Source organism: Erythranthe guttata, chromosome 13, assembly GCF_056151865.1.
Source record: "Erythranthe guttata isolate IM_541 chromosome 13, IM_541, whole genome shotgun sequence".
In the NCBI taxonomy this organism is placed as follows: Eukaryota; Viridiplantae; Streptophyta; class Magnoliopsida; order Lamiales; family Phrymaceae; genus Erythranthe; species Erythranthe guttata.
In genome coordinates, this window is record NC_142545.1 from 6,189,444 (window position 1) to 6,261,532 (window position 72,089).

At 34.9% G+C, this 72,089-nt stretch overlaps 4 protein-coding genes across 6 annotated transcripts; 2 read left to right on the plus strand and 2 right to left on the minus strand.

The window, feature by feature from the left end:
- Window positions 1-11,726: 11,726 nt before the first annotated feature.
- Window positions 11,727-14,403, plus strand: LOC105964340 (cytochrome P450 CYP72A219). The gene is made up of 5 exons (XM_012988867.2): window positions 11,727-12,082; window positions 12,509-12,723; window positions 12,828-13,075; window positions 13,343-13,724; window positions 13,809-14,403. Exons 1-5 carry the CDS (start codon window positions 11,809-11,811, stop codon window positions 14,241-14,243), a joined length of 1,554 nt encoding a protein of 517 aa, XP_012844321.2. The 5' UTR covers window positions 11,727-11,808; the 3' UTR covers window positions 14,244-14,403.
- Window positions 14,404-14,595: 192 nt separating this feature from the next.
- On the minus strand, window positions 14,596-23,324 carry LOC105964342 (putative sugar phosphate/phosphate translocator At1g06470). 3 transcript variants are annotated; one of them, XM_012988868.2, is made up of 13 exons: window positions 23,045-23,324; window positions 22,122-22,733; window positions 21,858-22,024; window positions 21,535-21,620; window positions 20,524-20,573; window positions 19,975-20,042; window positions 19,361-19,461; window positions 19,199-19,211; window positions 17,896-18,080; window positions 16,249-16,335; window positions 15,986-16,080; window positions 15,152-15,296; window positions 14,596-14,865 (listed from the first exon to the last, which is right to left on the minus strand). In XM_012988868.2, the coding sequence occupies exons 2-12, from the start codon at window positions 22,583-22,585 to the stop codon at window positions 15,188-15,190; spliced, it is 1,425 nt and encodes a 474-aa protein (XP_012844322.1). In that variant the 5' UTR covers window positions 22,586-22,733; window positions 23,045-23,324; the 3' UTR covers window positions 14,596-14,865; window positions 15,152-15,187. The 3 variants fall into 3 exon arrangements, with proteins under 3 accessions (XP_012844322.1, XP_012844323.1, XP_012844324.1); XM_012988869.2 differs by having other exon boundaries at window positions 14,596-14,868; XM_012988870.2 differs by having other exon boundaries at window positions 22,122-22,715; window positions 23,045-23,179.
- A 23,059-nt stretch (window positions 23,325-46,383) lies between these two features.
- On the minus strand, window positions 46,384-47,955 carry LOC105964393 (heat stress transcription factor A-4c). The gene is made up of 2 exons (XM_012988913.2): window positions 47,658-47,955; window positions 46,384-47,455 (listed from the first exon to the last, which is right to left on the minus strand). Exons 1-2 carry the CDS (start codon window positions 47,865-47,867, stop codon window positions 46,610-46,612), a joined length of 1,056 nt encoding a protein of 351 aa, XP_012844367.2. The 5' UTR covers window positions 47,868-47,955; the 3' UTR covers window positions 46,384-46,609.
- A 19,737-nt stretch (window positions 47,956-67,692) lies between these two features.
- ACD32.1 (alpha-crystallin domain 32.1) lies at window positions 67,693-71,085 on the plus strand. Its single transcript, XM_088811567.1, has 6 exons — window positions 67,693-68,007; window positions 69,114-69,227; window positions 69,573-69,738; window positions 69,862-69,976; window positions 70,112-70,264; window positions 70,829-71,085. Exons 1-6 carry the CDS (start codon window positions 67,903-67,905, stop codon window positions 70,896-70,898), a joined length of 723 nt encoding a protein of 240 aa, XP_088667693.1. The 5' UTR covers window positions 67,693-67,902; the 3' UTR covers window positions 70,899-71,085.
- The last annotated feature ends 1,004 nt before the right edge of the window (window positions 71,086-72,089 follow it).

The window sequence follows — 72,089 nt, forward strand, 5'->3', positions numbered from 1 at the left end:
TTTTTGTGGTCAAAATTGATTAAATTGGGGTTACAATTAAGATTTGGGTGTAAAGGGTTGGGGGTAATTTTGTCATATACATTATTTTTTCCTTTAATTAAGGGATTATTTTAGAGACCCCCCTCATTTGGAAAATTTATATAACTAACTTCCATGTTGTTTATATCCTAGTGCAAACCCCCTCTATTTGGATAATAATTTGACATACCCCATAGCCCACCCTGAAGTACCTAAAATACCCTTTTAAATCAGTTTTAAACCCTAGCCAACCCATATCGGTCTTTATCTTCCTCTCTCAATTCTCAGATCCAAATTAATCCCCCTCCCCAAGGTCTCTAACCGGCGATTTTGCTTCACGGAGTCATAACTCTCTCTTCGGTGGTCGAAACTCGATGGTTCAGCTATCGTTGGATTCCTCTCGTCGAGTCCTTTCTTTCGGTGGGTATTTCATTCAGTTTGGTCAGCGTATTTCGACGACGCTGGTCTTACCAGAAGTGTAATTTATTTTTCGCCAGTCAGAATTCGACGGGCTACCCACCGTTGGATTCCTCTCGTCGGGGTCTATATTTTGATGTCAATTTCATTCATTTTTATATTTTCAGATTTATTTCTATATTTTTATATTTTATTTTATTTTTATATTTTCAAATTTATTTCTCTCGATCTCGTTAGTGTGTTGTGTTTTGAGGACGTTTCTTTATTTTTTGTTGATTTGCACTAAAATATTTTTTTGTTTTGATTTTGCAATTGCAGTTTAATGAAGGCCATTGATCCTTTCCTTGAAGGTGTCAAAATTTTTGGTTGAAGTTACATCTGTTTTGTGTTGGGAATCGGATACGTGTATGCAGCGGAAAACAAAAAATTATGCGATTTAAACAAATTTAAAACACATAAACACATGCCCGATAATTGAAATCAATTAATTGCGTACCTTTGCACTTCCAACGAAATTAAAAACAACATACATGCTTAATTACTTAACCGGAATTAAATCAATTAGCATGCTCGCGTTTAAATCAAATAATCATGCTCGCAATAATAAAAACAATTTCATGTAGACACATAAAATCATACAAGCTTCTTATTAAAACGAACATGCATATATTAATTTAAACAAAAACGAATCGAACGACTATGGATTCGAGACTTTACCTCTTGAAGCGTGAGGTAGGCGCACTAAGCAAAGCTAGATTTCCACGGAAACCAATCCGTGCAATCCGGGGCAGCAACGGCGATGCAGCAGCGGCGATGATCCGAGCTACGGTGGCGCGTGTGGCTCACGCGCTGTCTTCGGGCAGCGCGTGGAGGCGCGTGCGTCGTCGGCTCGGTGGCTGCTCCTCGATTCTTCGATCTTCCTCCTCTCAGATTTCACCTTGTATACTTTGATCTACTAAAACGTGGCACTAGACACGAAGTAGTTAGAATAAAACGGAAAGAATAAAAGGAAAAAGATCTACCACGATTAATCGGCCAAGACGAGGCTGATTCCGGCGAACGAACAGTGGTGTTGGCCGCGGGGGGGAGAACGACCGAGAGAGGGAGAGGCTAGGGTTTAGTTCGTGTGTTGTGTGTGTGCAAGACCTATAAATCAAGTATTTGTAGTGTCTTGATAAAAGCCCTAACGGGCTTAACTTGGACCGGGCCCAACAGCTTAAGTTCGTTAGTCTTTTATTCGCTCGTTTCTCTCAATTCAATGATCGGAAAATTGTAACGATTACATTTTCGGAATCATTATAATGTCCTCGTCATTACGAGTGCCAACTCTCGATTTCCAACTTTCCAAAAGTGGAAACCCTAATTCAGTGCACTTTCTAAATTTGGAAACTTCCCGATTTAGAAAGTCCACTAAGATGTTCGCCTATTCTTTTTCTTTTCTTATTCTCATTCATAATTCCAAATTACGAATGTTGGACCCAATCATATTGACTTCCAATCATGCAAAGCTAAACCATTTTTATCTTTGACCGTTTATGCAAAGATCTCATGTGCAAGAGCAGTGTGACCCTCGATGGTTCAGGTGTAAGCTAGCCGTGGGCCCACAACCCTTTTGTGGTCAAAACTCGTCCCTTAGAGTTACGATTAAGATGAAACTCGTTTCACCTTAATCACCCAACGAATCAAGATTGGCGTCTAGCAACTACGCGTCATGATTCCCTAGATACAAATGAAGTGCCTGCAAGAACCTTCAGATATAGTTAACGTATAGTACGATCCCTTCGATTCATATGTCCCGATTGAACTAGAGGCATTGGTTCATCGAGACCTCTTTATTTGTTCAATGACGGTGCAATCGTTCTAAGTGTTGTAATCCTTACGTGCATGACTTAGAGAATCGAATTCTCTAATCATCACTTAGTCAGCTCTGGCCAGAGACTTAGAGAGATTACAAACTATGAGAACACACAGGACATCCAAGACTATTTTAGCGATTGAATCCCCGACTACAATGCACAGAACTCCCACTAGATTTCGGACTGCACGAACACTGGCCCTTGGGATGGTCCTCGGTGGAACTCAGGGACAGGTCATGATACAGCTGGTCCTCTAGTGAAGTCACGGTGATGTCTAGGTCATAAGGACTAATGGTGTACAACTATACCATAGATATCTCTACACGATTATTGGGAACCACTTAGAGATTTCTAGGGTGAGGGAGTTCAGTGAACTCGTCAACTTACGAGCACCCACTTATGCATGCCGATATCACAATACCGTTTACTGATGAGATGCAGTACACATACACTAAGTGCTAGTCTCTTAATGGGAAAGGCCGATATCCTCATTGGTGGCGTAACCCTTCAACTAGGAACATGTTTAACAGTTATAATACTTAAGTAAATATCTCACGATCCTAAGGATCAATTACTAGTACTTGTAATAACTGTAAGGACTATATCTATGCTTGTGACAAAGGGACAAAGATATAAAATGCCAAGGTTTTTTATCATTAATACGAAAAAGGTTCAATTTATTACCATAATAAATATGAAAGAACACAGCCACAAGTTGGCTTGTTGGTCACCTACTCTAACAATTTGTTCAACAGACTGTATACAGTACTGTACATTACTATACATTACTATAGTAACATGTAGTTACATATGCATATATTTGTGTATTTTCGATTTGTATTTTATTGGTTCTGAGGTGATTTATAATATAAATATTAAAATTTGTAAATTTTTGTTGTTGGGGTTTATGAATTTCTTTTGTATAAGCTAGTATTCGATATATAATTGATCGACTAAAAATATGGGCTAAAAAAAAGAACATAACTACGCATTACTATAGTTTACTACAGTTACATGTAGTTATTTTCAGTACAGTAAACATATTGATTTGAAAATTACAAAAAAAATTAAAAACATTAAAAATATAATATATATATATATATATATATATATATATATATATATATATATATATATATATATATATATATATATATATATATATATATATATATATATACAGAGCCATGTAAGTAAAGTATGTTTTGTTCTTAGTCGTGATTTAATACATTTCAATTGATGATGAATATCTTCAAAAATCATGATACTGTTAAAAACAGTATGACCCAGGAATATGATGTTCCTGAAAATCTTGATTTATTAAATAGATGGACTATCCCAATTATTAAACCTAATATGGTTTATAAACTTGGTACTTTCGAAAAATTAGGGTTTAAACAAATTGTTAAAACCACTGAATCTTCTATACCTCTTCATGATTCTGAAATGGTTATTAAATTACTTAGTAAAAATGATATTTTACCTTTTAAAAGAACTCATAAATTCTTACATATTGGTTGTGTTCAAGTTGCCTTTAGGCCACTTACTTTGAACGGATTACCAGAAAGTTTCCTTGCTACCCTTAGAGATGGTAGGAATCTTAACTGGAAACAATCCCTTATGGGAATTATTGAGTCTAGCTTAGCATTAGGACCGGTCTATTTTGATGCCTATCCTAATTTATCCCTATCCTTATCAGATAGTAATATTCTTGAATCATTAACATTAAATGTTAAAACTCACGGTTATAATTACATACCTGGTACTGAAATTATGTGTATTTGCTATCGTATATATTATAAACCTTTATTTACACTTAATCCTATGTGTAAAAGAATTGAGAAAGATAATAATGAGACTATCTTAATTGAAACAAATTTTAGTAAATCAAACGTTACTACAAGAAGATCTATTAAATGGGAAGAAATTATTTTTCCTGAAAATTGGATCTTAGAACAATCTATTCCCAAAATCCCTGTTATTAATAGCAACTTTCAACACATCACTCAAAGTAATGATGGAATCATTAATATTGGTTCTAATAATTTACTACGAAGACATTCGACTTCTTATTCCGGATCTAAATCCAGCCACTCCTTCATCTCTCCTTTAGATTATGAGGTGGATCTACCTTGTACCTCTAGAGCTTCTACTTCTGCTTATAGAGAAGATACATTTAAAAATAACAATTATGAAAGAATCATTATTAATGAAAACAACATCATTCATAAAGATGAGATTGATCCCGAAACAATTTCGGATTGTAATTTTAAGATTTAAATGAATTTTAAAACCATTCTTGATTTTTCTAAGGGTTCTTCAGTAAGAGCTCAGATTAATGATAAATTTTATAATCCTAAATGGGATAATTTTAGAATATGGTATTTTAAATCCTTTTCAAAAACCGATTTAGATTACTTTGTTAACAGTTTTTATAAATTCTGCACTCATCATAATGAAGTTACTTATTATGTTCCTTGGTTCATAAAAACCTTTTACATAAATCATGTTTCAGTTATTGAAAGAGATTTTAAAATTATCTCTGGTGAAATACAGAAATCTGTCCACCCTCCTCATGTTCCTTTTCAAATTGAAAAAAATGGTAGAGTTTTTAATTTTCTTCCATTTTCTAAAATTATTGAAAATGATGTTCTACAAGTTACGGTTAAACATATCAATTTAATGATTGAGCAAAATAATTTTTACAATCTTTATCTTTCGATTATAGGTGAGGAAATTATATCTTTACATGATAAAATTGACAAAATATTATCCCAAACTAAGACTCAGACTAAGTCTGATTTACTTGATAAAAGTACCATTGTTAAGACTGCCTCTTCTATACAATCTCCGGTTGAATTAAACAATTTCAAAATTGAACCTTCTGTTTCTGATTTTGAAAAAATCATTTCTAGTAAATTCAGTAAATTAAATATTTCTACTTTAAATAGTGATTTTGAAGAAAGTCCTGAAACCAGCTCTACTAAATATAACAATACAGATAGTATTAACAAAATGAGATGGGCTGATAAACCCAACCTTTCTAAATTCTATTATAATAGACCAACTCCTATGGATGTTCTTCATGAAGAACAATAAAACTTCTTCAATACTTCCTATTCGGGAAAAAGCATCTATGAATGGAATATTGATGGCGCTAGTGATAAACATATTTTTACTCAATGCCATTGTATGCTTATGTATAGTTCTGCTTGCAGAATTAGTGGTAACAATGATTTACAAACAGCCCAAGCTATTACTGTTGGTTTTACTGGCCAGCTTAAAGGTTGGTGGGATAATTACTTAAATAATTTAAATAAACAAGAAATTTTCTCTTCTATTAAAATTGAAGATGGTGAAACTAAACCTAATGCGGTTTACTCTCTTGTTCTTACCATTCTCGAACATTTTACAGGTAGATTTACTAATAAATCTGAAAACACCAAAACTCTTCTTTTAAATATGAAGTGTAAAACCCTTACCGATTTTAGATGGTACAAAGATACTTTTCTATCACGCATTTTCGATATTCCTGACTGTAATCAGGATATTTGGAAAAACAAGTTTGTTGATGGTCTTCCTTACTTGTTTGCTGAAAGGATCAAAAAAGTCCTTAGAAAAGACTCAGATCATATTGCATATGAGGCTTATACTTTTGGCCAAATCGTTAGTACTTGTATTCAAGAAGGATTAAGTCTTTGTAATGAAATCAAATTAAGAAATCAGATCCGTAAGGATAATCTGTTAGAAAGAAAACAGTTAGGTCATTTTTGTGACCAGTTTGGCCTAGACAATCCTGGCAAAACACATTCTCATAAGAATAAAATAGAAATTAATCATAAGCCTAATTATAGGAAAAGAAGAAGACATTATGATAATAATAAACAGATTAACCATATTAAAGATAAGCAAGATAACGACAAGGGAAGAAATCGTTATCATAGAAAGAAGTCCTATAAAAAGGATAGTAATTTTCTTAGCAAAATTGTTTGCAGAAAATGTGGTAGAACAGGTCACTATGCTAATCAATGTTATGCTAAAGATAAGATTAAAAATCTTGATATTAATGATGATTTAAAAGAAACCCTTTATAAAATTGTCATGAATTCTGAGGATGATACAGATTCTAATAGATCTGATTCCTCTCAAGAATCGGATTTTTCCGATGATATTTCTACTAAGAGTGATGAATGTAATAATTGTGCTCTTGGTAAACCCTGTCTTAATTGCATCAAAGATACAGATAATCCTGTTGAAGATGAATATTATAAACTCATGAGTCAGTTCCAAGACCTGAATATAAATGTGTTAACTAATAATAATATTCTTGACTTTCTTAAACAGATTAAGGATCCTAGTTTAAGAGATAAGGTCATTGACCAGTTACATGATTCTGGTCCCTCAACTAGTAATACTAGCACCAGTCTCTCTAGTAAAATTGATAATAATTATTACAACATGGGAGAATTAGATAACATTCTTAAGCTTAGGAATATCAAGAATAGTCCTATCACTATCAATGATTTAAGTCAAGAGATTTATAATCTTAAAAATGATATTAAGATTCTTCAAAAGAATAATTCTGAATTTTCGTCGCGTCTTTCTATTATTGAAAAAGGCAAAGAGAAGGAAACTTTTACAGCTCAGTCTCAGTTTATTAACTCCGATGAGTTTGACAATTTAAATAAAAATCATTTATCTACCATTAATATTATTATTTCTCAAAAATGGTATACAAAGATTTCTCTCCTTATTAATAATTCTTACAAGGAAGACTTCATTGCTATGATTGATAATGGTGCTGACCTAAGTGTTATTCAAATGGGAAAAATTCCCACCAAGTTTTTTGAAAAAACTACACATTCTCTTTCTCACGCAGGAGGCGGATCATTAAAAATTAACTATAAGCTTAAAAATGCTTATGTTTGTATCGAAGGTTGTTGTATTGCTAATGACTTTCTTATTGCTGAGGATATTACTAGTCAAATGATTATTGGCCTTCCATTTCTTTATAAGATTTATCCTCTTACATTTATTGATGAAAGAGGAATTACAGGTACTTATAATGGTAAGCCTATTTCTTTTAAGTTTATCACCAAACCTATTCATAAGGTTCTTAACTCTATCCAAGATCAAATTGATTTAAAAAATTGTCAGGTCAATTTTCTCAAAGAAGAATTTAACTCATTAACTGTTGAAGATAGATTGAAGAATTTAAAACTTCAAGATAAAATTAAGCTTTTATATAATAAATTCTCTATTGACATTTGCAATGAATTCCCTAATGCTTTTTGGGATAGAAAAAAAACATACTGTTTCTCTTCCCTATGAAGAAGGATTTAAAGATAGTCAAATTCCTACTAAGTCTAGGCCTTGCCAGATGAACTCAGAATATTTAGAGTTATGTAAAAAGGAGATTTTGTCCTTATTACAAAAGAAACTTATTTCCCCTTCCAAGTCCCCCTGGTCTTGTACTGCCTTCTATGTTAATAAACATTCGGAGCAAGAACGAGGAGTTCCAAGATTGGTTATTAACTACAAACCTCTTAATAAAATTCTTAAATGGATTAGACACCCTATCCCTAATAAAAAGGATCTTCTTGACAGACTAGTCAATGCTCTTATATTTTCAAAATTTGATTTAAAATCAGGATTCTGGCAAATACAGATTGATCAGACTGACAGGTATAAAACTGCCTTCAATGTCCCTTTCGGTCATTACGAATGGAATGTCATGCCTTTTGGCCTTAAGAATGCTCCTTCTGAGTTTCAACAAATTATGAATGATATCTTCTATCCGTATAGCGATTTTATCATTGTTTATATTGATGATATTCTTGTTTTCTCTAAAGACATTGAGATGCATTTTAAGCATCTTGATATGTTCAAAAACTTAATCATAAAAAATGGTTTAGTTATTTCAAAACCTAAAATGGTTCTTTTTCAGACTAAGATAAAATTCTTAGGTCATACTATTGAAAAAGGAAACATCATTCCCATTCAAAGAAGTATTGAGTTTGGAAGTAAATTTCCTGATATTATTACCGATAAAACTCAGTTACAAAGATTTTTAGGAAGTCTTAATTATGTTTCTTCTTATATTAAAAATCTTGCTAACGATTCTGCTATTTTATATGATAGGCTTAAGAAGAATCCTTCTCCTTGGAGTGATAATCACACTAAGGCTGTTATTAATATTAAGGAGAAAGTTAAAAACATTCCGTGTCTTATGCTTGCTAACCCTTTGTGGGAAAAATACGTTGAAACTGATGCCTCAGATTTGGGGTATGGGGGTATTTTAAAACAAATCAACCCTGATAATAAGATTCAATACATCATTCGATTTTATTCCGGTAAATGGAATAGTGCTCAAAAAAATTATTCTACTACAGCTAAAGAGATTCTTGCTATTGTTAAAAGCGTCCTTAAATTTCAGGATGATTTATACAATGAAAAGTTTACCATTAAGACTGATTGTAAAGCAGCCACTTTCATGCTCTTTAAAGATTTTGAGCATAATGTCTCTAAACAAATGTTTGCCCGATGGCAATCTCATCTTGCTTACTTTGATTTTAACATTGTTTATAAACAAGGGAAAGATAATCATCTTCCAGACTTTTTAACTCGTGAATATATTTCTTCATGACAGATATGAGCTATTCTGGAAGAAACCCTTTTTCCTCTCAAAGAGGAAGGGGAGGCAGAGGTTTCCCTATTGTTCAGCAAGGGAAGAAATCCCTTTACAACCAGAATATTTCTGGTGTTAGTTCTTTTTCAAAAGGAGACGAGGTCCAAAAGGAGTTCCAAGAATTCCTCAGACAAAGAGGAAAAAATATACCAATGGAGGACAATTCCTCAAAATCAGAAGAAGAAGAATCATATTTTTCAGTGGCTCAGAAAGAATACAAATTCTTTGACTCCCCTAAGAGAGAGTTAATCTTAGTCATTGAAAATGACGATGAAACATTCAAAGAGTCCCCATGGATTCTCATGGATAAATATCTTCCGCCAAATTGTTGGAAGGTCGAAACTTACAAGACGAGAGGATTCTATGAGAATATCCTCACCAGTCTGGGAAGTGTTGATATTCAACACTATCCTCCTAAGAGTAAGATTATTAACTACTCTAAGTTTGTTATTAAGAAGATCATCTCCAACCAAGAATGGGGTACTTCCCCTTTTGCTGAGAAGACCATTACCAACGAAGTTACTAGGTCAGTCTACCAATACAATTATTGGGATTACTTACAGAGTTTTTATAAAACCCTTTTATACCAGAATCCTAAGCATTCTCACACATGGCTTATAAAAATTTGCGATAATATCAGTAGGAATCAAATTCCAAACTGGCTTTTCTCTTGGTGGGAAATTTTTGGTGCTATGGCAGACATTTTGCCAGAAGAGATTAAAACTCTCTTAGAAGAATACTCTATTAGTTTTTCTTCTTTTAAAACTCACAATACAGGTAGTAAAACTATTTGTATGTTTTTTGTTGATTCCGGAATCCCATGGGTTTGGAAATGGAAACCACACTTCGGGTTCACGACCAACGGTACGCCGTGTTTATGGAGAATCCATACTACAAGGTTTTGGAATAATTTAAATGTTATTACTCCTGGCTCCAATGAGTCACCTTTACAGGAAAACATCCAGAGGATTAAATCCAAAATGGAAGATCACAAGAAGATCTCTACTAAGAAGACTTCATATAGTCTTCCTTCGTTCTCTGAGTTCTCCAAGCAGTACTCGGACATTTTCTCTAGAGAAAAAATTATGGATCTTTATATGGACCATATTAAGAAGGACTTATTCGATGATATCGACTTTTCTGATTCAAAATCAGATGCTTCTATGAGTTCTGTTACTGACCTCCAAGATGCTCAGGATCCTAACGAAGATTATCAAGATCTTTCTTTACAAGAAAGTTTTGATTTACTCAAATCCTCTCTTAAAGAGAAAGTTAAAGGAAAGGATTAATGGAAGACTGGGAGATTTATCTCGTACGCTTCAGCTCATCACCAGATTGGAACATCTGGGAGGTTCCCTTTCATGTTAGGTTCGATGAAAAATCTAACGAGATCACAGATAAAAATTATCTCAAGATTCTTAGAAAGAAGATTGCGGCCCTTGAAATTTTTTTCCTAATTGAAGAAGGGATTAGACAGAGAAACAATTTTGTTGTCCAGTCCTTAAAAGATTTTAAGAAGACTCTAAGACTTCTGAAGAAACAAGCTTCTTTAATGGCGATTTAAGGAAGATTTGATCTTAGAGCATTCCAGCAAGATGCATCTACAGTATCAGACAAATTAAATTTCGCCATTGCTTACACCAGCAGACCAAGCACTGTTTATGAATAGTAAAAACACTATTCACACTTTTTACTATTCACGTTTTTTTATCTTTTTGAAATCCGGGGCTGATGTCCGGCTCTTTCTTTTTTCTATTTATAGTTGGAGTTTTCTACTCCTTAAGAATCACTTTTCTAGACTCTCTCTCTCTTTTTTAATTTCTCCCTTGTATTATAAAAGTTGGTTTGAAGTTCTTGGTGTTCTTTAAGGTACTCTTGCTTTCATTTTCAGTCTTTTATTTTTATTTTTCAATTATCGCCGCCTCAATGGCCGGCTAAGTTTCTTGTATTAAATCATGGCTTGACTCAACGTTACTTTACTGTCATGTGCATTTGTGAAATGTAAAGATTTATTTTACTTAAGATATCAAAGGTAGAGTTTGGTTTAACCAGAAGGTATGAGGTTTCCAGTGATATTCATAAGATAACCATGTGGGCTTGCCTTGTTGCCGTTATGCCGATGCTAGGCGCAGGCGTTTTGGGGCGTTAAGCTTTTTTCAGGTTAACTTATGAACTATGGATGTCCTCAGTAATATCCGATCTGTGTTTCTAAAAGATCCAACAGGATACTATGATATATTAAGTACGATCTTGTTTTTATATGGTTATATATATATATATATATATATATATATATATAAATAAATCAGCGAAAATGATAAAATGCAGGACCAGAAATGTTGAATGCAGTTTGGCCGAAAATTGCATATAAGGGTAGTATAGTACTTTCGCTTCTCCAAGGGGTATGTCAAATGATGATTTAGGCTTGGATTTATCCCTAGTTTATTTAGTGGCTATGAGGTTATGTAAAATAACCCCCTTATTTATAATACATATTAAAGAAATGAGCTTATTGGCGGAAGAAATATATCCACTGAGCTTAGAATAATAAAGATAATAAATGAGAAAATATAAATGGTGGTTTAAAAAGGTGGGAAAATGTTTTTGGTTAACTATTTAAGGCAATTGGGGTCTAAAATGAAATATGTTCCTACTCAAGGACTGGAAAAGAGATTTACTTTAAATTAAAAAGTCCAAAGTTTTTTACCAAGTCAAAATACAAAATAGTAGTAGTAGTCAATCCCTTTGTAGCTGCCAGTTATATATTGATGATCATGATCGCGCTAATACAAATCTAGTTTGTTTCTCACACTAAAATAAAAACAACAAATGGAGTTAATACACAGCTTTTTGTCACTTTGTTGCACTGTTGTAGTGTTAATATACGCCTGGAAAATCATGAATTTTGTGTGGTTTAGGCCGAAGAAAATGGAGAAAATCCTCAGACAACAGGGTTTCGTTGGAAAACCGTACAGATTCTTGGTTGGGGATTTGAATGAAATGAAGAACATGGGCAATGAAGCTTTGTCCAAACCCATCGATTTCTCCGATGATTTTGTACCAAGAATCATTCCCTTTATTCATAAAACTGTCACTAATCATGGTATGTATGTGCAATGTGTTTTTTTTTTTTCCTTAATGTACAGCATCATTTACTATTTTATTTTTATTTATTTATTTATTTTTTTTTTTTTTTTAATTTTTATTTTTGGTGTCCACATAGTACTTCTAGTAACACCAAATACCAGATCAGGCAAAATTCTTAAGATTTTTGGTTCGATTTTGTGTAAGAAAGGGTACTTGTAAGAAGGATTAATGGTAAATTAAAGTAAAATTCATTGACAAATTATAATTTTGAAGCAAGAAAATACCATTTAGTGTGTTTCAGTACATGGCATGGACACCTTCAACTAAAAGCTTAAGTTGTTACTGAAATGTATCATTTAATATTAATGTCTCCAACAATAGATGTGCTGATTATGCTTATATTAATTTTCTAATATTAATAGTTTTTGTTGAACTTTTGCAGGTGAGAATTGTTTCATATGGCTTGGGCCTTATCCTGCAGTACTTATCTTTGATCCCGATATTGTGAGAGAGGTTTTGTCGAAAACTTACGTTTTCCAAAAGCCATATAATCCATTAGCAAATGTTTTGGCACGAGGATTGGCGAGTTACGAGACTGATAAATGGGCTAAGCATAGAAGACTTATCAATCCTGCTTTTCACCTAGACAAAGTAAAGGTAAATTTTTTTTGCATCCATCGATTTAATATAAAAAGAAAGTCGAACATTGGTAATTTAGAGTTAATTATATGTGTATATGCTTTTAACACGACATGATACAGCATATGATTCCATCGTTCCACAAATGCTGTGCCGAAATGTTGAGCAAATGGGAAAAGATTGTGCCGAGTGAAGGATGTTTCGAGTTGGACGTGTGGCCGTATCTTCAGACGATGACAAGCGATGCAATTTCGCTCACTGCGTTCGGCACTAGCTATGAACAAGGGAGAAAGATATTCGAACTTCAAAAAGAACAAGCCACACTTATCACAAAGTCAAATCTCTTCTCCACTTTTATCCTTGCATGGAGGTAATAAATTACATAAAAATCACTTATTAATTCGTATGCATATACATTTTCATTTTATGTTTGTCCTAAAAGGAGGATAGTTACTGGTTCTTCAATTCCCCTTCGGGTGACTCGAACCCGTGACCAAATAGATTCTAGGTGCAAGGTGATCACCAACAGGCTACCTTATCTTGTCTCATATACATATACATATACATATACATATACAAGGTTTTCGATTACTTTTATATATATATTTTTTTTTGTATATGTTGTGTGCGTGTGTAGATATTTGCCTACAAAAACAAACAGAAGGATGAAACGTATAATAACGGAATTAGAGTCACTATTGCGTGCGATAATCGATCAAAGAACAAAGGCAATTGAAGCAGGGGAAGCTACTTCAAACGATTTATTGGATATATTATTAGAATCGAACTCCAAAGAAATAAAACAAAACGGGCATAAGTTTGGAATGAGTTTGCAAGATGTTATTGAAGAGTGCAAGTTGTTCTATCTTGCTGGCCAGGAGACAACCTCGTCGTTGCTCGTCTGGACTATGATTTTACTAAGCAAGTATTTAGATTGGCAAGCTCGTGCGAGAGAGGAAGTACTTCACGTTTTCCGAAGCGAGACTCCCAATTTTCAAGACTTAGGTCGTCTCAAAATTGTAAGACCACTATTGGTTGGCTAGATAAATTTTCTTGATATGTGATTAGTTCAATAACTTTTCAAACCCATTACTACATTGCAGGTAAGCATGATTATTAATGAGGTATTAAGATTATATTCGCCGGGATTGTTGTTTAGTCGGACGGTTAACAAGGAAACTGCACTAGGAAACATAGTCCTACCAAAGGGAGCATATCTATTACTTCCGGCTATACTTTTACACCATGACGTCAAACTTTGGGGGGAAGATGTAAAGGATTTCAATCCGGAGAGATTTAGTGGAGGAGTTACGGAGGCGACAGGTGGCAAACTCTCGTACTTCCCGTTTGGGTGGGGACCACGGATATGCATCGCGCAGAATTTTGCTATGTTGGAAGCCAAAACGGCACTGGCTATGATTTTGCGGAACTATTCTTTTGAGCTCTCGCCGTCTTATTCGCATGCTCCTCGTATAGCGCTGAATCTTCAACCTCAACACGGCGCGCACTTGATTCTTCGTAAATTATCGTCCACATAGGGCGGTTGACCGGTTGGTTTATTTTTAGTTGCATTTATTGTCTTGACTTGTTTGTGTTTGTAACTCATATATATGATGTATAAAAAAAATATATATATCTTGAGTTTTTGTATTAAAAATGAAGTCAAATTTATAATAGCATGAATTACTCGTTGGATAATATGTTATTTATTGAATGAGAAATTGATGAAGAGCCCCTTTGCTACATATGCTATAAAAATTGGCAACATCAAAGTGTATTTTATTGGCCGTGGTAAATGGAGGACTGAAAGTGAAAACGGTGCCAACCTTAGGGACAAAAATGTAATTATACCTCAAGTAGTAATTGAACAATTGGAGTAGAAAAGGAAGATGAAAATCAAGTAGAATACTATAATATACAGTCCAAATAATTGTGGCAATTGAATCTCAAGTCCCGAAAATTATAAACTCTACATCACTTTGCACAACATTGATACAAGAAAATCGACGTCAGCCCGTCTCAACAAACGGTACAAATGTTTATAAATCATTCACAAATTCATTTCCCGTATGTGGTTACATTTAATTTCCTCCGTATAATCGAATCAACGATACATGGTCCGTTTGACAAGTTGAAGATACGATGCTACCATTGTCATTCCTGCTACGATCAATAATACAAAGGCATCGTTACCTAATTTGAAGCTACCGTTGCTATATCAAAATCAAACAGCTTATACAATCGATCCAAAAATAAATAAAAATCAAAGAGTACCATCTCATTTGTAAATTCAAATTTTATTAAACAAAATGAAAGGCATGAATAACGGAACTCAAAGGATGATTGAGAAAAGAATCGAGCATGGATTCCACTACTTTGCACAACGAAAGATTTGCCTAATGTAATATAGTAAAAATTTGACGATCAAAGTATGATAAAAGCTTACTCAAAGTTTATCGATTCAAATGCACAAATTGAGGTTTTAAGGGCCATCGTCTTCCTCATCCATCTCATCAAGGATAACATATTTTGAAGCTGCGTCATGTGTTGGTGATCCGACGGTCGTTTCGCCTTTCTGCAACTTCTCGTACCTGATTCACAAAATTGAGGCGATATTTAAGCAGCTAGGTAAAAGGCCAATAATATTTTTACTTCCCGAGTGTTGTTCAATATATATCAAACCATCAAGAATATGAAAAATCAGATATCACAACATATTTAATTTTTTTATGAAAAAAAAACTAAAGCGGAGAGGCATAAGACAAGTCCGTTAACGATGGTAAAAGTTTCTGGTTATTTTTAAGGGCAAATTACGGCCAACCCCCTGAGTTATGGTAAAATTACGAAAACCCCCCTCCTGTTTGGGTAATTACAGCCACCTCCCTCAACTATGTATTATCATACCAAAAGACCCCTCCAGAGGTAAATTTAGGGATGTTAATTCGGTAAAACCAAACCGAAATTTCGGTACGCCAACATTTCATACCGTTTACCGAACTAAATATACGATTTGGTTCGGTAAATAATTTAAAAGGAGGGGGTGGCTGTAATGACCCAAACAAGAGGGGTTTTTTCGTAATTTGGCCATACCTCGGGGGTGGCCGTAATTTGCCCTATTTTTAAAGTCAAAATTTTAGCCAAAAATTTTGATATTGGAATAAGTTATTAAAACAAATCGTTTATGTCAAGGGATATGATAATTTTTAATCGACCGAGAATCGGAAATAGGAACAATGATAAGGTAAAGTTTCTTCGAATGTTACGCAGCTTGATTACTTACTTGTACCAGTTGAATAAGCTGACACCGAAAATTATCGTTAGGAGGCCAAACCCTTTCAGCCATGTGAATTCATCGTGGAAATACAACACGGCTACCTGAAAAATTATTAAAATCTCAAATTCAGTTTAAGAAAGGAAACACAAAAAACAAATTGATTAATACGGCAGAAAATGTCTAATACACGACAAAGGAAAAGTGCCGATTCTTGCATTTTTCAGTAAGATGCCAATTCAAAAACTTAATAGAATCGTAGAATTTCGTACCAAAATAGTAACAGCTTCTTTCACAACCCCAGCGATAGTTACCGTTACTGCACTAGTTACAGACACGAGAATATATTCCGTCAAAACCTGCAACAAGACCAACAAGTCAAGCTTTTTCTTAAAGAGCAAAAAACTCGAAACTTAATCAGTAGAAACTCGAGAAGGGTTTTTTATGATCTATTTTTTTTCCTTTAAATTAGCAAGTGACACGTGCATTTGCACGTGATTCATGTAATTTTAGTAAATTATTTATATAGAGTTTAATAAGTTAATTGATTAAAACGAGAATTAAAAGTTAATAAGTATTTATTAAAAAAATTAGATAGTTGAAAAAAAATCCTAACCTCTAAAATTAACATTTTTTGTCAAGGAAAGAAAAGAAGTCGAATCACACAACTTTCATGAAAATAAAAACAAAGAGGAATGTTGTTGAAATGACGATAGGAAGATGAAGAGTATAGTATATGAATGCATTCATTGCGACGTCAATCACATTTTACCTAATTAAACCATAATAATTAATCTACATATTAACTTGGTCTACTGGTATAATACGAATCATGCCCCTCTCCCCTACTTTCCCAATTTGTAACAAGATTTGAATTTCTCTAAAATAAAAAATAAAAAAAGAAAAAGGAAAAAAAGAAAAAGAAAAAGCAGTTATAATAGGTATCATAAAAAAGTTGGGAAACGGACAACGAAATCATACTTTTAGGCTCTGTTTGGTTCATGGAAAATGACAAGTAAAAAGGTGAAAATATTAGGTAAATCACTTTTCATGTTTGGCTACAAGGTAAAATACTAAATAAAGTAATATGAAGTAAAAAGTAGGAAAAAACTGGCACAAAAACTAGGAAAATGCCTTTCCCTCAAAAAAAGTGAGGAAAACTCCAGGTAAAATTTCTACAGCTCTCTCGTATCTCTTTTAGCTGACTTATCTCTCCCTCTTCTCTCTCTTACCAGTCATCTCTCCTCTCTCTCTTCTCCTTCCTTCTCTCTCTCCCTCTCTCCTCTCTCTCTCTCTTCTCTCTCTCTCCTTTCTACAACTCTCTTTCTTGTTTTTCTTTCCTGCTGACATCTCTCTTACTCTCTCCCTCTTCTCTCTCTTATATATCATTCCTTCTCTCTCTCTCTCTCTCTCTACTCTCTCTTCTCCTTTTCTTTCTCTCTCCCTCCTCTCTCCCCTCTCCGTCTCTTCTCTCTCCTCTCTTCTCTTCTTTTCTCTTCCTCTCTCTCCTCTTTTCTCTTTTCTCTCTTCTTCTACTTTCTTTTCTTGTAATATTCAGTTTCACTTTTTTCCAACTACCATACAAAAGTAAGGAAATTGATTTCTAAAAAATCATTTTCATCGCCATTTGCCTAAGCAACCAAACATAATACAGAATTACAGATTCTCAAATTCCTTAATTTTCATTTGCTTTTGCATTTTCATTTTTTCTCATTTCAAAAATCCATGAACCAAACAAAGCCTTAAAGGTACGATAGATTCTGATATAAGGATTCATGTACCCACCGAACCACTAATAAGATAACAGACCTTTTAGAGTTGGTAAATAAAGTAAATAAAGTAGCAGATAAACCAAAAACAGTGAGAATGTGTCAAACAAAATATCACGGATTTCGAAACGTTGAATAAAGATAGTTTACCATGAAGAAAGCGAGAGTTCCACCAAATAACATGAGCAAACAACTTCGGGCGATATGCCATGAGCTGTTAAAGTAATCGCTATTTCTAAACTCATCCCATGGATCCAAAATCAGAGAAAATAGACCAGTTGCAATTGCCATAATTGGTGTCACGTAGCTCATCAAAACAAGTGGATTCTTTAGACCTAGGAAAAAGGACAAAAACGTCATTTGTTAGACACATAAACAGGTAGTACAACATCAAACATCAATTTTAACAACAGTTAGGTTTAAAGATGAACTGTCAATAATGTAATAAAAATCTTCCTTAATTGGGCTTATACTATGCTACACCGGGTGAAATACACCGGGTAGATCTTTACCATTCATATACACACAAACACACACACATCCACATTGGTGTGTGTAGATCAACGGTAAAAAATCACCCGGTGTAACCTTCACCGGGTGTAGCATAGAAATAACCCCTTAATTGTTAGGTAGGGGAGGGTTTAATTCACTTTGGGGTCGGTTGTAGGACATTTCTTGTAAAGAATCGAAGTTGTACATTAATTGTAAAAAACTTAAAGAAGTTATTGCAGTAAAGCTTGCTGACAGAGAGGCATCCTTGTTAAACATATTTTACTGACTAGTCGATGATTCTATTTAATTCAATAAAACAAAAATGTCGTTCGTGAGAAGACCTATGGACTATGAAGAGTAAACTATGCGGAATTCGTTTCACGGTTAAATGTATTACCGACACTTTTTTTAGGGCAATTTGATGGTGTTATTAGAAAAATGAACTGTAAAATTTTCTCAGGCGAATGAATTTTATGGAATTTCGTATAATCTAACAAAATGTACTGCATAATTCTTTAGCATGATGTTAAAGATTCTGCGTGTTGGTGCCGAAATTAATAGCACGCATATCTCATTTGGCGAATGGAAGAAACTATTTAATTCCAGTAGACATACTTTAACATAGCAATTAGTGGTCTTTAGCAATTTCATTCCCTTACGTGGTACAAAAATTTCAGAGGGATAATATGCGATAAAGTCACGTGACCTAAAGTAAAGATAGGTAACGTAAAGAGCGCAAATTGATATTCACTCGCGTGACCTTTCCTTTCAGTAAAAAAACTGAATGCGTAATTGAAATTATGAATGCGTTTTACCGCAAATATGACACTTCAACATTAAAAAGAAACTTGTGATGCAAATATGCCCAAACTAACCTAAAATGTGACATCATGGATATCAATAGCAATAAGAGTTGCTAGAATTTATACGAAAAAAGGATGTAGTTATTAATAACACTTACCATAGGCTTCTTTCTTCATGCCCGTTTTGATATCACCATATAACAATCAACGAAAGAAAATATCCAAGAACAAATAAACGGTGTGAGAGCTTATACGAACATATTTTTTTTTAAATAAAACAATTTTGTATTAATACAAGTCACGTGTAATATTGATAATACCTGGAGTAGAATTTGTGTCATCGTCCATCGGAATCCGGACATGACAGCAGCAAGCATAACAAATATAAAACCCCAAAGCTCAAACTCTGTCTCTTTTGCAACTGCATTATTACCCACCAAAAGGGTTACGGACAAAAAAAATTAAATAAAATAAAACAGAAACTTATGTGGGCTGCATTTTTTTTCCTGGTTTTAAGAACGACTATACCATTTAGAAGTAATAAAGCATTACTTCTCACAACGTACCATATTAACTGTTAATCCAGGGTCTTTCTGTTGTTTATATGTTTCTATTTCTAGTGTTTATTTATGAGCTAAAAATTTACAATTTATTAAAAAAAATAATAAATAATAAATAAAGCAGCAAGAAAATCGATTTTTTTTGTCTAAAACCGGTTAGCTTTATAAAAATTAAAAAAACCATTTATTTGAAGTAGACAATCATTAAACATGTATGCAGCTTATAATAGCTTACAGAATTTATGTTGGAAAAAACATTAATGATCTTACAAACCAGTGAAAATGCTGTCTTCTTAAACTTCTCAATGTTCTCATCACGAATACGGTCAATAAACTGTTAACATAATAATATTCTACGAGATGAATTTTAATACCTGTTAATAGTATCCCAACAGAGATTACTAACATAATGCCAAGTAGCTTAACACTTGGTGACTCCAATCTTCAGAAACGACAAAAAAAACTAGAGTCAGCTCAAAGGATTAAATACTTGTGCAATTAAAAGCCGAAACGAAAAAGAGAAGAAAAGAAAACAGAAAACAATTCATTATATGATTTGGATTTAAAATAAAAATAGAAACAGAAGAAGTTAACAAATAGAGAAATCCATTATCTATTTTACCAAAATTTACATGTTAACAAATGAGTGTACCGAAGTTATAAACAACACCATCCAGAATAGCTGTCGGTAAGATATACGGCAAATTCTTAATCATATATAAAAATCATTACACGCTCTTAACTAATTAATGACTGTCTAAACAGTAAACATTTAGAAAAAGGACTGTTTAAACATTCATAATACTTGTTTTTATCTCCTAAACAATTTACGAAAAAGATTCTTAAACGACAATCTTCAAAGTGATAGAATTTGTAAATAGTGCACAAGACGGGAAATACTATTTTAGTCAGAGGAGAAATACCTGAAAGCAAAGGCAAAAATAAGGAGAAATATTGGTGATGCTGATTTACACTGCAAATAAAGAAATAATGGACTTCATTATCTGATTTACACTACAATATAAGTAAAATATGCCGATGCACGAAAATTGAGAATCGAGCAAAGCTGTTGTAGCCCACCATTTTAAGAAAACATTTGCAATAGCGACTCTCTGCCTTGCGTATGTAAGTCATTTGTTTAGTGTTACCTTCCATTTGTATAATAAGAAATGTACGAAACATGTGTACATAACGGGTTTTACGGTGTTTTGATTCTTAAGGGCAATCAGATCCAAAACGATACTCTTCTGGTCTTGATTATTATTAGTTCTTAAGGACAACATTCTACCAAGAGTTAACTGATTTCAATATCGATAATCCTATTGTATATTCTTCAAGAAAATATATTGTTTGACTAATCTTCACTTCACTTTCTTGGTCACAAGAAATTTGAACCCAGCCCAGCCAGAGAAAAGATCAGACAAAATAAACCAAGTCCCAGAGTTACTGTCGATGATATCAAATTAAATCTCATTCCCAATTCATTTTCCTCTTAGGCCTCGTTTGGTTGGGGAAATTAGCCATTTTTAACTAAATAATTGGACTTTGTTTGATGTTTCGTATCCCAAATAGATTGCCAGGTTGACCCGCAAATATTATGTTTGGTATCCCCAATAATTCGCCTTTTAGGTATGTTTTTTATTGGATCTTCCAAGGTCCAATAATATAATTGGGTCTCATTAAATTATTTAATCTTATCTTGGCAACCAAACGAGGCCTTAATATATTATATTGCTTAGCAAGTCATTCTCTTCTTATTACCAATGCACTTCACACACACACACACACACACACACACACATATATATATATATATATATATATATATATATATATATATATATATATAACATAACTAGACCTTTCCTTGAAGTTTTGAAGGAATTTGACAAGCATAAATCATTATCAAAATTAATAGGAGAAAGGTGACGAACCATAGTGGCAAACGTGACGGAGATGAAAACGAGAGATGCATTGCTCAGATTAACATCCATCGCAGTGCTGAGAGCCGTAGGTACAACTGTGAAAGGCAAAGGCCATCTGTACCATTAGTTGTCAGAAAAAGTTAATGATACTAGCATTAGAAAAATCGAACCTACGTACGCCTATTCAGAAACATAATGCACCTCCTAGAGGAAAGGTCAAACCGGTACTTTAATCGAATGAAGTAAACTATATACGGCTATACAAGTTTCTAACTATATATCGGGCGAGTAAGTAGAATTACGATAAACGGGATATGTAAATTTTTACCTACCTCGTACGAAATAATCCTTCCACGACATATTGGAGGAATGGAATCGGTCCGACCAAAACCATGTGATGCCTTTTGAAAGTATAGCTTGCATCGAAAAGTGAACTGTGTTCATCAATAGTGGGGCCGGGAATTTACCCATGTCATCCCCTAATAAAGTTTTATTATACCTGCTCCGACAGAAAAAACAAAAAAGAAAAAAAAAATTACGAACGAAATATATTCTTCAGAAGCAACAAATTCACCAAAATGCCATCCATAACTTACAGTGTAAGGAATGTACTGAACGTGTACCAAACGAGTATAAAGAACAGTGTCTTGAGCACATCAGCCATCGATATCGGATTACGTGCATTTTGGTTATCGACTATATGGTTAGTATATCTCTCATCTTCGTCGGCGTTTTCAATGTCGAAAGGAGCGTAACTCTTTTCGGTTTGATCTCTCAAACCATTCGCGGAAGCACCGTCACTCTCTCTTCCGACAACACGCTCCATCCTAGGACTAAATCTCTCTCTGTCTAAACTGTCGTTTTCGGAGCTACGTGTCTGAGCCAAGGGCAAATTAAAATCGAATTCTTCTACATTCACTTCGTCATTTATCAACTGAGATGGATACGGGATTCCATCCTCGTCGTACCAGCCCGAGAACGAAGGTTCCCTCCTGATTCCGATTCGCTTGACCTTACTCGCTCCACCTTCCTCAACACTTTCTAAATCGTTATCTATCATTGCCCATTTAAACCCTAAACTCTAACCCGCATTTCAATATTAGCTGTTTCTTTCGAAATCGAACAGGAAAACTAAAGAAAGCTTAATCTGAAAACCGGATGAATACAATGTTTTACCGGAATTCCCCGTGCTGCCAATTCAATAGTAACTACATATAAGACAAACAAATAAAAATTCCTTCAGACATTTTTCCCCCAAAAAAAAAAAACAATAAGTAATTTCAGAAAATCTAAACTCTAATCACTAGTACTGCAGAATCAGAATAAGAACATGATAGATTAAAAACCCGAAACCCAAAAATCCAAAACCCAAAACCCGAAACCCGAAACCCGAAATTTGAAGTGGCAACTGAAAAACAAGTTAATGCCCATGCCGACAAATGCAAATTTGGATCAAGCGAAGTGAGATCAAGAATCAAAAAAGGCATTACAGAAAAATTAATAGCAAAAAGGAGATTACCGAAAGTGAAGCGTGCAATTCAATTTCTGGATCGAAATGGCAATTGGGGATTTTCCGGGTTGATTGGATCTCTACTTTCTTTTCTGGTTTGGTGTGTGGTGAAAGTCTTGTCGGCAGTTAAGCTGTTAATTATTTGTTTCAGCTCTACCAAACCCAAATTATATTTTTCGTAGCTCTTAACCTAAACGGAAAATGCATATTATGATTAGTGAGTGGTGTTTTATTTAGTACATAAATCTTGTTCTCGCAAGTAATTAGGTGTACATGATTTTTTGGGTTTGATTTTGCAGATTGTGAAGTCAAATGTATATTACTATATTTACTCATCAAGAAAAGAAAAGAAAAAAAAAAAGTCAAATGTATATTTTGGATTGTTGATTTTGGTTATGTGTAAATATTGTTTGCCATGTGTATTAACAAAATAAAGGAAAAGGTTTATTTATCGGAGGATGTGCCTGTTTTCAACATTCACCCGTGCGATTCACGGAAATGAGTTTCAAAATGAGTAAAAACACTAATATGACAATAAAACAAAATCGAATGGAATAAAGAAAGATAAACCTTAGCTTGATCAAGAGTCGTAACATATGATATGCAATTAAATATTGAGAAAATTAGCAAGATCCCCTTATAAAATTCAATGTAGGAAAGACCCTAATTTATGTAAGAGAGAACCCTGATGAAATCACAAGGTAACCAAAAGAGTTCTTACAAACGTAAGAGTAGTTTAATACTATTATTTTTCTGATAAAACTATTAGTCATGTCAATCTCCTAATATTACAATGGAAAAGAAACTAGAAACGAACTCACCAAAACTACCAAAGTTACGTAAATAAAACCAACTAAAAACAAGGAAAATATAACCAACTAAATAAAGAAAACATAACCAATAAAAGCTATCCAAACAAGACTCTTATTCGAAGTACTTCGGGTTTGGTTTTGGTTGACGTCTATTACGCTGAATCGTAACATTCTCATTGTCTTCAAAACGAACCTTGTTCTCAAGGTTCAAGTCCGGAAACCTTTTTAGCATCTCCCCATAAGATTCCCATGTGCCCTCCTCAGGTGAAAGTGCTTTCCATTGCACTAAAACCTCTTGTACTCTACCATCATTTGCCGCCACTGTTCTTCTCCCTAAAATATGTATGGATTCCATGACCGGTCCTCCATCAGCATCATATGGCGGTATAGTAGATATGGTTGTGTCGTTTTCTCCAATCTTCTTTCGTAGTAAAGACACGTGAAACACCGGATGGATGCGGGCTGATTCTGGCAAATCCAAACGATAAGCAACCTTCCCTATATTGAGCCATGGATAAATTTGCTTTAAGCTCCCTTATAATCTCATTCCGCGTCCTTAAAGTCTGATCTAATTCTTAAACAATAGATGTCCCCAGAGTATATTGGACCAAAGAAGGAGGTGGTACCCGTATACAGCTTCCAACGGTGTCATTCCAATCGATTGATGAAATGTGGTGTTGTACCAAAACTCAGCCCAAGCTAAATAATCTTCGTCATATGTGACTTCATTCATATTAGTTTTGATGCCTATTTCCCCGTGACAACTTCAATCAAGAGAGCTTGTGCGTGTTTACATCGATGTCTAGGAACAAAATTCTTGTCGCAATTGTAACACAAATTATTTTCCCATCTTTGTTGCATCTCATCCCATGATAGCCGTTTCATCCCTCCCGCTGGCGGTGTCTTATTAACAATCACTGAATTAATATTAATACTAATATTAATATTAATATTAATATTAATATTAATATTAATATTAATACTAATATTAATACTACTAATAATATTGCTAATATTAATACTAATACTAATATGTTAATATTGTTAATGTTAATGCTAATGTACATGTACTAATACTGATACTAATATGTTAATATTGTCAATGTTAATGCTAATGTACACGTACTGATCCTAATACTAACTTTAATGTTAATGCTAATCTAAATATGCTAATGCTAATTGTAATAATAATCCTAATATTATCCAAATGCTTATCCTATTCCTAATTCTATTCATAACAATAATCATGATTCTAATTCTAATCATAATCATATTACTAATCATAATTTTAACCCTAACCCTAATAATTTTAACACTAATAATGCTAATGCTAATGCTAATATTAATCTAATTATATTTCTAATCTTAATTCTAATCATAATCATAATTCTAATGTTAATCATAATCCTGATAGTAATACATGTCACTAATTGTAGTATTAATCATAATCATAATTTTAATTATAATTCTAATACTAATATTAATCCTAATCAAAATTCTAATATTCATTATAATACTACATTAATCCGAATCGTAATCCTAGTATTAATACTAATACTAATTCAAAGAATATTAATTATAATCTTAATTCTAAAGATGATACTAATCACAATCCTAATTCTGATTTTGCATCAATGTTTTTTGCAATGATCTATTATTTTGTATCAAAAACAATTTTATTCATTCTCGCAACCTTTATATCAAATTCCTTATGTGTGATAGCTAAAGTATCAAAAAACACATATGAAATATATTAGAAATTAATATTTAATTATATTATCAAACTGACATTTAAATTATTTAAAATATTATCAGGGTATAAGCAAACGTTAAGTTGTAAAAAGAACAATCGTTTTTCATAGGATAAATTACGAAAATCCTCCCGAACTTAGGCCAAATGGTGGAAAACACCCCCACTTATTGGTAATTACCAAAATGTTAGAGTAGGTGACCAGCAAGCCAACTTGTGGCTGTGGTCTTTCTCTTTTTCTTGTAATAAAACAATCGTTTTTCGTTCGTAATAATAAAATATTTCATTTGGCATTCTATATCTCTTATCCCATGCAAGCAGCATAGATATAGTCCTAACGAGTTACTCTATTACTGTGAGTTGGTCTAGTAGAATCGTGAGATAACTCAGCAATGTAATGTAACTGTTAAACCTTGTTCCTAGTCGATGGGTTACGCCAATAATGAGGATACCGGCCTTTCCCTTTTGAGACTAGCACTTAGTGTATGTGTACTGCGTCTCATCAGTCCTCGGTGTTGTGACATCGGCATACTTGAGTGGGTGCTCATACTAGATGAGTTCACTGAACTCCCTCGCCCTAGAAATCTATAAGTGGTTCTCATTCATCGAGTAATAGGTTTCTAAGATATAGTTGTACACCATTAGTCCTTAAGACCCAGACATCACCGTGACTTCACTAGAGGACCGATTTTATCGTGACCTGTCCCTGAGTCCCACAACGGACCACTCCAAGGGCCAACGTTCGTGCAATCCGAAATCTAGTGTGAAGTCTGTGCATTGTAGTAGGGGATTCGAGCGCTTGAGTAGTCATGGATGTCCTGTGTCTTCTGACGGTTTATAATCCAAGGAATCTCTGGCCAGAGTTGATAGTGGGGTGATTAGGGAAATGTGTTTCCCTAAGTCGCACACGAACGGATTTATAATACCTAGAACGTTCGCACGGTTATTGAACTGTATAAGAGGTCTCGGTGAACCAATGCCTCTAGTTCAATCGGGACATGTGCTGCGAACGGATCGTACTGTACGCTAACTATATCATAAGGTTCTTGCAGGCACTTCACTTGTATCTAGGGAATCATGATGCGTAGTTGCTAGACGCCAATCTTGATTCGTTGGGCACCGATTTGATCGGGGATTAGGTAAAATGAGTTTTACTCTAATCGGGACTCTTGGGAGGAGTTCGTATAAGAACAATGTGTTGTTCGAATCACAAAGAGTTGTGAGCCCACAGCTAGCATACACCTGAACCATTGAGGGTCACACTTCTCGTGTAATACGGATCCTTGATAACAATGAGCATAGGTTAATATGTTAATCTTTGTAAAGTTGGAGGTCAATATGATTGAGTCCAAGATTCGTGATTGTGGATTACGAGTCGGAATAAACGTAGAGAAAGAGAGACATGCGGAATTTAGTGAACTTTCTAAATTGGGAAGTTTCCCGATTTAGTAGGTCCACTGAAGTGGAAGTTTCCAATTTTGGAAATTGGAAATTTCGAAGAGGCACTCGTATCGACGAGAACTTTGAGCTCGTCACAAATATAATTTTGTTATAATTTTGTGAACGATCGTTTGTTAGAAACGAGGCCGACGAGGGAATGGACTTAATGCATCAGTGGGTCAAGCCCAATGACTTAAGCCCACAAGGGTTGAGAACCCTAAGTATAAATAGACCTCAAACAAGAGTTTGAGATCAGATTTTTTACTCCTCAAACCCTAGCCGTCCAGCCTCTCGGCCGCCGCTGCCCCGCCGCACCGGCGCCGTCCGCCGCCGGAATCCGCCGGTTTTTCCTCTCCTTTCTCTATCGTATTTCCCTTGTTATCTAACCCCTTTGTATCTAGTGCTACAGTAGGGGGAGATCCGTTTATTCGAGGTGAAACCTAATTGGAGAGGAGCTGCTGCCCCGACGGAATTGCCACGCCGCCGCTGCACCGCCGCACGCGCCGCTGCACCGCCCACGCGCCGCCGCCGCTGACTGCCACGCGCCGCCGTCGCTTCACCTTCGGACCAGCTGCCGTTTGGTGGTGTTCCTGCAGCCCCTAGGAGTGGTATAAAGCAGCTTGTACGTGTTTGAGTTTGGATTTCGATTCGTCGAAATCTCACGCTACAAGAGGTAATTAAATCGGAACTTTCGTAATTCGATTAGAACATGTTTGTATGATTTTTAATTTACGAGCATGTATAATATGTGATTACGTGTTTCGATTTTGTAATATGATGAACAAGCATGTTTTATAATTCTTTTCGGTTTTACGTGTTTTAATAAAATCGATAATTACCATGTGTATGGCGGAAGCGTTAAGGTACGTTGACTATGTGATTAGTTTATGCATGTAATCGAAACTAGTTCGATCTAAAATTTATAAATTCACCTGCGTATACATGCACGATCCCCAACAGTGGTATCAGAGCCACGGGTTAATCGTTTATTTGTCAACGTGTTTATCGTTTTCGAAAGCATGCTTCGATTTGTTGAATTGTTGAATTTTTGGTGTTATCAAATTGGGTGATATTAATATTAAAATTAATTGATTTTTAATTTTTGAAATTTTTTATCAATTAAACCCAATTAGATAATTGATCCATTAATTTAATTTGAATTCAAAGAATAGTGTTGGATTAATTATTTAATTTAATCGTTAAATTAGTTTAATTAATGGAACACAAATTAAATGGCAAATAATTAATGGACTTCATTCTTATTTGATTGATTTATGAATGAAGGGAGTCCGTTAATTATATTTGCAATTAATCGTATTAATTAATTCATTCATGAGATGAATAATTGTGATTAAGTACGATGATGATCGTATGTCTGTCTTAGGATCCATATGCGTTTCCACATACCTAGAGAACATAGTTGTAGGAATCACAAACGATCATAACCTAAAACTTCCGATGAGCTAATAAGATTTAATAAATAAAATCCTTCATTCTTAATCAAGAATAATTATCAAGCTATAAAGAAAAACCAAATTGTTGAATTTTTCTTTCCTTCTACCAACAATTAAATTATGTGTAGCCTCTCACAATAGTACAGTAAGCCGTGTTAGCGGGGAGTGCTATTGTGGGATAAGCTGTAATTTAATTGACATTAGATGGAGATACGGTCATAGATAAAATTATATTGGATTAATGTGGTCGGCTAGATTAACTAGGGATTGCATTAGTTTGATATAGTTGGATCTATGACATCTCATATTGGTAGGCTAGACTTGACACACGAAGATTTTGATATTCGCTAGATTAACTTAGGTCATTATCAAGTGTGAGGTAAAACAAACTTTAGGGTCACATAGTGATGTGATTGATAGTACTCTACCTTTAGGCTTATGTAATCGGGATAGATTAACTACGGGTTACATTAGCGCTATTGGACCTAAAGCCCATTAAAGAAAAATAAGTTTTCTCGATTGTCTGCTAGAGGGTGGTGGAATTCGATAAAAATTAGTGGGAGAACAATTAAAACATAAAAGTCCAAAATTTTAATTGTAACGATTATTACGAACGAAACTCTAATTATTGTCTTCTTAAAATTTTCTCAGCAACAATGTCCAAACATCCCCTTTCCTCTATCCTCGACCAAAACAAACTCACCGGTCCAAACTATTTGGATTGGCTTCGCAATCTGAAACTTGTGCTCCAAGTCGAGGAGCGTCTCTATGTGCTCAATGAACGTCCCCCCGCTGCTCTTCCTGCGACTGCTACTGCTACTGCTGACGAGACTGCCACTTTCGAGGCATGGAAGAAGGACGACCTCCATGCAAGGTGCTACATGCTAGCATCCATGGTGCCAGAGCTCGCGAGGAAGTATGAGTCTCACGTGCATGCTTATGATATCAAGCATCATCTTGAAAGCATGTACAGTGAGAATACTAGGGCATCGAGGTACTCAGCTACCAAGGAGTTGATCACCATGAGGCTGCGTGAAGGGGCTTCGGTCCACGAGCACGGTCTCAAGATGATCACTCTCCTTGAGAAGCTGGTGAGCCTTGATGTCACCCTCCCGGCCGAGCTCTCGGTGGATTTGATCCTACTGTCCCTTCCTAGTTCTTATGAATCGTTCATAGTGAACTTCAACATGAACAAGCTCGATCCACCATTGGATGAGTTGTTGAACATGTTGGTCAGCTATGAGTCCACAATCAAGAAGGAGAAATCTGTTCTCCTAGTTGCTCCTTCTGCAAAGAAAGGTTCTTTCCAGAAGAAAAGGAAAGAAAGGAGTTTCGGCCCGAGCAAGAAACTTGAGAAGGGCGAGTCGAGCGGAGTGAAGAATGACGAGGTCACTAAGCAAGTTGATGACACTTGCCATCATTGTGGAAATAAGGGCCATTGGCGACGCAACTGCAAGGCTTACCTCGATCAGAAACGTTCTGAAAAGGGACGTATTTAATAGAAGTTAATTTGTCCGTTAAATCTTCTTCTTGGGTATTGGATACTGGTTGTGGCTCACATCTTTGTAATGATTTGCAGCTCATGACAAGAAGTAGGAGGCTTAATGTGGGTGAGACCTACCTAAGAATGGGCAACGGAGCAAGGGTTGCTGCTGAAGCCATTGGGACGATTTATCTTTCTGTTTTGGATTCTAGTTTTTCCATTGTTTTGAACAATTGTTTATTTGTTCCGTCACTTATTCGAAACCTTATTTCTATTCCTGTTTTGGATAATGAAGGTTTTACTTTTGTTTTTGGAAATTCGATTTGCATTATACAAAAGGATCAAAATATGATTTGTAAGGGACAACTTATAACCAACTTATATGAACTAAATCCAAGTGAAATACCAATTAACGTTATATCAGCAAAATGAAAAGATATAAGTCTTAACCCCGCACAACTTTGGCACGCTCGACTGGGTCATATTTCCTTGAGAAGGATGAACAAATTTGTAAGTGAAGGATTGTTCTCCTTGGAGGACGTGAAATCACTTCAAACTTATGTATCCTGCCTCAAAGGAAAAATGACCAAGACTCCCTTCAAAGGGAAGATGGAATGAGCCGAGGGTCTTTTGGATTTGATCCATTCAGACGTGTGTGGTCCACTAAGCGTTAGTGCGAGGGGTGGTTTTAACTACTTCGTTACCTTTACCGACGATTATTCTAGGTATGGTTTCGTGTACTTAATGAAGTATAAGTCTGAAACTTTTGAAAAGTTCAAGGATTTTAGACACCAAGTAGAAAACCAACTCGGTAGACGTATTAAGAAACTACGATCCGATCGTGGTGGCGAATACTTAAGTACTGAGTTTATAGACTATCTTAAAGAGAATGGGATTCTGTCTCAATGGACTCCTCCTGGAACTCCTCAACTTAATGGAGTTTCCGAACGTCGGAATCGAACACTGTTAGACATGGTTCGATCTATGATGGGGTTCACCGAGCTACCGGCATACCTGTGGGGTCATGCACTCCTAACTGCCGTATATTTGCTGAAAAGGGTTAATACCAAAGCAGTTAACTCCACACCTTATGAACTTTGGCACTCCAAGAAACCCACGTTTAAACATATAAGGATATGGGGTTGTCCCGCTTACGTGAAGCGGCTAGTGGGAGATAAGTTGGATAGAAAATCCGACTTATGCTATTTTGTGGGGTATCCCGAGGATTCCATGGGATACGAATTCTACTATGTTTCCGAGGCAAAGGTGTTCGTCTCGAGAAATGTCGTGTTCCTTGAGAAGGAATTTCTATCGGATAGAAAGGGCAGTGTAGTTGATCTCGAAGAAGTTCGAGAACCACAATCTGAAGTTCAGGCACAACAATCAGATAATGAACCAATTCAACAAACCACTAATATACCTCCTGAACCGTTGCTGCGTAGATTCGAAAGAGTTCGGAGAGCGCCCGATAGGTTATTCCTCGTTGATGAAGTTGACCAAGGATGTGATCCTAGAACTTTCAACGAAGCTGTATCGGATACAGACAAGGGACATTGGCTTAATGCCATGAAATCCGAAATGGACTCTATGTACTCCAACAAGGTATGGGCCTTGGTAGATCCACCCGAGGGAATCGTTCCCATAGGCTGCAAGTGGATCTATAAAAAGAAAATTGGAGTAGATGGAAAGGTATCGACCTACAAGGCTAGATTGGTAGCGAAGAGTTATACTCAAAAGCAAGGAGTTGACTATGAGGAAACCTTCTCTCCAGTTGCTATGCTCAAGTCCATTAGGATTTTGCTGGCCATCTCTACGTGGTATGACTACGAGATATGGCAAATGGATGTGAAGACCGCTTTCCTTAATGGGGACATTGAGGAAGAAATTTACATGGCGCAGCCGGAAGGCTTCATATCTTCTGGAGATGAGCAAAAGGTTTGCAAACTCCAGCGATCCATTTATGGATTGAAACAAGCATCCCGTACTTGGAACAAAAGGTTCGACACAACTATCAAAGAGTTTGAATTTGTGAAAAACCCGGAGGAACCTTGTGTCTACAAGAAGGTTAGTGGGAGTGCAGTGACTTTCCTTGTACTTTATGTTGATGACATACTACTCATTGGGAATGATGTAGGGATGTTGCAGTCAATTAAAGTATGGTTATCCACACGTTTCTCGATGAAGGATTTGGGAAAAGCATCCTACGTATTGGGAATACGGATCTATAGAGATAGATCGAGGAGATTACTTGGTTTGTCCCAATCCATGTACATAGACACCGTTCTTAAACGGTTTAGCATGGAAGAATCCAAGAAGGGATTCTTGCCAATGTCCCATGGGGTTCGTCTCTCGAAATCCATGTGTCCTCAAACGCAAATGGAAATCGAGGAGATGAAAAGGACACCTTATGCATCCGCTATAGGAAGCATAATGTATGGCATGTTGTGTACACGACCTGATATTGCGTATGCTGTGAGTGTCACAAGCAGATATCAGTCCGACCCCGGCCCAGCCCATTGGAAGGCTGTGAAGGACATTCTCAAGTACTTGCGAAGAACTCGAGATTTGTTTTTGGTCTATGGGGATACCGAGTTGAAATTAGAAGGCTTCACGGATTCTAGTTTTCAATCGGACGTGGATGACTCAAAGTCAAACTCGGGGTATATATTCAAAGTCAACGGGGGTGCTGTGTGTTGGAAGAGTTCCAAACAAGGCACGACGGCTGATTCCACCACCGAGGCTGAATATATTGCAGCATCAGATGCTTCAAAGGAAGGGTCATGGATTAGGAAATTCATCCAAGAGTTGGGTGTATTTCCAAACGCTAGCGATCCAGTACAGCTGTACTGCGATAACAACGGAGCCGTAGCGCAAGCTAAGGAACCGAGAGCTCATCAGAAGTCGAAGCACGTGTTGAGAAAATACCATGTGATCCGAGAGATCATAGAGAGAGGTGAAGTCAAGCTAGACAGAGTCACCTCGGAGGACAATATTGCAGATCCTTTCACCAAGCCATTGTCAGGATCAGTCCACGAGAAACATCGAGAGTCGATGGGACTTAGATTTATGAGTAGTTGGCTTTAGGTCAAGTGGGAGATTGTTAGAGTAGGTGACAAGCAAGCCAACTTGTGGCTGTGGTCTTTCTCTTTTTCTTGTAATAAAACAATCGTTTTTCGTTCGTAATAATAAAATATTTCATTTGGCATTCTATATCTCTTATCCCATGCAAGCAGCATAGATATAGTCCTAACGAGTTACTCTATTACTGTGAGTTGGTCTAGTAGAATCGTGAGATAACTCAGCAATGTAATGTAACTGTTAAACCTTGTTCCTAGTCGATGGGTTACGCCAATAATGAGGATACCGGCCTTTCCCTTTTGAGACTAGCACTTAGTGTATGTGTACTGCGTCTCATCAGTCCTCGGTGTTGTGACATCGGTATACTTGAGTGGGTGCTCATACTAGATGAGTTCACTGAACTCCCTTGCCCTAGAAATCTATAAGTGGTTCTCATTCATCGAGTAATAGGTTTCTAAGATATAGTTGTACACCATTAGTCCTTAAGACCCAGACATCACCGTGACTTCACTAGAGGACCGATTTTATCGTGACCTGTCCCTGAGTCCCACAACCGACCACTCCAAGGGCCAACGTTCGTGCAATCCGAAATCTAGTGTGAAGTCTGTGCATTGTAGTAGGGGATTCGAGCGCTTGAGTAGTCATGGATGTCCTGTGTCTTCTGACGGTTTATAATCCAAGGAATCTCTGGCCAGAGTTGATAGTGGGGTGATTAGGGAAATGTGTTTCCCTAAGTCGCACACGAACGGATTTATAATACCTAGAACGTTCGCACGGTTATTGAACTGTATAAGAGGTCTCGGTGAACCAATGCCTCTAGTTCAATCGGGACATGTGCTGCGAACGGATCGTACTGTACGCTAACTATATCATAAGGTTCTTGCAGGCACTTCACTTGTATCTAGGGAATCATGATGCGTAGTTGCTAGACGCCAATCTTGATTCGTTGGGCACCGATTTGATCGGGGATTAGGTAAAATGAGTTTTACTCTAATCGGGACTCTTGGGAGGAGTTCGTATAAGAACAATGTGTTGTTCGAATCACAAAGAGTTGTGAGCCCACAGCTAGCATACACCTGAACCATTGAGGGTCACACTTCTCGTGTAATACGGATCCTTGATAACAATGAGCATAGGTTAATATGTTAATCTTTGTAAAGTTGGAGGTCAATATGATTGAGTCCAAGATTCGTGATTGTGGATTACGAGTCGGAATAAACGTAGAGAAAGAGAGACATGCGGAATTTAGTGAACTTTCTAAATTGGGAAGTTTCCCGATTTAGTAGGTCCACTGAAGTGGAAGTTTCCAATTTTGGAAATTGGAAATTTCGAAGAGGCACTCGTATCGACGAGAACTTTGAGCTCGTCACAAATATAATTTTGTTATAATTTTGTGAACGATCGTTTGTTAGAAACGAGGCCGACGAGGGAATGGACTTAATGCATCAGTGGGTCAAGCCCAATGACTTAAGCCCACAAGGGTTGAGGACCCTAAGTATAAATAGACCTCAAACAAGAGTTTGAGATCAGATTTTTTACTCCTCAAACCCTAGCCGTCCAGCCTCTCGGCCGCCGCTGCCCCGCCGCACCGGCGCCGTCCGCCGCCGGAATCCGCCGGTTTTTCCTCTCCTTTCTCTATCGTATTTCCCTTGTTATCTAACCCCTTTGTATCTAGTGCTACAGTAGGGGGAGATCCGTTTATTCGAGGTGAAACCTAATTGGAGAGGAGCTGCTGCCCCGACGGAATTGCCACGCCGCCGCTGCACCGCCGCACGCGCCGCTGCACCGCCCACGCGCCGCCGCCGCTGACTGCCACGCGCCGCCGTCGCTTCACCTTCGGACCAGCTGCCGTTTGGTGGTGTTCCTGCAGCCCCTAGGAGTGGTATAAAGCAGCTTGTACGTGTTTGAGTTTGGATTTCGATTCGTCGAAATCTCACGCTACAAGAGGTAATTAAATCGGAACTTTCGTAATTCGATTCGAACATGTTTGTATGATTTTTAATTTACGAGCATGTATAATATGTGATTACGTGTTTCGATTTTGTAATATGATGAACAAGCATGTTTTATAATTCTTTTCGGTTTTACGTGTTTTAATAAAATCGATAATTACCATGTGTATGGCGGAAGCGTTAAGGTACGTTGACTATGTGATTAGTTTATGCATGTAATCGGAACTAGTTCGATCTAAAATTTATAAATTCACCTGCGTATACATGCACGATCCCCAAATTCCCCTGGTTTTTGTTTATGTCTTACACGACCCCCTTGTGGTGTGATTTTTTACCGATCTTTTTTATTCCATGTAATATCCAAAAAAATGTGGATTCTACATTGCAGACGTGACATTTCTTATATCCTACCCTTTAAATACAAAAATTACCCTCAAGGGAGGTAATGGTAATTCTAAAAAGTTGTGAAAATGTTATTTAAGAAGAATAAAGATTTCGTGTAAAGTCCTCCTGAGGGTAATTTTTGTCTTTAAAAAGTACAGTAAAGAAATATCGCGTGTGTAGGGTAGAATCAGCATATTAAATATCACATAAATATTTGCAAACTCATTTTGATACTTTTGGGTTGGAGTTGCTCTAGATACGTACTTAATTATAGTTATCGGAGTTATAGAGAAATATTTATTAGTGGAATACAATATATAGTATATACGATCATTATACATTTTAAACAAAACAATTGACATTCTTAATCTTTGGTATTAAATAAAGTGAATAAACAAATATAATACCAAAGATTTAGAATAGGATTGTTATATTTTGAAATATATAAAATCAATTCTTTTATTTTTTTATCAATTGATTAAACTTAACTTATGTTATTCAATTTATTAATATAATCATGAGAAATGTTGTATTTTAATTAGTATATAATGTTAGATAAATCATAAAATTTATTGTCACTGGATTCAGTGAAGAAAAAAAAAAGTTAAAACAATAACATGAAATTCATGTAGTATAATTTGTTGAACACATGGCAGAGAAAAAAAAATAGTGCAAATTTCCGCAATATAGTTTTCGAACATGTATCTTTTTTTTATACAGATAATGTTAATATATAATATTAAATTAGTAGAAAAGAAAGAAAAAAAACATATTATCTGGTCATGTTCATGTAAAATGTATAATATATTAGTATTAAATGATTTATTCTGCAATTTGTTTTTAAGATAAATCCAAATTTATGAATTAAAATACAAAGTTTCCGTAACAACACCGATCATGCAATTATAATAAGGGGATATTTTAAATTGAATTTAACTAAATTCAAATTAAATTAATTATTATTAAAATTAAATTCAAAAGTAAATATATTTAGAGTTTCCAAGAAAGTTTATATATTTAGAGCATTTTATAAATGATAGGATATAAATATATTAATAAAATAATTAAATATATTTAATTAACTTTAATTTTGAAAAATGATGACATGTTTTTGGATAATTTATTTTCACCAATCAATCTTCCACATGGGATGAAATTGAATACATGTCACCAATTGAAATTGTCAAATGTCAAGTAATTAAGGGAGGCAGGTGGTTCTCTAAAAGTCCCGTAAATATTACATAGGATTGAATGATGTAAAACTCAAAACTGGAGGACATCATTTACAACAACACATAGAATATTTCCTTAATACAATTTAGGGGCTATTTGTCAAACACCCCTCATTCAATTTGGACTTCTTGATAAATCCATTTTTTTAATTGATATTTGTTATAAATCCAATTAACTCTAATTATCCAAAATGCCCTTATTTACTATTACTGAAAATTAATATATTATATTATTGTGGAAAAATAAATCCATTTTTGGTAGATATGCAAATCCCCCTATTCTCTCCCCATCTCACACTATCCCCTATTAACTCTCCTATGACCTATCACACATCTCACGTTAATTTTAGTTTATGCTTTCCCCTTTTTTTTAATTTTTTAATAGTTTTTTTTTACAATTTAAAACAAAAATTGTTTTTTCTTTCTTAAGTGTTTTAAATGGTTTATATTTAAAAAAATTTAAAATCTACTACATACTCATCGAAAACCACTAAATTTATCGAAAAACACTATGAAATTAAAGTGAAAATTTACTATAAAATAAGCATAATCTACATTAATATTAACGTAATCCACTATTAAATTGGTATAATCCACTATTAAATTAGTGTAAACCACTCTTAAATTAGTGTAATTCACTACCTGTTCATCGAAAACCACTCTGTGTATAACAGTTATGTAACATGAAAACCATTATATATAACAACTATGTAAACATGAAAACCACTCTGTATAACAGCTATGTAAACATGAAAATCACTATGTATAATTACAAATTTGCTTTCTTGCTCGGATAAACAACATAACGTTCAAGCAAAACAAACATGTTCATACATCTGAGCAAATAAAAACGGTAGATTAATATATATATATATATATATATATATATATATATATATATATATATATATATATATATATATATATATATATATATATATATATATATATATATATATATATATTGTCTTCTTAAAATGATAAAACCCCATCTGCACAAAATTTCAACAAATAGAGAGAGAAAGAGGGGATGTCATTAAAACGGGTAATTAATTCCCTAATTATTAGCATCCCTTAATTAGAAAAGATATTATATATCTTTTAATATTAAAATTAAATATACATTATTTTTTAATTAGGGGTATAATGGTGATAATTAAGTGGTTTTAATTAATTAAAATTATTTTGGATTTTTCTTAAAAATGTAAAATAAAATTGGGCTCATTGTAATGACACTTGTGTAATTAGGGGGTTTTGTCAAATTTTCCCTACAATTTAATTGAAAACGTTAATATTATGCCAAATAACTGATTTTTTTTTTTTTTTTTGAGAAAAGAAAATTTTCATATCAGAGCATTGATTCAACTATTACAATGTTTTGAATTTCCAGTGGCAAAGAACCGGAAAGAGTCGGATCTTTAAAAGACAACTGAGCTAAAGCATGAGCAGCACCATTCCCATTCCGACGGATATGGAGAGTAGAGAAAACCTCGAAACATGGTATAATAGCATGAATGTCCGCAATAAGATTTCCATATGGCGATCGATCCTCGTCCTCGCCTTCAATCGCCTTGATGACCACTGTAGAATCGCCTTCAATAACCACTTTCCGCCAGGCTTTGTCCCGAGCCAATTCAACCGCCAGCAAAGCTGCTTTTGCTTCTGCTGAAGTAGGATCTAGAGGCTGATGAATGCAAATCGACATCCAACCCACACAACCACCACAATGGTCTCGAGCAATGATCCCCACACCAACTAATCCATCATTGGCGTTAACGGCTGCATCAAAATTAATTTTAATGACGCCCGTACTAGGCAACAACCATCGACTATCGGACGTTACTCTTAGAGCCTGATTTGACAAAACTCTAGCAGAGGGTTGTCGAAGCTGGTTCATAAATTTTTGCGCGAGTGAGATAGTAGTAAGAGCGTCCACCTCTTCGTCTTCAAATAAGAAGCGGTTGTGATAGAACCAAATAGCCCAACAAACAGTCACACACATCTCAAAACCTCCGGTATCCGTCAATTTTCGCATGTTAGCAAACCAATCCACCATATCGTTCCCCCGCCACTGATACACGCTCCAAGGAATATTACTCAAAGCCCAAACTTGCCTCGCAAAGGAGCATAACACAAAACAATGCCGCAAGTCTTCATCATCAGCTCCACATATTCCACAACAAGACTCTGATGTTACCTTACGTCGCCGCAAATTAGTTCTAGTCGGCAACAAATTTTTACAAACTCGCCAAACAAAAATTTTAATTTTATTTGGGACACTCATAGACCACACCCATTGCCATGTATTAAGTAAAGCACCAGAGGAGCTACTCGCCGCTTGATTCGCTCTTTCATTTTCCAGCCGAACGGCAAGGTGGTAAGCACTACGAACTGTAAACCTCCCATTACGCTCATAGTGCCAAACTTGTGTATCCCCATTGCAAGCCCGTCCTAATGGAATTGAGAGTATAGTTTTCCTATCTTCCTCCACAAAGCAATCCCGAAGTAACTCCGCGTTCCATTGATTAGTGTTATTAAGGATAAGATCACTAACCTTCCAGTCGGAAGGGAAACTCCCCATTGGTGAAATAGGTCGGAAAGTGACTTCACTAGGAAGCCACTTATCTTTCCACACCAGTATCGACTTGCCATTACCAACTCGCCATCGAAGACCAGCCTCGAGAATCCTTTTAGATCCCAAAATGCATCGCCAAGTGAATGAGGGGTTTGGGCCAAGTTTAGCACCAAGCACATCCGAATTTGGAAAATACCTTGCTTTAAAGATGCGTCCCAACAGGCTGTTGGGTGTAGTGAGCAGCCTCCATAGCTGTTTAGCAAGGAGTGCCATGTTAAAAGCCTCCAAGTCTCTAAATCCAAGCCCTCCTGATTGCTTGTTTTTACACAACTTGCTCCACTTAGACCAATGAATTCCATGCCCTTTGCTATCCTCCCACCAAAATTTATTCATCAGTTGTTCAATATCCTTAGAAAAGTAGGTTGGCAATTTGAAACAGCTCATAGCATATGCCGGAATAGCTTGTAGCACCGCCTTAATCAAAATTTCCTTCCCCCCCTTGGATAACCATTTCTCGTTCCATCCCTTAAGCCTCTTGCACACTCTATCTTTTATGTTGGAAAATATGGTCCTCTTTGATTTACCGATAGCAGCTGGTAAACCTAAGTACTTATCGTGTTTCTCCACAATTTCCATCGGAAGTACACCTTTAACTTCTTCAATCGTTTCATTCTTAGACGATTTGCTAAATACAATGCTCGATTTTTGGAAATTAACTTTTTGTCCCGACGCCATCTCATAAACCTCAAGTATATAATTAATCGTTTCTGCCGAGTGCTTGTTTGCATTACAAAAAATAATTGTGTCGTCGGCAAACATAAGATGCGATATAGATGGAGCTCCGTTGCAAACCGCTAAACCCTTTATATTCCCACTCGTTTCCTCCCTTTTAAACAAAGCACTAAGTGCCTCTGCACAAAAAAGAAAAAGATAAGGCGAGATCGGATCACCTTGTCGAAGTCCTCGATCCGGAGTAAGATCACCGAAAACCCCACCATTCAAAACAAAAGAATATCTCACTGATGTTACGCATCTCATAATAAGATCAACCACCTGGACGGCAAATCCTAATTTTAGCATAACCAAACGAAGAAAATCCCACTCGATCCTATCGTAAGCCTTGCTCATATCAAGTTTCACCGCCATATGCTCTGCCGAACTCCTCTTCATATAATGGGTAACTTCGTAAGCAATAAGAATATTATCAGAGATTAAGCGAGCTGGAACAAAGGCAGATTGAGATTCAGAAATAACCAAATTCATAGTGGGCTTAAGACGATTCACTATACACTTTGATACCAATTTATACACCACATTACTCAAACTTATAGGGCGGAACTGAGCCATGTACTCTGGGTTTTGACATTTGGGAATGAGAACGATATGTGTATGGTTGTACCTGGCAGGAGAATCACCATGATTAAGAATCCGTAGCACCCATTGAGTAACTTCCATTCCTACAATCCTCCAATATTTCTGGTAAAACAAAACAGGAAATCCATCGGGCCCCGGAGCTTTAAGAGGTTGCATACTGTCTAGAGCAGATTTTACTTCGGCTTCAGTATACTTGGCCAGAAGCTTATCATTTATTTCTTGGCCAACTTTAGTCTCAATGGCTGTGATCACCTCGTTCAAATGATCCCCGGATGGCCGTGATGAAGTAAAGATATCACGAAAATAACTTGATATAATTGACTCAATTTCTTTGTCATCTTCGCACCAGATTCCCATCTCATTGCGAAGCCTCATAATAGAGTTAATCTTTCTCCTAGTTGATGCTTTAGCATGAAAGAATTTCGTGTTCTTATCTCCTTCATGTACCCAATGGATTTTCGCCCTTTGCCTCCACATCATCTCCTCTTTATCCATAAGATCGTCTAATTCTAATGAAAGGTTGTTGATCATTTTATGAACTTCTTCTGATCGTTGTCTTTCCTTAAGCTCAATAATTTTATCCTTCAACTTAGAGATACGCCTTTGAACTCCACCGAAAGAACTCTTGCTCCAACTCTTGAAACCCTCCCTGCAAGATTCAAAATTATCATGCAACGAAGCATGGGGGGCCCAACTCTCTTCCATAATTTTATCACATTCTTCATGTTTCAACCACATAGCCTCGAATTTAAAACTTTTTTTTCGCCTCCCACTGTTGTTCGCCCTACCGTGCGTGGATATATAGATGGGCATATGATCGGAATGTAACGCGTCCAAATGTACAACAACAAAGTTTGGGAATAGTGTTTTCCAGTCCTCTGAACCGCAGGCCCGATCTAGTCGTTCTTCAACAAAATTAGGAGGGGCCCTCTTGTTTGACCATGTAAATGGATATCCAATAAATCCCAAATCATTTAAGCCAGATTCATTTAAACACTCCCCAAAATCTAGTATTGCATTGAACGCTGCATCAGAGCCACCCTTTTTTTCTGAAATTGATAGTAGTGCGTTGAAGTCTCCTGCACAAAGCCACGGCAAGTTGGAGACCGTCGATAGATGCCGAAGAACGGTCCAAGAATTATGTCGCTCATGCTCAATTGGATCTCCGTAAAAACCTGTAAATCGCCACTGAGAGATTCCTTGATCATCGGAAATATGCACATCAATATGGTTTTTTGAAAAGCTTTGCAAGGCTATATTTATTTCTTTGAGCCATAACATCGCTAATCCGCCTGATCTTCCTCTTGCTTCCACTGCTACACCATATAAATTCAGTTTCATTTTTATAAACTCAAATTTCTTAGAAGATAGTTTTGTTTCTGATAAGAAAATGAGATGGGGGTTATTAACTCGAATAATTTCTTCGAGTGAGCGAACTGTACGACGACCCCCCAGTCCCCGACAGTTCCAGGCTAGGCAGATCATCGATTTCTGCCACTTTCTTGTACAAGCAAGCAACGCCTCTCACATTGAGAGAAAAACAATAAACATAATAGCGGACAATTCAAGTAATAGAGATTCAAATTACTTGCAAGCAAATCGGTAATGGTGTCGAATCAGTGATGCATACGCTCTATTGAAACAAAATTACAGCTTTTAAATGTACCAAATATGATAAAATTTATATGCCATTACCTCGATTGAAAAATGCATTGAACATGCTAGCAAGAATACCACATATAAGTGCAGAAACTTTAAAAATGTAAACAATAAAATACACGTAAATCCAAATAATAATATGGCATTGGTTAATAGTATATGTTGGAAGACATCTTTGTACACAACATTGTTGCATTGTTCACCCGATTCCAACTTGATCAATATGTTGATGCCACCTCTAGTTTTATCTACCACGTATGCTAAACCATGACCGGAAAACAGGTTCGACATGTAGCAAAGTTTGGCATTTACTTTTGTTGATCGTCATGGAAACTGAAACAATCACAGGAAACTGTCTTTGTTGATACTTAATAGGCAAGTTGGAATTCAACTAGATTATATTTATTGGAGGAATAAAGATCATTTGGCCAACATGCTTGCCGGTTAAAATATTGCAGATAATGCCATGAGGGTTCATTCTAATAACTAGAAGTATAATTTCGTGGCACAATCATTTAACTTGGCCAATATTCTTAATTCACATACCTTGAACACTTCCCTTGAATTTTAACTCGTAAGAAGAAAGTCCAATATTCAATGAATTTTTCGCTCGACTCACCTAACAAACGTCGTCAGACCCAGTAAAAAAATCAACGAAATTCCTAAGTACTTCAACCCGCGAAACCCGAGAGTCGGACTTGGCAGGGGGGGCTCGACGTTCAAGTTGCCACGATGTCACAACTTCCTCCAATAATTTTGTTGCTAGACCATCGCCCTACAACAAATTGACCTTCTCGAAACGCACTTCAATTTGTACAGCCGCTAAACCTCCGCCCTCGAAATTGAAGGGTCCGTTGTGACATTTGGGCCCTCGAAATTCCGTTAACATCAAGGATTGTGCCTACAAAATCTTCAAAAATGCTTGAATTTCCGTTGTCTCCCCGAGGCTTGGGAATTTTAGACACTGATAGTATGATACAACTAGGAAGCACCACCAACATGCACCCCCTCGGTGGGACCCTATAGCCAACTTCTAAATTTGCGGGCTACCTTGGGACTCCAACAAAAAGGAAAATTATACGGCTTCGAGCGACTATTCGTAAGTTACTCCCAAGCAGACGACCGGCCCGTGTGCCAACTTGGGAGGGGTATAATGATGTCCCGAATTGGATTTTTGGCCCATAAAAGTTCAAATCAAACCAATTGATAATAAAAGCCCAATTATTACGTATTACTAAAATCGAATAGGGTTTTGGTTATAACTTATTGTACCACATTAGAGTTCTACAAGAAGTCTTCATATTCTCTCACCTATATATATGTGATTTAACTCACATGATAAGACACGCACAATTTTGGCAATTAATTAATAATATTTGCGTATATTGTGATAGTTTCTGACTTGAGCATTAGAGGACAATCATTGGGCTAACCCGACAAGCGAATCTCTACTCTTGGGTTGCCCAATCGAGCAGTAATGAGTGGACCCATCCCTTCGACTACCTTTCCTACTCATTGACATATTTAAATTATTTAGATTTTAAAATTCTATTGTCAAGTTCTTGGAATATTTTTCAGCAAAATATTTTAGGTATTTCACTTGATTGGGGGTAAATATTAGGAATAAATATAATAGTTATTTTCATCAAAATAAAACAGTTTTTAAGTAGTCATTATCAAGTGAATAACTAAATGGCGTAGAGATGTATATTTTGTTTATCTATTTTCTTTTCAAAATAACCATTAATCTCTTCAAATGATATTCTTTCTAGTTGATCCTTTTTGCATTTATTTTTATTTGTCATAATTCATTCTTGAAACGTTATTCCGTGCATTACACCGTAGAAATACTAGTTTGTTTTTTATTTTTTATTTTTTTAATACTTTTAAATTTTTATTTTTATTTTTATTTTTATTTCTTGATCATATATGAGATTTTTCTAAAAAGTTGATTACCGTGAATATTTAGAAGGAAAGAAGTAGTTTCACTCGAGAAATGAGAATTGGGCAAGGAAGACTATCGTAAATCATGATATGAAATAGATGAAAAAGGCGCGAATTGAAATTATTTTATAACTAAACATAAATTCATTTGGATTTAAAAATAAATAATCCAACTTTTTGGATGAAATTGCAATTTAAAAAATTTCTTTACACAACTTCCCAGCACCATTTCATGGTCACCATCAAACCATCCTTCCAATACTGACCCATTCTCCCCCACCATCTACTTTAATACCGCCGCCACATCGACGACTACCGGTGCTCCAGAATTTCATCGGAATCTTCATCAAAAGCGAATTCAAGTCCAAAAGCCCTACTTCAGGGTTTGAGATTTTGGGCTTTCTTCAACATAGAGAAGAAAAATAAGATTCCTGCCGGAGAAGATGACCGGAAACAAGAATCCAATCCAGAAAATGGACCGACGGTGGATACGTTTTTGTGATTTGGATATTTTACTTTACTATTTGTTTTTAATTAGGGGTAGTTTAGTAATTTCACATGGGTCAACAGCTAATTTTAAAATAAAGGGCAGTATGCTTTTTAAAAAATAACATAAGGTTGCTTGCTAATATTTTTAACAGAAGGATCTTTTGAACCACTCGAGATTATACAGGGGTTATGTGCAATTAGCACAAAATCAATATATATAGGTAGAAAGATAGTTATGCAGTATTTGATGTAAGAGCATCTCCAACAGGATGATGTATATCTATAATTTACTTCTTATCAAAAAACAGTATATCTATAATTTATATCTTTTACACATTTTAAACCAAAAATCACATCTCCAATAACCAAGTGGGAAAAGGCAAAATTTGTTACATTTTTACTTTGCATATCCAAAATTGACAAACCAAAATTACAATTTTCCAAATTGTGTAAAAATAAATAATAATAAAAGTTCCATTAGTGCCATTTTTTATATATTAAATACAATAATTATTTTGCAGATAGTAATTATTTTGCACATATATGTTTCTTTTTATTAATAAAATAAAGAGTGTTTAGCTTTTTTTTTTAATATATGTATATATAACATTAAATTATACTTTGCAATATATTTTAATTCCAAAAAGTTTCTGAGTAAAAAACTAAAACAAAATATATGTATGTATGTGAAATTAAAATTATAGTTGTTAAAATTAATTCAGAACTAAAGTTTTTGTAAAATAATAAAATATGATAATTGTGTAAATTATAAACAATGTTGTTGGAGTCTAATGTTAAAAGTGGTATTGCATAACACTATTCATCTCTTAAATTATAAATATAGACAATCGAACTGTTGGAGATGGCCAAATTTATTTAGGACAACAACTACGTAAAGTGGTATCGTACCAATCCAAATACGAAACATGTTACTGGTCGGGTGTCATCCACCCATACTCTCCGAATTTGGTAAAGTTGTTTGAGTTTCTGAATATTCTATTAGGCTGCATTTGGATGGAGGGATTTGGGTGAGAAATTTCAAATACATAATAATAAATTCTTTGGACTTGATGGGATTGAGGGATTTGGAGATAGATTTCAAATCCTCACCAAATTTGAATCATTTCAAATGACTTCAAATTTGAATCATTTCAAATCTCTTCCCCAAATCAAATCCTCCCTCCAAATCCATCCATCCAAACGCACTCTTAATGGCTAGTCCTTCTACATATATGACAAACATGTAATTCTTCATTTATACTTATATAATTATTTGTCATTGTTAATTTTATTTCATTTGCAAAATTTAGACAATTATTTTATCACACCTATAAAATACATTTGTTAGAGATTGTTGGTGTTACTTGCAGTTTGATTTTTACTATTGTAGTGGTATTCAAATACTAAAAAAAAAAAGAACAACAACTTTATACTTTTAATTCTCGTGGACTTTTTAGCGGGTACAATTTTTGTATAGTTCCCGAAACCGGTACGAAAAACAATACCGGCCCGTACCCGCGAGTCCCAAAATAAAATCTAATCGAAGTGAGATACAAATAAATATGCACAAAAATTCCGAGAGTTAATCATCTATAAATTAATACAGCCGGAACAAGAGAAATTCTATTAATTTAGCGAAATATTAAATTATTAAATTAATAATTTAACACGTTTTCACCGAATCAGGACCGAAAGAAACTATTATTTAAGCGAGATTATTAGTTTATCAAAGTTATAATGTACTCTATATATAATCTAAAAAAAAAAGAAATCATAAAAAGAGGTAAATCAACCAAAATGAAAATAAAAAAGTGTGTGCATCTATCTATGCAACAACATATGCAAAATAACGTGATGAAACAATCTTTGTACATAAAAGCCCTTGAAACTAGGACTCGAAAACCAGCTACACTAATGAGGTCCTTTTAACTCGACTGAGTTGACTCATCTATTGATGAAGCTTCTTTACATTCCACCAAGGTTTGTGTTCATCTGCAAATCCACCACCATCCTTCATACGATCGTCTCCTTGATCTCGTCTCTCCGATTCCACTTCAGCCTCCGTAAGAAACTGTTGCCAGAAGACATCATTACCCCCAGCCGCCGCCACATTACAAGCCACGCCTCCATCCCGATCTTGATCTTTATCTAATTCAACATCCCGAGTTTTAGTAATCGCGCTCATATCCACATCAAGTCTCGACCGTCCATTGCTCGAGTCCCGATCAACGCAAATGGAAGATACGGCCGGGCTTTCGACATAAGTAGTGTAAGACGCATCGCGCAAACCTTGCGACGACGGAATTTTATCGACCCCGTAAATAAATTCCTCCCAAAAAGTTAGGGAAGACCCCAATTTCTCAACGGCGTCCAAGTTCAATAACGGAAGAGACGGAGAAGGGCTTCGATTTTCTTCGAAAGAAAACGTCGGCCTTCTCTTCTTGTTTTGAGTATTTTGAAACACGTGATCCAACGTGGCAAGTAACCGTCTCTGCCTTTGATCAATGTTTTGCAATGTGTGTCCTAACGATTTGAGTCGATATTCGTATCCTTGATTCTCGTGTTTATGCTTATCCACCTTTGATTGAAGGGAGAGCTTTTCTTGTCTAAGTTTTTCAATCTCCTTTTCGAAACCCCGTCTTTCCGAGTCGGTTAGTAACGGTAATGCGTTTACTTGACCGGAGTGGCTGTGGATTGGTTTTCGTCGGTGTATATTCTTTAGTAGGTGTCTTTGTCCTTGAATAAACTCCTCATTTGCAAACTCCCATTGATCAGGATCAACCTTTCTAAAACCCTGCAAAATGGAAATAATAACAGTGTTAAGGTAAAAGATCTGAAAACTAACGGCGAGGGCCATATTGAAACAATTTTTCAAGTGCAGGGGGCAAATGGATGCAATCGAGAGTACTAGGGGGAAAGTGGAATTTACCCTAGTTTTTTTGTTCTTTTTTTCTTTTTTTGAAGTGAAAAGAAAAGAAAGCAAAGGGGCTGCTTACATATGTATTGAGTTGTCTGATGAAGCTAGAGAAATTATTGTGCTTGAAATACTTTGGGAGCAAATCTGCTACAAATTCTGGTGGATTCCAAACAACAAAACTATTGCCAGTGTAATTCCATGAGACGACGGAGTTCGTCAAAGGGTCGTCCACCATCTCATACGTTTTCACCAGAAACGGCGCCGTTGAGTTATTTGTTGACGCCTCCATCTGAATATAGGAAAAAATAAAATAAAAGAGATGAATAAATATGGAAAGAGGTAGAGTTGTAAATAGAGATTGGTGGAGTGGGGGTCAATTTTTTTTTTTTTTTTTGTGTTGACTAATGTGGGCATCAATCAATGCGGAAGAAAAAGAAGAGCAGACTTGACTTTCAAAAGCTCCTCTCTGATTTCAAACTTCTTGTGAGGGCTCTGAGTTGAATATTCAAATTTACTTTTGCTTTTTTTTTTCTTTTTTAGGGTAAATTACCAAAATACCCCGAACTTAGGCCAAATTACGAAAAACACTCCCATCTATATCCGTCGTTAGTAAAATATTTCCGGTGTCTCTTTCCGTCTTACACCGACTATATTACGATTTGATTTTTCACGAAATTTTTTTTGTAGGGAATATTTTTCAAAAAATGCCAATTATACCCCTGCAGGCTGCAGACTTGGAATTTCTTTTATGCTACTTTTAAAAGGTTAAAATTATTCTTAAAGGGGTAATGCTGGTTACCAAAAATATGTGAATGTGTCATAAAGAAATGTCACATCTGCAAAGGTAATATTCACAGCGTAAGGGGGTTGGTGCAATATTGGAACAAATATCGGGGGAATTTGGTAATCACGGATAGCTGAGAGTGTTTATCATAATTTTCATAATTTATCCTTTTTTTATATATATATTTTGGTTGGAACGTTGAATTCAACTTTGGTGGAGAGAGAGAGAGAGAGAGAGAGAGAGAGAGAGAGTAAACTGTGAACAGGGACGCAGTCATGGATTTGTCTTTTGCGAACAAGATTCCCTCTGCAGATGGAGGGAGGATGAATGACGAAATTCAAAGAAAAGTTGCCAAATTATTATAATATAGGGTAAATTACACTACCTTCCCCTAGGTTATGTATAATTACAGTTTCACCTTTTATGATTCGAAAAATATCAGATAGGCCCTTCAAGTTTAATGTTAACTAAAAATTAAATTTAAACTCATTAAATAATATTTTCATTTTTACTAAACATTTTATAAAAAATAAATCATATGAAAATTAATACTATAGGAAAACAAACTTGCTCTTTCGTATATAAATAATAAAATGATATTTTCTTTTATAGTCTCGTTCACCTAGTGCCCTACTATCTCCACCTCGTCATTGCATTTATTTTCTCTACAAAACTTCAATTTTTCATGAGAATCAAAGGTTTAACAAACACGACTTTTTGTTTTTTTGGGAAACAAATAAAAATGTTGTGGAAACCATTGAAACATTGCCTTAGTTTCTAAGCCCTTAAGTTATAAAATTACCTGGACCTCCATTTAATTTTATTGTCAGCAGGCATTTAATCTTACTTGCTCATTGATTTGTTATAAATTGATTTCATAGTATATTTGCTCTATAATATTTTAGTAAAAATAAAAATATTATTTGATGAGTTTAAATTTAAATTTGAGTTAAAATTAGACTTCAAGGGAGGTATTTATAATATTTTTTTAAAATATAAGGAGTCTATTGTTGAGTGTATACTTTACACTCAATATATACTTTCTTACGAGGATGTTTTTTTTTATACTTTTATTGATTTAATGGTTCTTAATGAGTGGTTTATTATATATTTAGGTGCAATTTGAAGATTCGTGAGTTTCAAGGATGAAACGAGCGAAAAAATGTCAAAAACGGGCAAAAACGGAAGAAAACAATCGGAGGCTGAAAATTGGCCTAGCACGGCCGTGTGAAATAGCCTATTTCTGGTACGGTCGTGCCAACTGCAGAATTTGGGGAGAAAGCTTCGGGATTTGAGACGGCCTTGTGAGAATTGTACTGATTCTCGCACGACCGTGTGAAAACACGCTGAAAGCAATTTTGGAGTTTTAATCACACAAGGAAACCCAAATCTTCTACCAAGTTGGGACATCTATTTAAGGGCAAAGACCAAACACGAATTAAATATTTTTTACACAATCTTAGAGCAAGAGGAGCGAGAGAACGGAGAATTGAAGACGAAGACTTGACGAATCTTCATCATAGTTCTTCTTTTACTTTTCTTTTCTACTTTTATGTATTTTCGTATTTTTATGATGTTTTTCGTAGAGAACATGAGTACCTAACTGTTTAATCTATGATTTTGTTGGAACCCTATGTTGTGACTTTAACCCTAGTTTTCTAATATTATGCAAATTTAATTCCATGATTATTTCTTCTATCTGGTCTTATTTAGTGCATGAACCTAGCTAATTTATGTTGCTATGTGTTATTGTTAGAATTGAATCGCCAGATCATTTTAATAATTAGAACAAGGATAGAAAAACTTTCGAGTAGTTTTCACCAGATTAGTGTGTTAATTGCATGTGTTATTGTAGACATACAGATAACACCTTAGGTAGCTAGCTGTTTACGAGACTTGTTAGTTAATGATTTATTCATAATTGGTTTGCATAGACATATAGTGAATTGTTAATGAATAATAGACTTATAATACACGCGACAACAGGTTATGAGTAATTTAGTGTCTCGGGTTAATAATCATGAACCGTAACTTGCATGATAGAGGTTTAATTGGATATTGAATTATCGCATAGTGGAAGATAACATCCTAGGTCCGTTTTTATTGATATTTTTCTCGTGATTTTTTACTTTTATAATTAGTTTACTTATTTAGTTGATTAAATTTGACAGCTTTGAGTAGGCTGGATAAAAATCACAACTGTTAGAATTTGGTACTTAGGATTAGATAATTTGAGTATTCTCTGTGGGATCGACATCCGACTCTCACGAGTCCACTATTACTACTTGTTTGCGATACGTGCACTTGAGTGTTAGGTATTTAGCCAAACAAGTTTTTGGTGCCGTTACGAGAAATACGGTTAAAATTTATTTATTCTAATTTATAATACAAAAAAACTCTAAAATAACAAACCACAAAAATCATAGTCATCTTATAGATTAAAAAAGTATTTAAATTAAATATTCAACACTTCTTGACATTTTAATGAAGCCTTACCTCCAAATTAAAGACCGGTTCAACCAATCAAACCCAATTTTTGTGGTTCAATCGGTCAAAACCCCAGTTTAACAGTTTAACGGTTCGACGCAAAAAAAAAAAGTGATTAAAACCTATTCTTTTTGTAACTTACGGTTTTACAGTGCAAATCAGTATGGGTAAGACGCGGTCCAACCGGTTAGATCAGTCGGTCCTTTTCCTAGTCAAAACATTGGACATAAGATTGATTTTGATTTTGGTTTTACTAATTCTTCTCAATTTACATAACTTTTCTTGCATTTTGGACAAAAATGATTATATTAGGCCACGTTCGGTTACCGGGATCGGATTAGTATGGATTCAATTGAATTGGATTGAATTAACTCCCCACTAACTAATTAATTAGTTAATTAGTAGGATGTTCGGTTGTTTTGATTAAGCCAAATCGTGTAGAAGGATAGGTCCTTCACTACAAGTCAAAACAAGTTTCGGAGCATGAAAGAAAACTGTAGCATTTCGTATATTTTTTGATATTATTTTTCTCCAATTTGAGGGCAGTCGCTTTTAATTGTACTTTAATCAATTTTTTTGGGGACTAAATTAATATTTTAGGAAATGTTGGGGCGTTACGAAATAAATAATGAAACATGGCAGATTCAATGTATTTGTGGTAGCAATTTTTTTTCTTGGTAAGATTTGAGGAATCGACACCGCACCAATTCATGCATAAACAAAAATTATTTATTAAACACGTCGTCTCCTTTCCTTGTCATCTATAGATACAACACCCAAAGCCTTTGTTTTCTTCACCCTATAATCAATAACGGAGAAACCAAAGATGAGAATTACAAGGTAGAAAGAGGAATTAGATTATTTGATATTTGATTTTATAAGTCAAATATAAATTAGGGTTTTTGTGCATAAGTTTCTAACTAACCATTTTTATTATTTTAGGTTCAGAGGTTATATTTCTTTTGCCGATAAGCCCATCTCTTTAATATGTTATAAATAAATGAAAAGTTAATGTATACGACAAAATCACCCCCAACCCTTTACACCCAATTCTTAATTGTAACCGCAATTTAATCAATTTTAACTTTATTTTTTTTAAACTTTTTTTTTCTCAAATTATTTTTTTTCAACTTTTTTAAACTTTTTCGAATTTTTTTTTATTTTTTTATTTTTTTTGGTCTGCCTTTTCCACCGCCAGTTTCCAGCGTTGACTTTTTTTTAGTGATTTTCTTTTTATCCGTTTTTAAACGTTGACCGTAATTGTACTGTCATTAACAACAATTATACTCTCACTGACAGTACATTAACGTAATTATACTATCGTTGACAATACATTAACGTAATTGTACTGTTATTGACAGTACATGCATGTAATTGTACGTCGTCAGTACAATTAGAGTCAACGATAATATTTTTATTTTTTTTGGCTTTTTTTATTTTTATTTTTTTTATTTTGTTTGATTTGTTGACAAGTCAACCTAATTATATTACTGTTGTTCACAGTAAAATAATTGTAAACACATTAATATTATTTTTTGGGTTTTTTGTTTTAGTTGAGTTGTTGACGGAGTAATGTAATAATATTACTGTCGTTCACAGTAAAATAATTGTAAACACAATAATATTACTGTCAATCACATAAATATTTTTTCTTGGGTTTTTTGTTTTAGTTGAGTTGTTGACGGAGTAATGTAATAATATTACTGTCTACTATTGTAATATTACTGTAAACACAATAATATTACTGTGGTTGACGGTAATATTACTGTTGTTACAGTAATATTACTGTCAACAACATCAATATTAATTCTTTTGGCTTTTTAGTATGTTTACCTCTGTTGAACGATCAACATATTAATATTACTCTATTACATAATAAGTATAATGACTTTTGTTGTGTTAATATTACTGTGCTAGAGATTAATATAACAATATTGTGTTAAACTGTACTATAGTTAATATTATTATGTTTAAGAGTAATACAGTTAATATTACTGTCAACCACAACAGTATTGTTGTTTAAACGGGGGACAAAAAGATGTTAAAGAAAAAAATTCAAAAAAAAATCAAAAAATAAAATCGAAAAAGTGAACGTCGGAGACCGGCGAAAAAATCAGGAAGAAGAAAAAAAAAGTCAACGGCGGTTGACTGGCGGTGACGGACGAAATTGTACTCAAAATTGTGTGTTTGGTCAAAATTGAATAATTTGTGAAATTTGGGGTCAAATTGAGGTTAAATTAAATTAAAGGATGAAATTAGAGCTTATTAAAATGTGAGGGGCTATTTTAGTCTTTTACAAACCTCTGGAAAATGTGTGGACTTTTTTGTAAAAGAGTTTTTTGTCTGGACCCCTTTATGAATAAGTACTCATTGATGTGCTTATTTGTAAAGTGTCCTATAATTTATTGTATTGTAACTTTCTTGAAACCAATTTTATTTGTTTATTTAAACGACCGTATTATTTATAGGTAGTGGGCGGTTATCTCTAGCTTAGTGGTTAATTATCTTAACATATGTTTAATTAATCCACTATATCACTATTTCCTCTAGTGTAGTTATTTCGTGCAGGACAAGGAGCTCTCTGATTCGATAAATAGGAGAGGTCCTTAGTTCATTTCTCATCGATTTCTGAAGAGACTGGAGAGCAGAGAGTTTTAGGTGTCGTAACATTTTCAACAACACTATGTTTTTTTCACTACATAATTGAGTATGTTTGCATTCAATATCATTGAATACTAGTGTTTAATCCTAGAGTTCTGTTAAGTATAGATTGCCATCAATTCTAGGAAGTTTTGTACGAAAAAATCATCTTGGGATTTCTCGAAGATCTTTGCTTCTCTCTTTTGTATTCTTTGAATAATGTTTTAATTAAAGATTTCGCTCGTAAAGGCGCATCCACAACTTATATACTTGTGGATAATTATTTATAACTTGTGTTGTTTAAAGTCCGCTACAAAATATTTCTTTACTCAAGTCTTTGTCTAATCTTTTGTATAAATCTTTGATTTTCTATCTATTATAACATAATTACACGAATTCGGAGGCATACAATTTTGTCAATTGGTATCAAGAGACAGCACTTACATATACTAAGTGTTCAATCATGTAGTTATTTTCTCTCAGTGAAAAGAATTCATGATGGATACACCTATGTCCGCCTCCATGCGTCCTCCAGTTTTGGATGAAATAATTTACAGTTATTGGAAAGTGAAGATGAAGGCAATCATCAAATCAATGGATGAAAGGGCGTGGAGAGCCTTGTTGACTGGCTGGTCTCCTCCACGGCGAGTTGATGAAGATGGTGATACCATACTAGTTCCTGAAGTTGATTGGACCGCTGCACATATTTCAACAGCGTGTTACAACTCAAAAGCATTAAATGCCATCGTTAACTCTGTAGACACCACAATGTTCAAGCTTATCTTGGTGTGCACAAGTGCGAAGGATGCTTGGGATGTACTTCAGCAGCATTGTAAAGGTTCTGAAAGTGTGAGGACAACAAAACTTAGATTGATGACCTCTAAGTTCGAACAACTAAGAATGGACGAGAGAGAAAACATTTTCCTATACAATGAGAAGATCATTGATTTGACAAATGAATTTCAAGCTCTCGGGGAGGTCCATAGAGAAACGAAACACTAGTTAATAATGTATTGAAAACATTCCCAGAACGATTGAAAATGAAGGTTACGACAATATAAGAATTGTCTGACACATCTACCATTAGAATTGGAAGTCTAGGGCTGGAAATCGGAATGACTTTTCCGATTTCCTCCGATTCCGATCCGAATATTTCCAATTTTCGGAAGATTTTTTGTTGTCTGATTTCAAAAATTCTGATTTCCAAATTTTCCGAAAAAAATCGGATCGAAATCGAAATTTGATATAAAGTCTCCGGAATTTTTGAATTCCTAATATTTCCAAAATTTTCCGATATTTATATTAAAAAATTAGTTTATATGTATATTCGGTCACTATAATTTCTATTTTGGGTTAGGCTATAATTTTCTTTTAGATATTATCTAGACCCATGTGGTATTGGGCCCATTTTATATACATAACTACACATGTTTTATTTCTAACCTAATTTTCAATTTTTTTCCCTTGTGCTGGTTGCCTTCTTCTTTCTTTCAAACTTAATATTTTTTTCTTCATAATACTGTCCCTTTGCTCAAGTTTCTTTTCCGTAGTGTTATAGTCTTCAACCAAATCTCTTGTATCGTTCCATGTACAAAGAAAAAAATCATTTGGTTTTGTAAATCCAGCGTAAATTTTTTAACTTTAGGGATTATTCATGCATTTTATGCCCATTTATTCTCGTAATTTAAAGAGAATGCAAATTATTGATTGTGTTGCACTTTGTGGAGAATCGTTTGTTGTTGGGTTAGCTTGTTTATATGGTGTTATTGGTTTTTTTTCTCCCCTTCTTCCCAAAAAATTCAAAATTGAAATCGGAACTAGTTTTAATATTCCAAAAAAAAAAAAAGAATCGGAATCAATTTTGCACTTCCGAATTTTTTTTCTTCCCAAAAGCTTATATCCGATCTGATCCGTTCGATTTCCACTAGGGAAGTCTCAAGTCTAGTGAGATGAATGATGAGGAGGAAAATGAACTAAAAGGGGTGAAGTCTGTGAGAAATGCACTGCAAGTAGATGTTTCTCACAATGAGTGCCACAACAGCTGATGATGAAGATTTGGATGCTGAAGCCTCTTTGAACAATGTTGCTCTTCAAATCAGAAAATTCAACAAAAGTGTCATAAAAAAGAGTGTCAAACACTGTTCAATGATGCTTCGACTCTAAACTCAATGAGATCTAATTCAAATATAAATAGATCTGGACCCCAACAGACAAATTATCAAAGTTGTTCTCAAAATTCCTCTCAATCTTTTTCTCAAAGCCGGTTTGGATCCACTTCTATTAATCTTGATTCTATTCAATGTAGGGCTTGTGCATACTTGGTCACTATGCAAATGAGTGTGCCAACACACTCAGAAAAAGAGGAATGAATCTTTGTCTCTTTCAATGAAGAAAAAAATGAAGAGTTCGGTCAAACTAGTTCTAGGGAAGATGAACCAGTCGTGAATCTAGCTAGATACGATAAGTATGAGAAACTGAAGTTTTCCTCAAGGAGTTGCAGTTGGTGTTGCCACATCTCATCCAACACCTGAGTATTCTGAATCACTTAATTCTTCCTTGACTAATTTAAAGTGCTTCAATTCTATTTCTCTGCCTAGAACAGATGATCTATCTCAAGAAGAAGAAGAATTGTGCGATGAAGAATAACTGTGGTCCCTTTACAATGAGTTGTACAGTGATTGAATGAAGAAAACATAAATTCTTGACTCTTTGAGTAAAGAAAACTGCACTATGAAGAGAAGAAGTTACTCAGCTGGAAGTACTTCTCACTAAAAATGATGTGGAGATGGTTAAGGTAAAAACTTACTTGGATGATGCTCTTCTAGCGATAAAAAATATTAATACAGGTACATCAAAACTGGAGGATATTATATCTTTATGAACTGTTGGTAGAAGTAGATGTGCAGGAATAGGTTATAATAATAATAATAAAAACTTCTAAACCTACTAAAATTGGAAATATTACATTTGTGAAAGAAAAAGGAGACCCAATAGAAACATAAAATGTGGGTACTCAAGCACCTGTCTCAAGAATAACAACAACTAAGAAAAGATTATTTTGTCACTACTATTTTCATCCTAGTCATATTAGACCATACTGTCAGAAGCTGAAAGTTGATACGATGTTGTATCACGTGTCTCATAACACTCAGAACAATACCTCTAAAATGAAATTTGTCGTATCTGAACCTAGAAAAGTATGGGTACCAATAGATAAGAAAATTACATGCAATGTTGTATATATATATATATATATATATATAAATACTAATATTTCAGGATCATGGTTATAGTGGGTGTTGAAGACATATGGCATGAACAAGGAACCATCTTATCAGTTATCAACTACTGAAAGGAGGACAAGTTACATATGGTGGAGGTGCAAAAGGAAAAGTGACTGGCAAAGGAACACTAAATGTCATTGGTTTGCCTAAGCTAAACAATGTGTTACATGTAGAAGGCTTAACGTCAAATCTTATCAGTATCAACTAACTGTGTGATGACTATCTAAGAGGTGAATTTGATAAACTCTCTTGTTATATGTATGATGCTAATCATCGTTGTCTTATGACAGGTTGAAGATCTACATATAGTTGTTATCAAACCTGTGAAAACATTGTATTCCATAATTCACGTACTAATGATGTGGATATGTGGCATCAAAAAAACGGTCACACCAACTTCAAGAACATTAATTTGCTGAATAAATATGATGCTGCAAAAAGAACTCCAAATCTGAAGTTCAATGATGCATCAGTGTGTGGAATGTGTCAAAAGGGCAAAAAAACCAGGGTGTCACACCATGTGATACAACACTTTGGAACTCAAAGATGTTCAGATTTACTGCACATGGATCTTATGGGTCCAACTGAGGTGAAAAGTATGGCGGGTAAAAAATATGTATTTGTATGTGTAGATGATTTCTCTTATTTTTCTTGGGTCTATTTCCTAGAAAAAAATTTGATACCTTTGAAGCTTTCAAAAAACTTCACAATCTAATTTGTAATTATCTTTCTCTAGATATATCTAGGATTAGAAATAACATGGAAAATAATTTAGAAATTGTTATTTCTCAAACTTATGTGAAAATAAGGGAATCTTTCATGAGTTTTCAACCTCCAAAATTGCTCAGCAAAATGGCATAGATGAAAGGAAAAACAAAACTTTGCAAGAAATGGCTCGGGTTATGCTACACGCCAACACCTTTCAAAAATATTTTGGGTAGAAGCAGTTAACATAGCTTGTCATATTTCTAACAAAGTCTACTTAAGACGAAGTACCATTATGACTTCATACCAAATTCTCACACTAGAACTATTGTTGAATCAGTAAATGTGGCATTTGATGATTTTGCTTATTTTAGAGGTTCGTAAGCCAAGGACCCCATTGTATCACTTCTTTGTATAGTAGGGATCATATGACTCAGCTGGATTTAGAATTCGACAAAAAATAGGTATTCACATCCAAAATATTCTTCTGAATTGATAAAGCCTTATACGCCCTCCAGCTCTCTTACGATTAATCACTCTTCGCCTCGGAACAGAAGCACGAAGACACCTATTTCGCCTTTCGACTTATTCATTTTCACTTGCTATTAAAAGCATTTCAAGCTCATCATCAGAATGAAAAGATAAGAAAGTGTTTATCAATTCAAGATTTTGATGCATGGTGTAATGATGAGACAAATTAAAAAAATAGAGAATAAATGTTATAATATGAAGAAGCTATTGAAGTGTTGAAAGTTGCTTCCTATGAACCCTCTTAAATAGATGAGTGGTGATGAAGATAAAGATGTAAGATATGGATACAAAATCACATCAAAAAATTTAATGTCCTCTCAAAATTTGGCATGTGTCCCAAAAAATCTTAGCAGATAAAATATAATAGTAATTTTGATGCCCTCTCGAAAATTGACAAGTGTTCCTCAAAATCTTATCGGATAGAATGTGATAGTTGCAATATGTAGAATACTTGAAGCGACACCTCGACAAGAAAAAAAAATAGAGATGTGACGTGACACAAATTAATATTTTCATATTATTAAATTAATTTAATTTTAATTTTACTTTTAATTTTAATTTATTCATTCATTTATTTATTTCTAATAAAATATACTTAGTTTTCATTTAAATAGATTAATTGAAATTAAATTAAAAAATAGGCCCGAATTTGATGTTTCACATTGGAGTAAAAACCTTTTTGTGGAGTCCCAAAACTGTTAGGGGGCCACATGATAGCAGAAACTCCACATTGGTATGATATTGTCTAAATTGGATCAAACCCAATTGGTTTTGCTATTTAGTTTTCCCAAAAGGCCTTAAATCAATAGAGTTGATATCCTAACATTATAAACCATTGACCTTTCCCATGCCAATGTGGGAATTGATTTGCACCTCGACAATCCTCCCATCGAACAAAGGACCACATAGGTCGGACCACAAAGGACCACTGAGGCTCCCCTCAATTTGGGCTTGGGGTTTGGGCTTGGGGCTTGTTGCAGCGAACCGAGCCTTGAACAAAGGAACAACGAGTCTCCCACCTAGAACTCGTTGAGCAGTCTAGCATTTGCGCATCGGGAACTCACCATATTTGTTCGACAGCGAGGATTTCGGTAATTTCTAACACATAGATTCTGGCAATTTTCACCACATGGTTTGGTCATGGCTATGGCTATGGCTATGATACCATTGTTTGGCTCTCAAGCTTGAAAACTAATGCAAATTTGGGAACTTCGAAGTGTATTTTATTAAATGAACATAAGACTTTAAGTAAGTCTTTTCAACAACTGAAAAAAAAATATAGTACCGGAATCTAATAGCTAATTAAAGACCTGGTCTTATTCAGTTGCGAGAATATTCAAAGGCAATCTAAACTAACTGATTCCTACGAACTAGGAGATCCGAACAAACGCTACATCTTCAATCTTATTCTAACAAACCCTCCCTTAAACTTACCGGAAATAATTAGTTTATTGTTGGAGGCATACAAACTCCAAGCCATTTCCTTAATCTAACAAATTCTTCAAGTCCTAGTGGCTTAGTCATAAGATCTGCCAGCCGATCATTCGAATTACAGTGCTCCAATTTAACAACTCCATCTTTTGTTAGATCACGAAGAAAATGAAACCTTAGGTCGATGTGTTTACTTCTCCCATGCAAAACTAGATTTTTTGATACCTTAATGGCAAAATTATTGTCACAAAAAATATCAGTACACTTACTTTGTTCACGGCCAAGCTTTTCAAGAATTCGACAAAATCCACACACATTGGCATACGCAAAAGGCAACTGCTATAAAATCGGCTTCGGTTGTCGGGAGGGTAACAACGGGCTGCTTCTTTGAAGACCATGATACTGCACCAAAACTAAGCAAAAATACTTATCCAAATGTACTCTTTCGATCTTCAATATCTCCAGCATAATCGCTATCTGAATAGGCTATCTATCTTTATTCTCCAATTCTTTTATAAAAAATGTCAATTCTTTGGTTCCCTTTAAGTAATGAATAACCCTTTTCACTGCTTTGTGTTGCTAATCAGTTGGTCTCTCCATGAATCTACTTATCAAGCTCAATACATAAGTTAAGTCGGGTCTGGTGGTGGATAGATACTTAAGACTACCCAAAATTTTCTTGTAGATAGTTGGATCGATAACAACTCCACCTTCATCCTTTATAAGCTTAGAACCTGGTTTGTTGGGATATTAACATAATTGCAATGCTCCATGTCGAATCTTTCGAGTACTTCATTTGCATACTTCTTTAGGTTTATGAATATTCTGTTACTCCCTTGCATTACTTCCACACCTAGAAAAAAATTCATTTTTCCAAGATCGGACATGTCGAACTCCTGCTTCATAGAACTTTTCAACCTTGCAAGCATATTTTCGCCATTCCCTGTGAAGATGAGGTCATCAACATACACACTCATCAGAAGTAACTTTTCTCCTTTTTATTACTTTGTAAACAAAGGGTGTTAACTGTGACTCTTTTTGAAACCAACCTTGATGAAGTAAGACTCCAGTTTTCTATACCAAGCTAGATGAGTTGTTTCAACCCGTATAAAGATTTCTTGAGCTTATTGACTTTATCCTCTTCTCCTTTCACTTTATAGCCCTGAGGTTGTTCAATGAATACATTTCAACTAATTTTCCAGCTCCATCGCTTCTCTCCACTTTATATTTTTTTGAAAGTCATGAAATCAGTTGAAGTAGCAAGTATGTAAAAATTAATTTATTTTTCCTCGAATAATTTTTCGCCACTTACATAATCTTTCATCCGAACCGGTGCCTGTGTTTCCCTGTCTGGAACTGGACTTGGAGGGCTGTGGTTTGCTTCTTCACTTGATGCCGAGTCAAAATCATTTGTAACAACTTCAATCGGTTCATCTCCATAGAAAACACTATCTTCTTCATATTGTTGTTGCACGTCGCCATTTTCCCACTCGAGAGCTGCATTGCTTGATCCTTGCACTATTTTACTCCATTCTCATTTTTGTCTTCCTCAAATACGACATCTCTGATTATAATCATCTTATTTCACATAGGATCATACATTCTATATGATTTAGAATCCTCACTCATCCCCAAGAAAATGCATTGAAGGCTCTTATCGTCAAGCTTTAGTTGTTTTTTTGTCGCGAACATGAACATGTCCAATGCACCCCGAACACCTTCAAATAGTTCAAAAATTATTTGAAACCACACCATGCTTCCTCTGGCATCTTGTCCTTCAAGGCTAAGGTAGGACATTTGTTAAGTAAGTGAACACACCAATTGACAGTCTCAGGCAAGAATTCCTTAGAAACCGACATCTCCTATAACATGTACCTAGTCATATTCATAATTGTTCGATTTATTCGCTTTGAAACCCCATTTTGTTGCGGGGTATAGCTTACCGCAAGCTTCCTACAGATACTGTTTGAGCTGCAAAATTCATTAAATTCTACTGAAGTGAATTCTCCTCCTCTATCAATTCCAAGACAACAAATGGCATTTCCAATTTGTTTTTCTAAATACTTTTAAACTTTTTTAACATAGCCAATGATTATGACTTGAAATTTAAGAAATAAGCCCATAACTTCCCACATATGTCGGCATGAACGAGTTGGAGTTTTTGTGTAGCTCTCCACAAACTTTTCTTGGAAATTTGCTCTCGATGTTTCTTTCCAATCATAAAAATTGTACACAACTTCGGAGAAACGTCAAGAGAAGGCAATCCATTAACATTTTCTTCTACGAAAGAGTTCTTAACCCTTTGAGATGTAGGTGACCATACCTACGGTGCCATACATCAACTTGTTCCTCAGATGTAACCTTGAAACAAGATGGAGTTGTTTGGTCATGTGTTTTTGTTTCAGCAAGAAGAGCAAACATCCGATTAACCGAAATTGGTGCTTCAATAATTAGACCTCGGGTAGGATGATAGATTTTTAACATTCTATTTTGAATTAGAATTGCTATATTTCGATCTTGAAATTGGCCAATACTCAATAGATTCTTCTTGAGCTCTTGTAAATAAAACACCTCAGTAATCACATGGCCTACTCCAATGAATTTCAGCTTGATGTTTCCTTTTCCCATCTATTCCATCTTCGTGTATATTTCCGAGTTTTACAACAAGCCTAAATGTTTTTTGCTTGGTGAAAGAACCATTGTTTATCTCCAGTCATGAGGTTACTGCACCTAGAATCCAAAATAAAGTCTCTCTTCCTGGATTTTACAGCTTCACACGTGCCATTAATAACATTTCTTCCCCTTCGTCAATTTCAGGAAAATTCGTTCCCAATCAGGACACTCATATTGAAAGTGTCCAAACTTGTGACACTTGTAGCATTCTACAAGAGCTTTGTTGAATACTTGTCGCCCCCAACCTTGTCCTCGATACGCACCACCTTTGTATCAACTTCCTCTTCCTCTTCCTCTTCCTCCATTACCTATGCATGTTCCGTCTTCAACTTCCATTTTCAAGGCCTACTCTTCGCCTCTTGTCCTTCTAAACTTTCTTTTCGTCGAATCCCATACCTGCTTGGAGGCATATTTCTGAAGGATGGTTTTCAAGATCGATTGAAAGAGGTAGTTTTTCACCTTTAGATCCTTCAACTTCATTTTTCTTCCAAGGTTTTCTCTTGCGTTGTTGTTAACTTCTCTCCACCAACAGGTTCAGTATAACTTGTTTCAATGAAACCCGGTCCTTACTGTGTTTCACTTAAAAAATCTTCTTCCATTGCTAGGATACTGCGGTTCATAACTCCTCTCACTCAGGCCTTTTTATATCGGGGCTCTGGTACCAGTTGGGGCGCACGGGATAGCACAAACTGCACATTGATATGATATTCTCCAAATTGGACCAAACTCAATTGGTTTTACTCTTGGGTTTCCCCAAAAGGCTCAATACCAATAGAGTTGATATCCCTATATTATAAACCATTGACCTTTCCCATATTTAACCGATATGGGACTTGGTTCGCACCTCAACAAAAACACTGTAGCAATCCCAAATAAGTGTTTGGCGTCTTCAGTTTGCGGTGTCCGGTTGGAGTTGCCCTAATAATCTCCCACTTGAAGACCGATCTCAACTGTTCTTCACACAATTAAAGCTGCAACCAATCTCTATCAGGTGGTAATATGCAAATGAAATATATTTTTCGTAGCAAAATGCTATTAATTCTTGTTTATGTTGTGTATAATATGGAAAAATGGGTCTTTCTATGATGATAATGTACGCGGGTACTGGTGAATGATGGTTAGGAATACGTGGGATAGTGTTTTGACTTAGTATATCATTAGTGGTAGATAAGTAGTAGCTTAAGTAGTTGATAATATTTCCTATTTATCAGTTTATTGTTTATCTTGACAGTTACTATATTTATTGTAAGGCTATGTATATATATAGCTACAGTAGACGATAGGGGGATATACGAGAACATAATTATTTACTTAGTCTTCTTAGCTTATTCAACTTCTCTTCTTTCTTCTATTATTCTCTCTTGACAAATTATACCCTATCAAGTGGTATCAGAGCCACGTTCCATCGAAATAAATCCAATGCCGAGTTTCGCACCGATGTTTTCGATATCCTAGCTCGATACAAGTCAAATTTCGACCAATTACACAATACTCTCCATATTGTCCTCACCGAGCTTCAAGCTCTAAGGAATTCATCCAACCAACCTAAATCTCCCGACAATAATGTTAACCCCTTTGCTGTGGGAGAATCTTCACAAACATGCAACCAAAATACAGCCGTAGCTACAACAAGCACATCTCCAACTCTTATTCCAAATACAAATCTCAAGCTACAATTTTCGAGGTATAGTGGTGATGATCCAATGGGGTGGATATATAAGGCATAGCAGTATTTTGAATTCCAAAATATTAACGTAACAGGTTCAACTCGCTTCATGCACCTTGAGGGGATTGCCTTGTAGTGACATCGGTGTTTAACAAAGTTTCGAGGACCCTTATCGTGGGACGAGCTTTCCAAGGCTGTTTTGAGCCGCTTTGGTCCAACCGATTCTGAAAATCCTTCTGAAGCTCTCACGCGTCTCAAACAAACTACAAAAGTGGTTGTGTATCAGGAGGCCTTCGAAAAATTATCCGAACAAGTGAACAGTCTTCCGGAAAACTTTTTAATTGGTTGTTTTATTTCAGGTCTTTCCGATGAGATTCGCCTTGATGTGAAAATTAAACAGCCGAAATCTCTAGTAGATGCGATAGGCGTTGCAAGACTCGCGGAGGAAAGAAATATGCTGCAACAAAAATTTTCGCAACCCATTTGCTCACAAACTACACCGACAAGCTCGAGAGTCACAACCAATTTCATGTCGGGAATGTTAGGCCCTCCACCCACCACATCAAATACCTAACCAACAATCGACAATCCAAATATCTCGCCACCCACCTTCACAAAGTTAACTGGTCAAGAAGCCCATGAACGGAGACAAAAAGGTTTGTGCTACTATTGCGATGAAAAATTCACACCAAATCATCGTTGTCAACGACTTCAGTTGTATATGATCGAGGATGTGCCATTCGAGAATTATGACACACCAAACAATCAAAACAACCCCTTACACATTTCCAGGTTATATCCTTGAGGACAAGGATTCTTCGAGCGGTGGGGAATGATATGTTCCAACAATGTACGTAAGTACTGGTGAATGGTGGTTAGGAATACATGGGATAGTGTTTTAACTTAGTATATCATTATTGGTAGATAAGTAATGGCTTAATTAGTTGATAATATTTCCTATTTATCCGTTTGTTATTTAGCTTGGTAGTTAATATATATATATATATATATATATATATATATATATATATATATATATATATATATATATATATATATATATATATATATATGATAGGGGATATAGGAGAACGCAATTATTTACTTAGCCAAGATAAAATTAAATAATCTAATGAAACCCAATTGTTTTATTGTACATTGGAAGGTCCAACAAAAAAACATGCTTAAAAGGTAACATAAGCCACGATCACATAATGTTTGTGGGTCGACCCGTCAAGTTATTGGGAATACCAAACATTCAACAAAGTCCAACTCTTTAGTTAGGCCATCTCCAAAGGAAATGCTAAATGGTACATATCAGCTATAAATATACCATTATACCATTTATGCACAAAAAAAGAGCTCCAACGGAGCAGTTAAATTTTAGCTGGATAGGTAAAATCATTCGTCCAAGTGGTATATATACCATCTACTGTAGACAAAAGCTAAAGGAAAAACTATTAAAATAATCAATAAACAATCAACAAATAAATACAAACCCCCACCTGTAAACGTTGAAGTGGGTAGATATATAGTATCTCCTAATAAAATATAATAAAATGCTAAATTTTAGATGCTATGGTTGGAATAGGTTCGTAAATATTGTGTTGCTATAACACTATTCATTAGGTATTATAGATATAACATCTCCAATTTTAGGTCTTAACCTTGGAGATGCTCTTAATCACGGATAATCTCCCCAACCAAACGGAGCCTTAATCTTCTTCTCTTATTCAACTTCTCTTCTTGCTTCTATTATTCTCTCTTCACAAATTATACCCTATCAATTCTCAACTTCTCACCACCCCATTATCCCCACACTTTGTAGTGGTTGTAACTCCTATGTAACTCCTTTCTAACTTCCGGTGGATTACACCTATATACATGAGAATCTTCCCTCCCCGAAACACCCACAATTATCTCCCTATGTTTGTCTCTCTTGTTGTTCATTTGTGTTATCTCGTTCTTCTCTCTCTATAATTGTTATTTACGTTCTTATTCACAAACCAAAGAGCTAGATTAAATATGGCATATTATAACAGTTTAAATAAAAAATAATGAATATTGTTTTTCTTAATCATTGAATATCTTAATTCTAAAAACACGTCAACTTGATTTTTCGGGGTTTAATTATTTTAATATGATATTTATTTAAAAACAAATATCTAATTTTTAAAGGGATCATTACAAATAAGCCCATCAATGGGTACTTATTCATAAAAAGATCAAGACAAAAAATTCCTTTACAAATAAGTCCACACATGGTCCACATTTTTGTAAAGGACTAAAATTGCCCTGATACCTTAATATGCTCCAATTTTATCCTTAATTTAATTTAACCTCAATTTGACCCCAAATTTCACAAATTATTCAATTTTGACCCAAAACGTTTTTTTTTCAAACAATATTTTTTGCCGATGGATTCCGGCATTGTCTTTTCGATTATTTTTTTTATTTTTTATTTTTTTTCTGTAACATTTTTTTTTCGTTTAAACAACAATATTGTTGTGATTGACAATAATATTAACTATATTACTGTTAAACACAACAAAATTAACTAAACTACATTTTAACACAATAATTTTGCTATATTAATCTCTAGCACGGTAATATTAACACAACAAAACTCATTATTATTGTGTAATAGAGTAATATTACTATGTTGACCGTTCAACAAATGTAAACATAATAAAAAGATCAAAGAATTAATATTATTGTGACTGACAGTAATATTACTATAACAACAGTAATATTACCATCAACCACAGTAATATTACAATAATAGACAGTAATATTATTACGTTACTCCATGAATAACTCAAACAAATAAAAAAATCCAAACAAAATAATAATAATGATGTGGTTGACAGCAATATTACTATAACAACAGTAATATTACCGTCAACCACAGTAATATTATTGTGTTTACAGTAATATTACAATAATAGACAGTAATATTATTACGTTACTCCGCGAATAACTCAAACAAAACAAAAAACCCAAAAAAATAATAATATTGATGTTGTTGACAGTAATATTATTGTGTTTACAGTTACTTTACTGTCAACGACAGTAAATTGACTTGTCAACAAATCAAACAAAATAAAAAAAAAATAACAAAAAATAAAAAATAATAATAATACGTTAATTTACTGTCAACGGCAGAACAATGACATAAATGTATTGTCAACGGCAGTACAATTACGTTAATTAACTGTCATTGACAGTATAATTACGTTAATTTACTGTCAGTGACAACACAATTACGGTCAACGTTTAGCGGCAGACGTAAAAAAAAAATCTAAAAAAACTACTAAAAAAGTCAACGCCAGAGGCCGGCGGCGGAAAAAAACAGACCAGAAAAAAGAAAAAAAAAATCAACGTCGGAGACCGGCGAAAAAATCCGGAAGAAAAAAAAGAAAAAAAAAAACCGAAAAGTCAACATAGGAATCCGGCGGCAAAAAAAAAATTGAAAAAAAAAAAGTTTTTGAAAAAAAAAGTCAAAATTGGATTTTTGTGGTAAAAATTGGATTTTTGTGGTCAAATTGATTAAATTGGGATTACAATTAAGAATTGAGTATAAATGGTTGGGGGTAATATTGTCATATACATGAATGTTTCCTTTATTTATAATAAATATTAAAGAGACGAGCTTATTGGTGAAAGATATATAACCCCTAAACCTTGAATAATAAAAATGTGGTTGGGGATTATGCACTAAAACCCTATTTTTTAATTATAATCTGAAATTTTATTATTTTAGTGCCAATATTTAAGGAGGAAATGTTGCAATAAAATTTTATATCTACAAATCACTTCAACCGTTGACTCAGCAGCCTTTGTAGAATATCATCCGCAATATTTCGATGGAAATTTTTATTTAATTTTTAAAATTTTATTTGGCTGTAAACATATAAGCCTCTGTTTTATTCGTGTCCAAATTGTAGACAAGTAAGAAAATATCGGGACATATCAATAATCATCACTCAATGACAAAAATATCCGATGAGATATATAATAATAATAATCCCTCTTAATTAAATTGAGTTGAATTTCGACTACAAATAAATTAATTAGCAACCAACCCCTTGTGCAGAGTGCAGTGTGTTTATTATCTATATCAATGGAGAGTGAATCTGTAAGAAGAAGAGCGAATGTTATTTCATCCCATTTATCAGCTTCTCCTTTTCAAGATTTATCACCCTCTGCCACCCACCTTTTTCCAATGGTACTTTACTTTCTATATATATATATATATATAATATATATATATACACTACTTCTTGCATATTTATTTATATATTTATTAGTTTTTTCTTACCAGAAATATTAGTTCAATAGATTTTCTGTTATTTAGAATATATTGGCTGCCTTAGCTTTTACTGAAATCATTTAGGCCTTTTGGTTTGTGTTATTTTGAAACAAAAGCAACAAAAAGAAGAAAGAAAAAAGAAACAAAAGAATTGACTATTGTATAAAGAAACAGGGAATACCTCTAAGCCTGATCTAAATTAGTTATAGTATAACAGAATATATAACTGCATCACTATTTCTCGTCGTTTTGAACACGAAATTTTTGCCATCTAAACGAAAAATTCGAACTTTTGGAATGAGGAACTTGTCAAACTTTTGTACCTCTGAGCACCGGACAACGTACAAAAGTATACGCCGGCCGTTAAGACGAGGTAGCCTGTTGGTAAGCACCTTGCACCTAAGCACATTTGGTCATGGGTTCGAGAAACGAGGAGGGGAATTGGGGAAACAGTAACTGTCCTCTCTCTTTAAATTATATAACTAATTGCCAACCGAAATGATGCATCAAATTTTTTGAAATAAACTTCACGGTTTGTTAGTAGCTTAATGGAGGTAACCGTCAAGAAACAAATAGCATGATTTTAATGCAACCGCTAGAAAAAACCGATGACAATATTATTTCCATCTCTTAGGCCCCGTTTGGTTGCCAAGATAAGCCATGATTAACTAAATAGTTGGACTTAATTTGATGTTTGGTATCCTCAATAACTTGCCGGGTCGACCCGCCAAAATTATATAATCATGGCTTATCTTGTCTTATCTTGGCTTATCTTGCATTTTAATGAGTTTTTTTTGTTGGACCTTTCAAGCTCCAATAAAATAATTGGGTCTCATTAGATTATTTAGTCTTATCTTGGCTAATCTTATCTTGTCAACCAAACGGGGCCTTAGTGTTTTAAGTAAGCTCCCCTCCTTGTTATTTTGTTCTCGATAACCCGTAGAGAAGAATATTCCATAATACTTTTGAGTGTTTATTTATTATTTATTATTTTTTTCTATTGCTATACTATATAAATTTAGAGCTGTAGCAACGGTCTGAATTCTGTAATGCGGAGGTGTGACAACCGAACGTTCTTTGCTCGTCAAGGTTCTAATTCTCAAGGTTTCTACATGAGACAAGCCTCAACCGACCAGGTCAGAACGATGTCAAAGGGCGTTTTAGTCATTTCGTATGTTTGTTAATTTCCTAATTATAATATTTTTACATAAAATTGATGTAATTCGGTTATTTACCGAACCAAGTCGTTTATTCAGTTCGGTAAATGGTATGAAAATGTTGGCGCACCGAAATTTTGGTTCGGTTTTACCGATTTAATATCCCTAAATTTACCTCTAAAGGGGTATTTTCGTAAGATAATATATAGTTGAGGGGTGGCTGTAATTACCCAAACATGAGGGGGGTTTTCGTAATTTGACCATAACTCAGGGGTGGCCGTAATTTGCCCTAATTCTTATGGCTGACTGACTACATTTGCACAGGCAAAGGGATGTAATAATGCTCTTGAAGCACCTGCATTTTCAAGACCTGCAGCTAAGGTTGAAGGAAACCAATCTGCGGTACAAGGTTTCGTAAATGCCGACCCTAATCTAGAAGCTCCCATGTTTGCAAGGCCAAATCGTAAATATTCTGGCCTTGCATCGAAGGGTGAGTCAACGTGGTTGTTTGACTTTTTTTTTAATTCATATCTCGAGATGTATTTCTTTCATCGCTTAATTAGTCTTTTCAATAACATTAATACATCTCTTGCATTATTAATACATCCCTCAGGATTTGATTGGTCACCGAGAATGGATGTTGTAGAATCTGGATTGAGTTACGTTGTTACGTTAGAAATTCCCGGTGTTAGTATTGACAACATAAAAGTGGAGGTCGATGACCATACGTAAGATATACATATATATGCCATCTTTATAATTGATTTCGATGTTAATATTTTTTTTTTATTTTAAGAAAGTTTAGATGACAAAGATCATACGAACGAATGCTGGAATTGAATATCTTGTTTTGTATGTGACAGATTGATTGTAAACGGGACTCGGAAAAACTGGTCTTGTGGTGCGGCGTGTTCGAATAAGTCTTATCACACAAGGGAGATTTCAGAGGGTCCATACAGAATTGTATGGCCACTTCCCACTAATGCAAACAAGGACAATGTTTCAGCTGAAATTCAGTAAGTTTAATTCTGCTTTAGTAATAATATATAGGGTAAATTACAACCACCCCGAGGTATGGTCAATTTACGAAATCCCCCCTCATGTTTGGGTAATTACAACCACCCCCTCAACTATAAATCTGCTTACACGTCCACCCTTGCTGTTTCAAATTTAGTAGAATCTTCGAGATTATATGGAATATTATCACTTTTGTATCCGTTTTATCATATTCGAACTCCACATTTTAAAGCAAGATGATCATAAAATGTGTTTTTTGGCTTGTATATATCAGATTGTGGTGCATCAGAAACTGTATTTTTACATAAAACGAGTACAAACTAAAGCACATTCCACGAAATCTAGATGATTATGTTGAATTTGACACCATAAGGGTAGATGTGTAAGAAAAAATCATAGTTGGGGGTAGATGTAATTATCCAAACAAGAGGGTTTTTTTTTGTAAATTGACCATACCTTAGGGATGGTTGTAATTTACCCTAATATATATTGGCAAAGCTAGCTAGCTAGTAAATTGGCATCTAATTATGTATGTTATCTTTAATATTGATTTTAATTTGCAGGGATGGGCTTCTTCGGATTACGATTCCGAAACTTTCGGGGCTAAGGTGGCTGAGGAAGGCATACATGTAGGTTAAAAATATATACAGATATACAGTTACTACTATGTGTTAATTAGCAATGCCTATTGCATCTTAGTTCACTTCTTTTGTTATCAATCTCATATTGTTAATATGCACTAGTGTAACATATGATACATAAAAAGTAATGTTTATAAATAATGGAGTTTATGTATATACAAATATTGCACTTTTTATGAGTATTTTCTAGCAGCATGCCCCGAATTTGTGCTATTGTACAAGACAAATCAATATTTATATTTCTTAAGTGCTTGAGACAAAGATCATAAGAAGCAACATAAACCTACGCAAATCGAGACGGTCATCTCGATTTTGCCTTGAAATCACATACAGCCGTCCGAGTCGATGAAGAGGAGGAAATTGCTTACGCAAATTGAGACGGCCGTCCCAGTTTCTTCACCACAGTTCGGACGGCCGTCCGGGAAGGCGAATTTGCATAGGAAGGGAATTTTAATTGCACAAGGAAATCACTTATTTTCAACCAAGTCTTGGCACCTTATAAATAGCAACCTCAAGCACGAAAATAAAGATTTTTTATGCAATCTTAGAGCGCAGAACTACAGGCGAAGACGAAGACAATCGAAGATTCAATTGCATAGTTTTTCTTACTTTATTTATGAACTTGTATTATTAATTATAAGAATGACTACGAGTGCTAAACTCTTAGTCTCTAGGATTTTATTCAAACCAAAGTGGGATTTGTGAACTCAGTTCTATGATTTTATTCAACTTTTAATTTCGGATTACTTCTTCTACTTGTTTATTAAGTGCATGAAACTGACCACTTTATTTGCTTTATTGTTATTATTGAATACATGAATCGGAAGATCGGTTCAACAATTAGAATTGTGGTAGAAGAAATTTTATTGTGTTAGCATATGAATATAGTTATCCTCCTAGGTAGCCATTATTAAGATTTGTGCTTAATCTTTGTTCTTTATTTAATAACGTAGGAATGCAGTAATTCATTCTAGAATAATAGAATCATAATACACGCGAAAACATGTTATAATTAATTTAACATCTCAGGTTAGTAATCCGTGTTAATTCCTTGCATAATTGAGGGAATCGGAGGATCGATCAATAATCACATAGGGGAAAGATAAAATCGTAGGGTTTTCTTGTAAAACCCCGCGTTTTCGATACCCTGTTTCCGTATTTTTCCTCTTGTCTCCTTTACATG

Bases quoted from the DNA above. Each gene is read 5' to 3' on its own strand.
- ACD32.1 (XM_088811567.1), top strand. From the start codon at position 67,903: ATGGAGAGTGAATCTGTAAGAAGAAGAGCGAATGTTATTTCATCCCAT. The intron at 69,228-69,572 runs GTCAGAACGATG...ACATTTGCACAG, and splicing joins GACAAGCCTCAACCGACCAG to GCAAAGGGATGTAATAATGC. The intron at 69,739-69,861 runs GTGAGTCAACGT...TACATCCCTCAG, and splicing joins TTCTGGCCTTGCATCGAAGG to GATTTGATTGGTCACCGAGA.
- LOC105964340 (XM_012988867.2), top strand. From the start codon at position 11,809: ATGGAGTTAATACACAGCTTTTTGTCACTTTGTTGCACTGTTGTAGTG. The intron at 13,076-13,342 runs GTAATAAATTAC...GTGCGTGTGTAG, and splicing joins ACTTTTATCCTTGCATGGAG to ATATTTGCCTACAAAAACAA. The intron at 13,725-13,808 runs GTAAGACCACTA...ACTACATTGCAG, and splicing joins ACTTAGGTCGTCTCAAAATT to GTAAGCATGATTATTAATGA.
- LOC105964342 (XM_012988868.2), bottom strand. From the start codon at position 22,585: ATGATAGATAACGATTTAGAAAGTGTTGAGGAAGGTGGAGCGAGTAAG. The intron at 19,462-19,974 runs GTATTAAAATTC...GTAATAATGCAG, and splicing joins TGTTGGGATACTATTAACAG to TTGCAAAAGAGACAGAGTTT. The intron at 16,336-17,895 runs GTAAACTATCTT...GTCTTGTTGCAG, and splicing joins GAACTCTCGCTTTCTTCATG to GTTTTGACGGAATATATTCT.
- LOC105964393 (XM_012988913.2), bottom strand. From the start codon at position 47,867: ATGGAGGCGTCAACAAATAACTCAACGGCGCCGTTTCTGGTGAAAACG. The intron at 47,456-47,657 runs GTAAGCAGCCCC...TCCATTTTGCAG, and splicing joins TCAGACAACTCAATACATAT to GGTTTTAGAAAGGTTGATCC.